At 45.9% G+C, this 70,150-nt stretch overlaps 3 protein-coding genes and 1 long non-coding RNA gene across 13 annotated transcripts in view; 2 read left to right on the top strand and 2 right to left on the bottom strand.

Annotated features, from left to right (window-relative positions):
* ZNF776 (zinc finger protein 776) overlaps positions 1-8,213 on the bottom strand; it is an 11,739-nt gene extending 3,526 nt beyond the window's left edge. For 3 of the 4 annotated variants that reach the window (XR_004060394.1, XR_004060395.1, XM_010386982.2), the window contains exons 1-3: positions 7,935-8,213; positions 3,480-3,606; positions 1-1,296 (exon numbers count right to left, since the gene is read on the bottom strand). The exon at positions 1-1,296 is cut by the window's left edge. Coding sequence is in view for 2 of the 4 variants with exons in the window: in XM_010386982.2 (XP_010385284.1) it covers positions 1-1,296; positions 3,480-3,606; positions 7,935-7,967 (1,456 nt within the window). In the remaining 2 variants the exon portion in view is untranslated. The remainder of the gene's footprint in view (positions 1,297-3,479; positions 3,607-7,934) is intronic. The other variant, XM_030942283.1, reaches the window with a different exon arrangement.
* Positions 8,214-33,444: 25,231 nt separating this feature from the next.
* Positions 33,445-45,742, bottom strand: LOC115900716. Of its 2 annotated transcripts, none has more exons than XR_004060393.1 (3): positions 45,613-45,742; positions 39,138-39,320; positions 33,445-33,995 (listed from the first exon to the last, which is right to left on the bottom strand). It is a non-coding gene; the product is annotated as an uncharacterized LOC115900716 (long non-coding RNA). The 2 variants fall into 2 exon arrangements; XR_004060392.1 differs by lacking the exon at positions 33,445-33,995 and adding an exon at positions 35,176-35,303.
* On the top strand, positions 34,683-45,737 carry ZNF671 (zinc finger protein 671). 3 transcript variants are annotated; one of them, XM_010386983.2, is made up of 4 exons: positions 34,683-34,921; positions 41,843-41,969; positions 42,725-42,847; positions 43,795-45,735. In XM_010386983.2, the coding sequence occupies exons 1-4, from the start codon at positions 34,784-34,786 to the stop codon at positions 45,003-45,005; spliced, it is 1,599 nt and encodes a 532-aa protein (XP_010385285.1). In that variant the 5' UTR covers positions 34,683-34,783; the 3' UTR covers positions 45,006-45,735. The 3 variants fall into 3 exon arrangements, with proteins under 3 accessions (XP_010385285.1, XP_030798134.1, XP_030798135.1); XM_030942274.1 differs by lacking the exon at positions 34,683-34,921 and adding an exon at positions 35,273-35,395 and having other exon boundaries at positions 43,795-45,737; XM_030942275.1 differs by lacking the exon at positions 34,683-34,921 and adding an exon at positions 40,315-40,438 and having other exon boundaries at positions 43,795-45,737.
* On the top strand, positions 42,730-63,204 carry ZNF154 (zinc finger protein 154). 4 transcript variants are annotated; one of them, XM_010386986.2, is made up of 6 exons: positions 42,730-42,847; positions 48,024-48,179; positions 54,138-54,629; positions 58,591-58,717; positions 60,802-62,350; positions 62,448-62,638. In XM_010386986.2, the coding sequence occupies exons 3-5, from the start codon at positions 54,597-54,599 to the stop codon at positions 61,953-61,955; spliced, it is 1,314 nt and encodes a 437-aa protein (XP_010385288.2). In that variant the 5' UTR covers positions 42,730-42,847; positions 48,024-48,179; positions 54,138-54,596; the 3' UTR covers positions 61,956-62,350; positions 62,448-62,638. The 4 variants fall into 4 exon arrangements, with proteins under 4 accessions (XP_010385288.2, XP_030798136.1, XP_010385287.2 ...); XM_010386985.2 differs by lacking the exons at positions 42,730-42,847; positions 48,024-48,179; positions 54,138-54,629 and adding an exon at positions 63,153-63,204 and having other exon boundaries at positions 57,823-58,717; positions 62,448-62,605; XM_030942278.1 differs by lacking the exons at positions 42,730-42,847; positions 48,024-48,179; positions 54,138-54,629 and adding an exon at positions 57,997-58,121.
* The last annotated feature ends 6,946 nt before the right edge of the window (positions 63,205-70,150 follow it).

The raw sequence follows: 70,150 nt of genomic DNA, 5'->3' as shown, positions 1-70,150 counted from the left end.
GTGGCCTTTCTCCAGAGTGAATTTGCTGATGTCGAATGAGACTGCCCTTTTGATGGAAACATTTCCCACATTCTCCACACTCATGTGGCCTTTCTCCAGAGTGGATCTGCTGATGTTGAATGAGACTGCCCTTTTGATGAAAACATTTCCCACATTCTCTACACTCGTATGGCCTTTCTCCGGTGTGAACTCTCTGGTGTTCAGTGAGGTGTGACTTGTACCTAAATGACTTCCTACATTCTTTACACTCATAGGGTCTTTCTCCAGTGTGAACTCTCTGGTGTTCCTTTAGGTGGGAGTTGCTCCTAAATAACTTCCCACATGCCGTACACTCAAAAGGCCTTTCTCCAGTGTGAACTCGCTGATGCTGAATGAGGTTGCACTTGTGATTAAATGATTTCCCACATTCTCCACACTGATAAGGTCTTTCTCCAGTGTGAACTCGCTGGTGGTGAACAAGGCTGCGCTTATGGCTAAAAGATTTCCTACATTCATTACATTCATAAGGTCTTTCTCCAGTGTGAACTCGCTGATGGTCAACAAGACTGTGCTTATGACTAAAAGATTTATCACATTCTCCACACTCATAAGGTCTTTCTCCAGTGTGAACTCTCTGGTGTTCAGTGAGATGGGCCTTATACCAAAATGATTCATCACATTGTCCACACTGATAAGGTCTTTTTCCAGTGTGAACTCCCTGGTGATTATTGAAACTTTTGCTAGTGAATTTCCCAGAATCACTGCATACATAAGGTCCTTCTCTAGGGAGAAGTCTCTGGTGAAGGACAAGTGAGTGTTTGTTGCTGAAGGGTATTGTGGACGCTCCACAGATGTAATGAGTTTTTCCACCCTGAAGGGGTATCCCATGCTTAATTTCAAAGTTTGACTTCCCTGAAGCGTAAGTGTCCTCTTGTTGGAGTAATCTCAAGCTGGACAAAAAGTCTTTCCCAACCTCATGAAAGATAAATGGCTCATGTGACACATGGAATTTATAGTTCTTTACAAACGATGTTCCCTTGGCATTGCTTCTATACGATTTCTCTCCAACGTGCTGCTTCTGGTCTTGATGATGGTTTGCATCGTCATCCAGTGTTTTTTCACATGCCCCAAACCCATTCAATTTCTGATTGTGTTGTGTTCCCTGGTGTAAGATATCTCCCAGGAGAGGGCCACACATTCCCCAGAGGTGGACCTTCTTGGTACATACACTTGTCCAATGTGTCCTGAGTGGGGACTCTTGTTGTATAGAAAGGGTCTGCTTAGAAGGTGTCTCGTCTTTTGCCCCATACCAACAACCTAAAAGAAATAAAATGCTGGTAAAATGCAAGGTACTTCTGAAGGGAAGTATTACTAAGCCATACCTGATCAATGGCTGCTTTATTGTACTTATATTTACTTGGGCCTACACACATCCTTTTATATAACATCCACATGCTTTATGAAGGTCCTTTAGATGTTTTCACAGGAAGGAATTGTAGACCCTGCCTCTACTTCCTGTAGTGCATGTATTGTTGGCTCCTTCACATCATGTGGCCCCCTCCATTCTGTAACCATTCTAACCCAGTAATTGGAAGACTTATTTTCAACTTAAAGGCAACATTCTGTTTCTGCAATTATTTCCATGGAGTAATACCTCTGTTAGATATACCTGTTTGTGTGTCACATGAAAATATGAGTACAACAAAGCAGCTGTTGGTCAGGTATGGCTTAGCAATGTGTACACACTTCCTAATACAAAACTGATATGCCAGTACTGGAGTCCGCTGCAGATGGAAATGTGAGAAAAATGGGTGACAGGTGGGATCCAGAGATGTGAAGATTAGTCCTGGGCTGGCATCAGAGTAGAAGTGACAGGGTATAGAACGGTGAAGTCTGAAACTCTCAAGAATGGGGAAGACAGAAACAGCATATAGCTAGTCATGTTGCTAGGTAAATACTTGTGAAATCAGAGAGCTTCTAGTATGACTTTCCTAAATCCCTAATGTTATATAAGGGTGTTACTCCTTAGAGGTGGCCTCCCTCTGGGCCCATCATGAGTCTGGGTTTAGCTGCAACTTCTCCATCACTGAGAACTCTCAGTCCCACTGCAAAGATACACATGGAATTTACATGGGAAATGGATGACATAAAGAATAAGAGAAAGACAAGAGAAAAGAACAGCCAATAGTTCAGAAAAAATCAGCACATCATAGCCCATAGGAAAGAAAACTAAATATTACAAAGAGAATTTTTGGCCAGGTGCAGTGGCTCATACCTATAATCCCAGCACTTGGGGAGGCCAAACTGGGAGGACTGCTTGACCCTAGGAGTTCAAGACCAACCTGGGTAACATAATGAGACACCATCTCTACAAAACAAACAAACGAGGCCGGGTGCGGTGGCTCACGCCTGTAATCCCAGCACCTTGGGAGCCCGAGGCAGGCAGGATCACGAGGTCAGGAGATCGAGACCATCCTGGCTAACATGGTGAAACCCCACCACTGCACTCCAGCCTGGGTGACAGAGCAAGACTCCATCTCAAAAACAAAACAAAACAAAACAAAAAATGAACAAAAATTAGTTGGGCAGGGTGGCATGCTCCTGTAGTCCCAGCTACTTAGGAGTCAAGTGGAAGGATTACTTGAGCCCAGAAGGTTGAGAATGAAGTGAGCCATGATTGCATCAGTAGATTGCAGCCTGGATGACAATGAAACCCTGTCTGGAAAAAAAAAAAACACACACAAAAAATGGTCAGGGCACACTGGCTCATGCTTGTAATCCCGGCACTTTGGGAGGATGAGGTGGGAGCATCACGTGAGGTCAGCAGTCAGAGAGCAGTCTGGGCAATACAGCCAGACCTCATATTAAAAATAAAAACAAAAATTAGTGGATGTGGTGGCAGAAGCCTCTAGTCCCAGTTACTCCAGAGGCTGAGGAAGGAGGATTGCTTGAGCCTGGGAGATTGAGGCTACAGTGAGCTATGATCACACTACTGCACTCCAGCCTGGGTGATAGAGTAAGACTGTCTCTGAAAACAAAACAGAACAAAACAAAACAAACAAGATAATTTATAAGGAAGGTCTTGCAAGAACAGCCTATGGTGCAAGTAAGTATTGAGAACATCAATGATGGAAGGAATTCCTAGCACAGGCAGTCATGAATAAATGTCACCTAGAGCAAGGAAGCAGAACCTGAGCATACCAGTCTCGGATCCGGAAAAATTACTCAACAGCCAGAGGGCGAGCAAGGTGGGATGCATTATGGTGCATGTAAAGCTCCATCTCTGGGAGCTTGCAGCAAAGCAGGTGTTGGGGCTGCTCAAGGAGAAGAGAGGGCGGTGCACACACCTCAGTCCTACCTACCACAGAACCTACCCAGGGAACTAAGAGAGGAACCTGTGCCCAGGCTCCTGAAGTGAAGAAAACAGTCTTGCCATGGGGAAAAAGATGGGGACGAGCAGACACTAGCTGAGGTCACAGAGAACAGTGTGAGTGCCTTACCTAGAGAAGATATAAGTGCCAGGTTCTCCAGCATCACGTCATGATAAAGGCATCTCTGAGCCTCACTAAGGAGACTCCATTCCTCCTGGGAAAAGTTCACAGCCACATCTTCAAAGGTCACAGTGCCCTGCCATGATGACGATAGATGAAACCACAAACACTCCATATGCTCATCCACTTATCCACCTTTGCCCTTCCTCCTCCCAAGGTCCTAAACTACAAGGAGAAGCTAGGCCCACTGGTGTCACTATCTTCTCATGGGCTCACATGGCCATGGTGTACAGCCATCAGCAACAAGAAGTGGGGGAACCAATAGGTTTCTATGTTTTGGTGCTGACATAAAGCAGTCCATACCTTCTGAGAGCCAATGCCCCTGCTAGAGATGAAGTCATGTAAATCCCAATGAAGCATCCTCCGTCTATCAGACATACTCCTTCTCTAAATACACATTCCTTTTTTTCTTGTTTTTTTTTTTTTTTTGAGATAGCGTTTCACTCCCATTGCCCAAGCTGGAGTGCAATGATGTGATCTCAGCTCGCTGCAACCTCTGTCTCCTGGGCACGAGTAATTCTCTGGCCTTAGCCTCCCGAGTAGATGGGACTACAGGTGCACGTCACCATGCCCGGATAATTTTTTTTTTTTTTGGTAGAGAGAAGGTTTCACCATGTTGCCCAGGTTGGTCTCAAAATCCTAAGCTCAAGTGATTCACCCACCTCAGCCTCCCAATGTGCTGGGATTACAGGCATGAGCCACTGTGCTAGGCCAAAATACATATCATTCTTTAGATTGCACAGACACATGCCCATGGCCACCCCCACCAAACTACCTCCCACATTGGCCTCTGCCTCCGCACAAGTTAAAGTATGTTTATATCCTCTTCTTCCTTCTACCAGTAAGGGTGGGATTTTCACCTTACAGTTATATTAATGATCAAACACATGACATCAAACACTAGACAGGTGCTATAAATATGTTTACAAATCAAATACACTCAAAGTCTAGAGAAGGACATCCCTCACCATGGAGGACCACACAGGGGTTGCACTATGGGTAAGAGTGCACGACCAGAAATTATGGTATGCAAGCTTTTAAAATGAAGAGGGTGTGATGACCCCTGAATCCCCTGGGAGGATGCAACTGGCTTGTTTGAGTAACACTGTGGGTAAGTATAAAATTGAAACTCACTACAAAGTATAAGAACCAGGAATTCTGCCTGGTCTCCCTAATAAGAGGATTATTAGGCCATGTTGATTATTATCTAAAAGAGCCTAGTGGGAAGGGAATTGGCTCTCAGGTCATTTCAGGTCATACCAATATCACTAGATGTCAAGGTGGCACATCACACTGGGCCTCCACTTTTGGCTTTATACCACAATATGGCTGACAGCATCAAGTATGCTTCACATATTCAAACAGGATCCAATAATAACACAAAATGACCACTGTTCCCATTAGCAGTGGTAATCCCTAATAATTCTATGAATGCCTCCTTGCATTACTCCACAGCCACACAAAACCACATGTAACTTCAGATATCCGTGGTCTTATTCCACTTCTGTGCTGCAATGGCTTACCCTTCAGCAACATGGACCAACTTCCATTCACCTAATACCATTGCCATTTAAAGACCAGTCCTGGCTGGGCGTGCTGGCTCACGCCTGTAATCCTAGCACTTTGGGAGGCTGAAGTGGGTGGATCACCTGAGGTCATGAATTCGAGACCAGCCTGGCCAACACGGTGAAACGCCGTCTCCACTTAAAACACAAAAAATTAGCTGGGTATGGTGGTATGCACCTGTAATCCCAGCTACTCAGGAGGCAGGAGAATCGCTTGAGCCCAGGAGGCGGATGTTCAGTGAGCCGAGATCGTGTCACTGCACTCCAGCTTGGGGAACAAGAGCGAGACTTCATCTCAAAAAAACAAAAAACAAAAAACAACAACAACAAAAAAACAGTCCTGGACAGGCACGGTGGCTCACTCCTGTAATCCTAGCACTTTGGGAGGCCAAGGCGGGTGGATCATGAGGTCAGGAGTTTGAGACCAGCCTGGCCAATATGGTGAAATCCTGTCTCTACTAAAAATACAAAAAAAAATTAGCGGGACATGGTGGCACGCGCCTGTATTCTCAGCTACCAGGAGGCTGAGGCAGGAGAATCACTTGAACCTGGGAGGTGGAAGTTGTAGTGAGCTGAGATTGCGCCACTATACACCAGCCCGGGTGACAGAGCAAGACTTCCTCTCACAAAAAAAAAAAAAAAAAAAAGGTCTTGTTTTTAATCCATTTAAGGCCGAGGACCTACTGTCACAGATGACCACATTTCTCCCTGAGCATATTCAGCACGCGTAATGAAACCCCCTACACACTACCAAAGTCATCTCAAATCTTGATTGCAGAGTGGTGAATAAGCACCACTGTGGCCTAAGTGTCATCTTCCCTCAATTTGACTATACTTCTGCATGTATCTATGTCATGTCTATTCTCTCCTTGAAAGTCTATGTCCCCTGTCAAATCATGCTGACAGGTATACCCTACCATCACGGTCACTTACCTACCTCTCCAGCGTTTAGGAAGCCCAATAACATTACCCAGGGACCGAAGCAACAGATGCAGTCCTCATCTTTCAACCACTGCTTTCTGGTCCCCTAAAAGATTTACCACCAGAATCTGAAGTGTGCTCTCCTTAATGTGACCCATGGCTCACTCACTATAGCATACACATTAGCTACCATATATTAGATGTCTCCAGTGTCAGTCCCTTCCCGGATATCCCAACCTGCATGTCCATTGGATGCCACACTTATCCGTCTCTGACTTTTCATATGGCCAAAACAGTCATCTTGATATCTGCATAATATTCTAATTATGTTTACTACCAACATGCTCACCTCAGCTGATGCAGCTTCCACAGCTACAGCTGCTAAGACCAAAAACCTTGCGCTCCTGGTTGCTCTCTTCATGCCCTTTCTTTGCGTATTAGGAAACCTAGATGCTTGTTACAAAATATAAACTTTGAATCCAGCCACATCTCCTTAGCCATGAATCTTAGTCTGTTAATCCTCACTTGGATTATGGCAAAAGCCTCAACTCTCATCTTATTTCCTCCTCTCTCAACCCCACAGTCTGTTCACTGTAAAGCCAGAGGAGACTACAGCCAGATGAAATTGTGGCAACAACACCTCTTCCCTCTGGTCAGTTTCACCTCTAAGCATTTCACATCCTGGTACTAACTCCTGGGTTAACCTCCCAAGTATGTTTATACTGGTTGACAGAAATGGGAACACCACCATATATCCTGTGTCACAGACTTAGGATCCCGGGTTTAAGGTTCCTCCAGGGTTCCCAGATCAAAAAACTAAAAAAAAAAAAAAGAAAAAAAAAAGAAAAAAAAAAGGTACCTAAGAGTCCCAGGACATCCCAGTCTAAAGAGTATGTGGATAGGAGTTAGGGCCAGTGAGGGAATAACACCCTCCGCTTCCCTGTGGAGGTTCTGCAAGTGCTTCTGCAGCCAGGAATTCCCGTGAGGAGAGGTACAAGCTACAAGAATGTGTCCCTGATGAGATTTGATAAGCTCTGGCCTCCCTGAACCCTTTCTTGGCCCTGTAACCAGGTAAACGCGGGTTGGTTGGCTGAACCGAGCGCCTCAGTACAAAATGTCATCTCTTAGCACCTATGTGATCTATAGAGGTTGAACAAGAATTCAACCTCCCAGGGCCCGAAAGTCATCCCCTATTTTTTTTTTTTTTTTTTTTTTTTGAGACGGAGTCTCCCTCTGTCGCCCAGGCTGGAGTGCAGTGGCACGATCTCGGCTCACTGCAAGCTCCGCCTCCCGGGTTTACGCCATTCTCCTGCCTCAGCCTCCCGAGTAGCTGGGACTACAGGCGTCCGCCACCATGCCAGGCTAATTTTTTGTGTTTTCAGTAGAGACGGGGTTTCACCGTATTAGCCAGGATGGTCTCGATCTCCTGATCTCGTGATCCGCCCGCCTCGGCCTCCCAAAGTGCTTGGACTACAGGCGTGAGCCACCGCGCCCGGCCTCTGTGTTCTTTTTTTTGGCTGGACTTTGGGGAACCTTTAAAGCCTGGACTTTTATCTTGCCCTTCCTTTGTTGGAAGCTGTCCATGGCTTCTAGCGTTCTCAGGGTGAATACACAGTCCCCAGCCTGCTCTTCCAGGAGGAGCTCTGCCTCACACTTTGCTCCCGACAGGTGCCTGTGGACCCTAGGTTCCGACCCTCTCGGCCCAGTTCATCTTCAGGCCTTTGCCTGCACCGGTCCCTGTGCCTGTCGCTCTCCTCAGCGCATCCCGCGGGTGTTAAAAACGGGGCCCATCACGCGAGCGCCTGTGTCCCGACGCTGGGTTCAGGCTGTAGAGCCTTGGGCAGGCGCCGCTTCCTCTCTGCTTTTGGACTTAGGTAAACATGAGGTGACCTGAAGGCACGGAAGACGCCACAGTTACCTGAGCCGTGGGCCTCAGCGCGGCCGCCGCCATCCGACTGGGTGGGGAAGGCGGGTTGAAAGCAGAGGGCGAGCAGGGCAGGTACCCGGGCACGATGGTCCCGATCCCGGCCTTGGCGCGGGTCACACGTAGCGCCTTTAAGGAACTGCAGAGCAGCCTCTGTGCAGTCGGGACAACGTCTCCTCTCCACCTTCTACATGCCCCAGCGCTCCGCGGTCTCTCACGGGAAAATACATCCAACACCAATCAAAATGGCCGCTAGTAGAGGATGCTGGAAGTCCCACCTTTATGTTGTTTCCGCGGAAACGCATTTTGAGCATTCATTGGCTCTGACGCGCTGTCATTCGACGCAGAGATTTCTGGGTTATGTAGTTTCCTCAGGTTCCAAGACGATTCCCGGGCGGTAAAGAAGGCGCTTCTCAGAGGCTCTTGATTGCACAGAGCGGTGAATAAGCACCACTCTGGCTTAAGTGCCATCTTCCCTCAATTTGACTATACTTCCGCATGTGTCTATTTCATGTCTATTCTCTCCTTGAAAGTCTATGTCCCCTGTCAAACTATGCTGTCAGGTATACCCTACCATCATGTTCACTTACTTGCAGGAAAGGCCCAGCTCCACCTCAGCGGTCTGTCCTTAAAGCGCGCGTCCTTCTGGGGTAGAGGATAGTCTCACCTAGCCTTAGAACCCGTATTGAGATTTTTGGGGATTAGTGTCTGTAATTGATCACTCAAGTATTTGAAAAAATCTTATTTTAGATTTTGGGGAACTTGAGCTCTTCGATGCTAAACTTATTATTTAGGATGCCCCCAAAGACTAAAAATCCAAATTATCATAATGTTTTGAACAGTCTTTCAGTCGCAAAATCCCTGCACTGGGAGCAGAGGCTGATAAACATTATTGTGTTATAAATTCACATGAATGAACTCTGAGGTATTAGAGTCAGTTTCTCAGTCTGTCAGGGACAAGAGAGAACCAATCCAGATAGGACAAGAGAAGAAAGATGGAGAAATGTTGTGTTGCCTAAAGTAGGAATACATGCTGAATCTCTGTCTGTGATTCCACAGAAAACAACTCTCCAGCCTATAAAATCAATCATAGTATCCAGTACATTGAGCAACACTTTTAGCTACTTAGTATCTCTTGTTTGAGATTCTAACTTACATTCAGTTAATTCTGGATTAATTTATCTAAGATTTATCAATCTTACAAGAAGACCAATGAAAGAAATGCTATTTGGTAGTGATAAATGGCTGCAGTTTTCAAAGGTGGAGCACGTATGCAGAAGATGCTCTCCACCTGTTGATATTGGTTGTGTCTTAAATCCAGGAGTTCATGTTATTGCTGGGAAGTGGCTATTCTTTATTTCTGTTTCCATTGCAAGGAGTGTTTTGCATAATGAATTAACGTTATGTTAGGAATACAGTTGTAAAATATAAATTCCAAAACTCTTTTAAGAATGATTATGTTGGCCAGGTGTAGTGGCTCAGGACTGCAATCCTAGCACTTTGGTAGGCTAAGGTGGGAGGATCCCTTGAGGTCAGGAGTTTGAGACCAGCCTGGCCAACATGGTGAAACCCCACCTCTACTAAAAATCCAAAAATTAGGTAGGTGTGGTAACAGCACCTGTAATCCCAGCTGAGGCAGCAGAATCACTTGAACCTGGGAGATGAAGGTTGCAGTTGAGGCAAGATACTGCCACTGTATTCCAGCCTGGAAGACAGAGACTCTGTCTCAAAAAAAAAAAAATAGTAAAAAAAAATAATAATAATTAAAAAAAATGGCCAGGTGTGGTGGCTCACACCTGTAATCTCAGCACTTTGGGAGGCCAAAGTGAGTGGATCACCTGAGGTCGGGAGTTCGAGACCAGCCTGACCAATATGGAGAAACCCTGTCTTGACTAAAATACAAAATTAGCCAGGTATGGTGGTGCATGCCTGTAATCCCAGCTACTCGGGAGGCTGCAGTGAGCTGAGATCATGCCATAGCACTCAGCCTGGGCAACAAGAGCAAAACTCCATCTCAAAAAAAAAAAAAAGAAAAAAAAAAAAAGACCTGGCATGGTGGCTTATGTCTATAATCTCAGCACTTTGAGAGGCTGAGGTGGGTGGATCATTTGAGGTCAAGAGTTTGAGACCAGCCTGGCCAACAGGGAGAAACCCTGTGTCTACTAAAAATACAAAAATTCTTGTAAACCTATCACTGGCTGGGTGCGGTGGCTCAAGCCTGTAATTCCAGCACTTTGGAAGGCTGAGATGGGCGGGTCAGGAGATCGAGACCATCCTGGCTAACACGGTGAAACCCCGTCTCTACTAAAAAATACAAAAAACTAGCCGGGCAAGGTGGCGGGTGCCTGTAGTCCCAGCTACTCAGGAGGCTGAGGCAGGAGAATGGCATAAACCCCGGAGGTGGAGCTTGCAGTGAGCTGAGATCCAGCCACTGCACTCCAGCCTGGGCGACAGAGTGAGACTCCGTCTCAAAAAAAAAAAAAGCAAAAAAACCTATCACTTTGGGACGTTGAAGCGGGTGGATCACAAAGTCAGGAGTTCAAGATCAGCCTGGCCAACATAGTGAAACTCGTCTCTACTAAAAATACAAAAATTAGCTAGGCATGCTGGTGCATGCCTGTAGTCTCAGCTACTTGGGAGGTTGAGGCAGGAGAATCACTTGAACCTGGGAGGCAGAGGTTGCAGTGAGCCGAGATTGCACCACTGTACTCCAGCCTGGGTGAAAGAGTGAGACTCCATCTCAAAAACAAAGCAAAACAAAACCAAAAATTAGCCGGGCGTGATAGCGTGCACTTGTCATCCCAGCTAGAGGCTGAGGCAGGAGAATCTCTTGAACCCGGGAGGTGGAGGTTGCAGTGAGCTGAGATCGCTCCACTGCACTCCAGCCTGGGCAATAGAGTGAGACTCCACCTTAACACAAAACAACAACAACAAAAGAGAAGATACCTATGTAACAAACCTGCACATTCTGCACATGTATTCCTTTTTTTTTAGAAGAAATAAAACATAAAAATAAAAATAAAAAATTTTTAGAATTATAGAATAATTACATAGTGATTTGATTTAATGGTGAAGACAGAAATAGATCTGTTGAGGCCAGGGGCGGTGGCTCATGCCTGTGATTCCAATGCTTAGGAGCCCAGGGAGAGAGGGTCACAGTGCTCCAACCTGGGTACCAGAACCAGACCCTGTCTCTAAAAAGGAAAGAAGGCCAGGCATTGTGGCTTATGCCTGTAATCCCAACACTTTGAGAGGCTGAGACGGGTGGATCACGAGGTCAGGAGTTTGAGACCAGCTTGGCCAACATGGTGAAACCCTGTCTCTACCAAAAATACAAAAATTAGCCAGGCATGGTGGCGCACACCTGTGATCCCAGTTACTCAGGAGGCTGAGGTAGGAGAATTGCTTGAACCCAGGAGGCGGAGGTTGCAGTGAGCCAAGATAGCGTCATTGCACTCCAACCTAGGCAGCAAGGGCAAAACCTGTTTCAAAAAAAAAAAAAAAGAAAGAAAGAAAAGAAAAAGAAAAAAAGAAATAGAGCTGTTGCAACATTAGTGGATGGTAAAAATAAATAAAATAAATAAATAAATAAAATTTAAAAAATTAAATCTTGATAAAACTTTTAGTAGTGATATCTAAGGAGAGATAGAATTAAGATCAGTACATGATTAGGATGATCACTCTGATAGTTTTGTCTCTAAAACGAGATTCGTCTTCATTCTTGAGAGTATTGGGCAATACCAGTGTGGATGGAAACAATAAAGCAGATATTTAAGGTAGGCAGAAATGTAAACATAAACAGAGAAGCCAAGGTTTGCACTATAATACTTTTGTCTGCACATATGTTTGTTATTCTGTGTTGTGTGTTCCACTATAGTTCTATACAAGTTGTTAATCTTAGTGAAAATGATAGTAGCACCAGGTAGACAAATCCTAGGCAGACAGGGGCAGATTCCTGGTGAAACCAGACCTTCAAGCCATAGACAGTTTAAAGCCTAGCTACAATCCAGGATAAATCCATGGACCAGATTGAGAACCTTTCTTCCTGTCTAGCACACTTGCCTCTGTTCCCCACCCTTCACCTATTTTACATATGCCTAACCTTCCCTAATTGGTTATTTACACTGTTGCGCCCACCTCTGAGTGGTGACTTTGTTTTAACCTTTTTTGCATACTCACAAACCAATCAGCATACACTCCCCCATTCTGAACCCATACAAGTCCAGGACTCTGCCACACTGGGGAACTGCCTGCCTTCAAGTGGGGAGGTCTACTTCAGGTAGGGGCCACCCACTTGGGGTTCACTTTCTGCTGAGAGCTGTTTCATCATTCAATAAAAACTCTTCTCCACACTTCTCATCCTTCAGTTGTCCAGGTAACCTCATTCTTCTTCAACATGGGACAAGAACCTGGGACTTGCCGAACAGTGGGTGCAAAAGAAGCTGTAATGCAGGAGCCCTCCTATCCTCCGCTGGTGCCAGGCAACCACCCCATGCAACAGGAAGTGGCAGCAGGGACAGACCAGCCCAGTAGCCGTGGGTCAAAGTGAGGCAACAGGAACAAATGAGCAGAAGCCCCCTCAGCCACAGAAGTTTCTGGCTGGCAAAGAGGCACCAAAAAAAACCTTGCATCAAAAATAAACTAGGCCGGGTGCAGTGGCTCATGCCTATAATCCCAGCACTTTGGGAGGCCATGGCAAGTAGATTACTTGAGGTCAGGAGTTTGAGACCAGCCTGGCCAACATGGTACAACCCCATCTCTACTAAAAATACAAAAATTAGCGGGGTGTGGTGGCAGGTGCCTGTAATCCCAGCTACTCAGGAGGCTGAGGCAGGAGAATTGCTTGAATCCAGGAGGCAGAGGTTGCAGTGAGCCGAGATTGTGTCACTGAACGCCAGCCTGGATGACAGAGCAAGACCTCATCTCAAAAAATAATAATAATAAAAAAAAAATAGCTGGGCACGGTGACTCATGCCTGTAATCCCAGCACTTTGGGAGCCTGAGGCAGGTGGATCACAAGGTCAGGAGATCGAGACCATCCTGGCTAACATGGTGAAACCCCATCTCTACTAAAAATACAAAAAAATTGCCAGGCATGGTGGTATGCACCTGTAGTCCCAGCTACTCGGGAGGCTGAGACAAGATAATTGATTAAACTCGGGAGGCGGAGGTTGCAGTGAGCTGAGATCGCACCACTGCACTCCAGCCTGGGTGACAGAGTGAGACTCCATCTCAAAAAAACACAATACAGTACAATACAATACAATATGGTTAGACTTTGCCTACAGATACGCAGTTTTGTTTTCTCAGTTGACTATTTCTCAGACATGCTGGCCATGTTGGCATGTGCCTGTCATAACAGCTGCTCGGAAGACTGAGGTATGGGGATCACCTGAGCCTAAGGGTTCAAGTGCAGCCTGGGTAACATAACAAGACTCAATCTCTCTAAAGAAAAAGAAAGTAACTCCAACCCCCACACATAAACCTGGCAGGCATGATGGCTCACAGGTGTAATCCCAAAACACTGGGAGGCCAAGAGATCGAGACCGCCCTTGTCACGATGTTGAGACCCTGTCTCTTCCAAAAAAATAAAAGTAAAAATAAATTATCAGGCTGTAGTGGTGCACATTTGTAGTCCCAGCTACATGGGAGGCTGAGGCAGGAGGACAGCTTGATCCCGTAAGGTCAAGACTACAGTGAGTTATGATCATGTCACTCCATTTTGGCCTGTGAGACAGAGTGAGACTTTGTCTCTAAAACAAACCAACAAACCAAAAAACCCATCATCCCAGACAATCTAACATCTCCTTATGTCCACATGTAGTAGAACTAAACACGCCTGTTTTTAGACTGCTTTGCATTTTATTTTTTTATTTTTATTTTTATTTTCTTTGAGACGGAGTCTTGCTCTGTCGCCCAAACTGGAGTGCAGTGGCCAGATCTCAGCTCACTGCAAGCTCCGGCTTTCGGGTTCACGCCATTCTCCTGCCTCAGCCTCCCGAGTAGCTGGGACTACAGGCGCCCGCCACCTCGCCCAGCTAGTTTTTTGTATTTTTTAGTAGAGACGGGGTTTCACCAGGTTAGCCAGGATGGTCTCGATCTCCTGACCTTGTCATTCGCCCGTCTCAGGCCTCCCAAAGTGCTGGGATTACAGGCTTGAGCCACCGCGCCCGGCGCATTTTATTTTATTCAAGCTCCATGGCTGGCTAGCTGATGTGGGGATCTGGCCAGGCTACTGTTCTGTTGGTCCCTGCAAGTTTTCACCTCCAAAGTCATGGAAAATTTCTTGGAGGCACTTGTGGATGTGTCTTGTCCACCTGCCTTCTCTCAGGTGTCCCATGGATTGAAAACCAGGAACAGGTAGTGCTGGCATAGTATTTTGAGGCTGCTGATGCCACTCCAGTCCAGGAAACCCAGAATCGTCATCTTTCGTGGTTTGGAGTGGGTTAGGCTTCAGTGTCTGGTGTCGAGTTGAGGAAGGAGCAGTGAGGATTCTTCACTGTGGCTGTCTTGTATTCTGTGGTTAGGACAGAGATTGTCCTGACTGGTACCAGAAAAAAATAAGACTCCCAAACTGGTGCAACTAGAATAGATGACCCCTAGTTGCCTTTACGTCATTAAAATATCATTATAACTCTAAAATTTCCTCCTCCCAAATGTAATCACTGACATTTTGCATGCATGGGCTTTATGAAGAAGCATGTTTATGAACAGAGCTTGTGCATCTGGAGTCCCACCTTGTACATGCTAACATTCCTCTCACATCGTTGCTCAGTCCTTTTTTTTTTTTTTTTTTTTTTGACAGAGTTTCACTCTTGTTGTCCAGGCTGGAGTGCAATGGCGCAATCTCGGCTCACTGCAACCCCCACCTCCCACGTTCAAGCAATTCTCCTGCCTCAGCCTCCTGAGTAGTTGGAATTACAGGCATGCACCACCACGCCTGGCTAATTTTGTATTTTTAGTAGAGATGGGGTTTCTCCATGCTGGTCAGGCTGGTCTCAAACTCACAACCTCAGGTGATCCACCCGTCTTGGCCTCCCAAAGTGCTGGGATTAAAGGCATGAGCCACCGCGCCCAGCCGCTCAGTTCTTAAAAACCCCACACCTTTTTCTTTTTTCTTTTGAGACGGAGTCTCGCCCTGTTGCCGAGGCTGGAGTGTGATGGCATGATCTCGGCTCACTGCAACCTCTGCCTCCTGGGTTCAAACAATTCTCCTGCCTCAGCCTCCCAAGTATCTGGGATTACAGGCACACACTTCCACCCCCAGCTAATTTTTGTATTTTTAGTAGGGACTAAAATACAAAAATTTTTACTGTGTTGGCCAGGCTGGTCTCAAACTCCTGACCTCGTGATCCACCAGCCTCGGCCTCCCAAAGTGCTGGAGTTACAGGTGTGAGCCACCATGCCTGGCCCTAAAAACCCTATGCCTTCTATGTTCAGGGAGAAGAGGCATTTAGGGCAAGAGCTACTCATTCTCCATTTCTGGTCAAAAATAAAACCTGCTTGCCTTTTTTTTTTTTTTTTTTTTCAAATTGGGTGTTCTTTTTTTTTGTGACCAACACAAAGTAGGGAAAGAACTGAGTTTACTGGTAGTACAACTTAAAAAAAAAAAAAAAAAAAGCATGTTTACCATTCCAACTTTCACAATCCCGTCAACTTTTACTTTATGTTCTAGTCCCAGGACTCTTCTCTCCAGACCATTTTACCCTGTTTTGTGCAGACATCTTCAGGTTTCCACCCAGAGTTCCGGCCAGGAGACTTTGGCCTTTTTTCCAAATGCTACCTTGATTAACCAGTCTAACCATCACCCTAGGCAATTCCAGGTGGGGTTTCTCATAGTATCTTTACCTTCTGGCTTTTAAAATTTATCCAAACTTCAGGAACTACAGCAACTTAGCTTAAGGCTCTTTAATGTTGGGGGATCAACAGGAACTTTCTTTGGTCCACCCAACCTTGAATAGTGTTATACTCAGACCTTTGTTTTAATCCCATCAGTTTTTATTTTATTCATCTAATAGCCATCCAAAGATTTCCACCATGCTGGGATGAGTATCATGATTTCTACCTTTTGTTTTACCTCTTAGTTTCATTCCTATCCATGTTTTCTTTATTTGTCTTACTTCTTTATAACCATTTAAAAATTTGTACTTTCCTGGAAGGAGTTATTTGATTCTCCCCTATACCTTTCATGATTTTCTTTTCTTTTCTTTTCTTTTTTTTGAGACGGAGTCTCGCTCTGTCCCCCTGGCTGGAGGGCAGTGGTGCGATCTTGGCTCACTGCAAGCTCCGCCTCCCGGGTTCACGCCATTCTCCTGCCTCAGCCTCCTGAGTAGCTGGGACTACAGGCGCCCGCCACCGCGCCTGGCTAAGTTTTTATATTTTTAGTAGAGACGGGGTTTCACCGTGGTCTTGATCTCCTGACCTTGTGATCCGCCCACCTTGGCCTCCCAAAGTGCTGGGATTACAGGCGTGAGCCACCGCGCCCGGCCGAACATGTATACTATTCAAAAGTTAGTTTTTCAATCCTTCTCCTCCCATCCTGTTGCGGAAAGTCAAGTAGACCCCTGTTGAGGGAAGTCAGGGACTCCGAACAGAGGGACAGGCTGAAGTTGTAGCAGAGGAACATAAATTGTGAAGATTTCATTTTAATATGGACATACAGCAGTTCCCAAAATTAATACTTTTATAATTTCTTATGCCTGTCTTTACTGCAATCTCTAAACATAAATTGTGAATATTTCATGGACATTTATCAGTTCCCAAATAATACTCATAATTTTTTATGCCTGTCTTTAATTTCTTAATCCTGTTATCTTCGTAAGCTGAGAATGTATGTCACCTCAGGGCCACTATTGTATAAATTGATTGTAAAACGTATGTTTGAACAATATAAAATCACTGCACCTTGAAAAAGAACAAAATAACAGCGATTTTCAGGGAACAAGGGAACATAACCATAAGGTCTGACTGCCTGTGGGGTCAGGCAGAATAGAGCCATATTTTTCTTCTTGCAAAGAGCCTTTAAAGGGACGTGCAAGTAGGAGATATATTGCTGAATTATTTTCCCAGCAAGGAATATTAAGAATTAATACCCCGGGGAAGGAATGCATTCCTAGAGGGAGGTCTATAAATGGCCTCTCTGGCAGTGTTTATCTTATGCAGTTGAGATAAGGACTGAAATACACCCTGGTCTCCTGCAGTACCCTCAGGCTTACTAGGATTGGGAAATTCCAGCCTGGTAAATTTTGGTCAGACTGGTTCTCTACTCTCGAACCCTGTTTTCTGTTAAGATGTTTATAAAGACAATAAGTGCAAAGTGGAACATAGACCCTCACCAATAATTCCAATTTAGCCCTTGCCTTATGATCTTTGTTTTGCCCTTTGCCTTGTGATCTTTATTGCCCTTTGAAGCATGTGATCTTTGTGGCCTACTCCCTGTTCGTACATCCCCTCCCCTTTTGAAATCCCTAATAAAAACTTGCTGGTTTTGTGGCTCAGGGGACATCACGGACCTACCAATATGTGATGTCACCCCCGGAGTCCCAGCTGTAAAATTCCTCTCTTTGTACTCTTTCTCTTTATTTCTCAGACCAGTTGACACTTAGGGAAAATAGAAAGACCCTACATTGAAATATTGGGGGCTGGTTCCCCCGATAGGCCCCGGTGTCTGTCTGTTGTTCCCTTCTTTGTGTCCATATGTACTCAATGTTTAGCTTCTACTTATAAGTGAGAACGTGTAGTATTTAGTTTTCTGTTCCTGCATTAGTTAGTTTGTAATAATGGCCTTCAGCTTCATTCACGTTGCTGCAAAAGACACGATCTCATTGTTTTTTATGGCTGTATAATATTTCATGGTGTATATGTACCATATTTTCATTATCCAGTCTCGTGTTGATGGGCATTTATGTTGATTCCATGTCTTTGATATTGTGAATAGTGCTGCAATGAACATATGCGTGCATGTCTCTATGGCAGAACAATCTATATTCCTTTGCACATATACCCAATAATAGGATTGTTGGATCAAATAGTAGTTAAGAAATCACTAAGCTGCTTTCCACAATACCTGAAGTAGTTTACATTCCCACCAGCAGTGCATAAGCATTCCCTTTTCTCCATAACCTCACCAACATCCGTTATTTTGATTTTTTTAGTAATAGTCACTCTGACTGGTGCAAGATGGTGTCTCATTAGGGTTTTTTTTTGATTAGCATTTCTCCAATAATTACTGATGTTGAACATTTTTTTTTAAATATGCTTGTTGGCTGCCTGAATGTCTTCCTCTGAAAAGTGTCTGTTCATGTACTTTGCCTGCTTTTTAATGGGGCTGTTAGTTTTTTGTTTGTAAATTTGTTTAGGTTCCTTATAGATGCTGGATAATAGATCTTTGTCAGATTCATAGTTTGTGAATATTTTTTCCCATTCGGTTGGTTGTCTATTTACTGTGTGGATAGTTTCTTTTGCTGTGCAGAAGCTCTTTAGTTTAATTAGGTCCCAACTGTCCATTTTTGTTTTTATTGAAATTGCTTCTGGAGTCTTTGTCATGAATCACTGCCAGACCTTATATCTGGAATAGTATTTCTTAGTTTTCTTTCTAGGGGATTTATAGGTTTAGGTTTTACATTTAATTCTTTAAACCATCCTGAGTTGATTTTTGTATATAGTGTAAGGAAAGGGTCCAATTTCAATCTTCTGCATATGGCTAGCCATTTATTCCAGCACCATTTATTGAATAGGGAGTCCTTTCCCCATTTCTTGTTTTTGTAGAGTCTGTCAAAGATCAGATGGTTGTAGGTGTGCAGCATTATTTCTGGGCTCTCTATTCTGTTCCACTGGTCTATGTGTCTGCTTTTGTACCAATACCATCTTGTTTTCGTTACTGTAGCCTTGCAGTATTGTTTGAAATTGGGTACTGTGACACCTCCTGCTTTGTTCTTTTTGCTGAGGATCGCTTTGGCTATTTAAGCCTTTTATTGTTCCATATAAAATTTATTTATCTATTTATTTATTTAATCTAGAGACAGGGTCTCACTACGCTGCCCACACTGGAGTGTAGTGGTGTGAAGTTGGCTGACTGCAACGTTGGCCTCCCGGGTTCAAGCTATTCTCCCACCTAGCCTCCAGAGTAGCTGGGACTACAGGTGTGCAGTACCATGCCTGGCTACTTCTTGTGTTTTTTGGTAGAGACAGGGTTTCAACACGTTGGCCAGGCTGGTCTTGAACTCTGTTGCGGCAAGTCAGGGACCCCGAATGGAGGGACTGGCTGAAGCCGTGGCAGAAGAACATAAATTGTGAGGATTTCATGGACATTTATCAGTTCCCAAAATTAATAATTTTATAATTTCTTACACCTGTCTTTACTGCAATCTCTGAACATAAATTGTGAAGATTTCATGGACACTTATCACTTCCCCAATCAACACCCACGTGATTTCCTATGCCTGTCTTTACTTTAATCTCTTAATCCCATCATCTTCGTTAGCTGAGGAGGATATATGTCGCCTCAGGATCCTGTGATGATTGTGCTAACTGCAAATATTGTTTGTAGAACATTTGTGCTTGAACAGTATGAAATCTGGGCACCTTGAAAAAATAACAGGATAACAGTAATGTTCAGGGAACAAGGGAGATAACCTTAAACTCTGACTGCTGGTGAGCCAGACAGAACAGAGCCATATTTCTCTTCTTTCAAAAGCAAATAGGAGAAATATCGCTGAATTCTTTTTCTCAGCAAGGAACTGAGAAAGAGAATGGCCCCTGAGGGCAGGCCTCTGAAATGGCCGCTTTAGGGGTGGCTGTCTTTTACCGTTGAAGCCAAAGGGATGAAATAAGCCCGAGTCTCCTGTAGCACTCCCAGGCTTATTAGAATGAGGAAATTCCCACCTAATAAATTTTGGTCAGACAGGTTGTCTGCTCTCAAACCCTGTCTCCTCATAAGATGTTATCAATGACAATGCGTGCCCGAAACTTCATTAGCAATTTTAATTTCACCCCCTCCTGTGATCTCACCCTGCCTCTATTTGCTTTGTGATATTTTATTACCTTGTGAAGCATGTGATCTCTGTGACCCACACCCTATTCATACACTCCCTTCCCTTTTGAAAATCACCAAGAAAAACTTGCTGGTTTTATGGCTCAGTGAGCATCACGAAACCTGCTGAGATGTGATGTCTCCCCCAGACACCCAGCTTTAAAATTTCTCTCTTTTGTACTCTTTCCCTTTATTTCTCAGACTAGCCAACACTTAGGGAAACAGAAAAAACCTATGTTGAATATCGGGGGTGGGGTTTCCCCCAATAGAACTCCTGACCTCAAGTGATCTGCCCACCTTGGCCTCCCAAAGTGGTGGGATTACAGGCATGAGCCACCACATCTTGCCACCATATGAACTTTAAATTTTTTTTTTCCTAATTCTGTGAAGAATGTCATTGGGCGTTTAATAGGAATAATGTTGAATCTATAAGTTGTTTTAGGCAGTATGGCCATTTTGACAATATTGATTCTTCCCATCCATGAGCATGGAACGTTTTTCCATTTGTTTCTGTCACCTCTGATTTCTTCGAGCAGTGTTTTGTTATTCTCAATGTAGAGACCATTCACGTCTTTGGTTAGCTGTAATCCTAGGTGTTTTATTCTTTTTGTGGCTATTGTGAATGAAATTGCATTCTGGATTTCGGTCTCAGCTTGAATGTTGTTAGTGTATGGGAATGCTCATTGTATGGGGAGCAAGGTGAGCCTTGGGGAATGGGCTTGTCTGGCTGTGCTCCACTGGGGTCATGGAGTCTCCTGCTGGCAGGTTTCCAGAGGCCAATGGCAAAAGTGGGTGACTCTGTACCTGCTTAATTCACCCCTTCCCTAGGAGTCACTGAGAGCTAGGAACAAGTCTTGGGGAGTGGTGAGTTGTAGCCACGTTCAGGGTTCCTAGTTTCCTCACACTACAACTCAGCATCTCTGTCTTCCCTCCATCCACTCCTGTCATCCCTCTGAAAATCTGCTATGAGCGTACTAGTCTCCCCAATGTTCTGGTCCCTTGGTGGCAGATGTTCCTCCTGGCTGCATCTGGCCAACCATCTTGAAAATCTCTGAATAAACTTTCAACTTCTATATCTCTATCCACCTCTTAATTAAAAAGGCCAATTGCCCTTAAATTTGCACTTTTGAGGCTATATTCCAGATCGCATAGGCATGGTTCATTCTTTTTTATTCTTTTTCGTCTCCTCTGTGTTTTCAAGTAGCCTGACTTCAAGCTCACTAATTCTTTCTTCTGCTTGATCAGATATGTTGTTAAGAGACCCTGATGCATTATTCAGTATGTCAATTGTATTTTTCTTTTCTTTTCTTTGAGACAGATTCTCGCTCTGTTGCTGGAGTGCAATGGCATGATCTTGGCTCACTGCAACCTCCACCTTCTGGGTTCAAGCGATTCTCCTGCCTCAGCGTCTGGAATAGCTGGGATTACAGGTGCCCGCCATCACACCCAGCCAATTTTTGTAATTTTAGTAAAGACAGGGTTTTGCCTTGTTGGCCAGGCTGGTCTCGAACTCCTGACCTCAGGTAATCTGCCAGCCTTGGCCTCCCAAAGTGCTGGGATTACAGGTGTGAGCCACCGCACCCAGCCTGTCAATTGTATTTTTCAACTCTGGATTTGAAAATCCTTTTTTTTTTTTTTTTTTGAGACGGAGTCTCGCTCAGTCGCCCAGGCTGGAGTGTAGTGGCACGATCTCGGCTCAGTGCAAGCTCCGCCTCCCGGGTTCCCGCCATTCTCCTGCCTCAGCCTCCCAAGTAGCTGGGACTACAGGCGCCCGCTGCCATGTCTGGCTAATTTTTTGCATTTTTAGTAGAGACGGGGTTTCACCGTGTTAGCCATGATGGTCTCGATCTCCTGACCTCATGATCTGCCCACCTTGGCCTCCCAAAGTGCTGGGATTACAGGCGTGAGCCACGGTGCCCGGCCTTGAAAATCCTGTTAATTATTTCAATCTCTTTGTTAAATTTATCTGATAGGACAGATGGAATTTCTTCTAAATTATTTCTCTGTGTTATCTTGAATTTCATTGAGTTTCCTCAAAAGTTATTTTGAATTATATCTGCAGGATTATATCATTGTCTCTCTGGGATTGGTCACTGGTTCCTTATGTAGTTCATTTGGTGAAGTCTTTTTTTCCTGGATGGTCTTGACGCTTATGGACATTCATCAGTGTCTGGACATTAAAGAGTTAGGTATCTGTTATAGTCTACAATCAAGCCTGGGCTTGTTTGGACGCATCCTTCTTGGGAAGGTTTTCCAGGTATTCAAAGGGGCTTGAGCGTTGTGATCTAAGTTTTTGGTCACTGCAGCTGTATTTGCATTAGGGAGCAACCCCAAGCCCAGTAATGCCGTGGCTGCTGCAGACTTCTAGAGATAGCACGGTGGTGGTCATGGATAAGATCTCGAAGAACTCCCTGTATTACCAGGAAGACTGACCAGCATGGTGAAACCCCATCTCTACTAAAAATACAAAAATTAGCTGGGCATGGTGGCAGGCGCCTGTAATCCCAGCTATTCAGGAAGCTGAGGCAGGAGAATCACTTGAACCCGGGAGGTGGAGGTTGCAGGGAGCCGAGATCATGCCATTCATTGCACTCTAGCCTGGGCAGCAGAGTGAGACTGTCTCAAAAAATAATAAAATAAAAAGAAATGCTTGCAGAACATTTTCTCATTTTTTCCCTAAATTCTTTGTATTATGTACAAAGTCATAACATACATTATACACATTTAACTTAATCTACATATATATATATTTTAACACAGGGTCTTGCTATATCACCTAGGTTGGTCAGAAACTCCTGGGCTCAAGTGGTCCTTTTGCCTAAGCCTCCCAAAGTAGCCGAGATTTCAGGTAGAAGCCATCACATCTGGTTTAGTCTGTATTATTAACATATTCTCCATGATTTTCTTAAATCCAGGCTATTAAAAATACGACAAATCTAGTCCTTGTTTGTAGTGTTTACCGAGTTTCCTCATGTAAATTCTTCCAGTAAGAGACTGGGATGTGTTCCAAAAAACAGCTGCAAAAATCTACTCCAGATCGCCTAGGTCTACTGTGAAAAATGAAAGTCAGCTTGTGTAGAATGAGACTTTACAAGGCTCAGTAGAGAACAGCTGTGGAGTCTGTGAGCTGGATGGAAGCTGCAGAGGCCATATAGTGTCAGAGACACTGGCTGGCCAGAGGTCGTGGGCCACTCCGAGCATCCAGTGGTCAGTGGAGGCCTTCCACATTAGGAACAACCCTACATCTTAGCAGATACTTTTCCTCTCCCAAGGAACTAGATTCAGGTAGGGGTACAGGACAGAGTGGAACTGGGGCTGGAAGAGATCCCCCTGCAGCCAGCATAGCAACACTCCCTGTGGGTTGGTTTCTGTGACCCCACCTCTTACCTTGTAAGGGGTGTGTGCTCTCTGAACTCTCTCCTTAAAGTAATGTTCATCTTTCCATTCCCATACTTGACTGTTGGTCTCCAACAGGTATGCGCCTTAGATGGATTTCACCACCACTTTGTGCTGCTTTTCCAAACACCTTGACTCCAGGAAGTCATGCTAGAAGCTGGGGCCACAGCAGGTCACCCCCATCCACTTAAGAGCCTTGATTTGAAGGACTCAGTCCCACGAGCTGGTGGGTCCTGGGTCCTCAATGCACCCCATGTGGGGATGGGGGTTCCATGCTGGGCTCTTTCTTGAAAGATGTGAATGACTTCCTTGCTGTATGTAATAATCGCTTTGAATATTGGAAGAATATTTCATAATTCTTTTCAATGTTTTTGTGTTGTGCACAATGTAATGGACATTTATACCACATCATTTTCTTTTGAGATAGGGTCATACTGTCACTCAGGCTGGAGTGCATTGGCATGATCCTAGCTCACTGCAGCCTCTACCTCCTAAGCTCAAGCAATCCTCCCACCTCAGCATTCTGAATAGCTGGGACTACAGGCACACGACACCATGTTTAGCTAATTTTTAATTTTTTTTTTTTTTTTGTAGAGACAAAGTCTCACTATATTGCCCAGGTTTACCATATACTTTTAAGTTTAATCCACAGCCAGGCGTGGTGGCTCACGCCTGTAATCAAGGCACTTTGGGAGGCCAAGGCAGGTGGATCATCTGAAGTCAGGAGTTCAAGACCAGCCTGGCTAACATGGTGAAACCTTGTCTCTACTAAAAACACAAAAATTAGCCAGGCGTAGTGGAGTACACCTGTAATCCCAGCTACTCGGGAGGGTGAGGCAGGAAAATCGCTTGAACCAGGGAGGCAGAGGTTGCTGTGAGCCAAGATCATGACACAGAACTCCAGCCTGAGTGATAGAGTAAGACTCTGTCTCAAAAAAAAAAAAAAAAAAAAAAAAGAGAGAGAGAGAGAGAAATGAGTGCTCAGGCTTCTCATAAATCCCTCCAACAAATGGGAGAACACAGACACTTCCTTACAGCAAATTAACGTGGGTCAGTGATGCTCACTGTGTGTTCCACCCAGCTAGTAGAAGTCAAATGGCTTGGGCTACAATCCTAACAGTGATAAAAATCTGGCAAGAGCCCCACACAGATTCGAAAGCACAACACAATTCCTCAGATTCTCCCACATACCTGGAATGTATGTGGATGTCTGAAAGAATGAGGTTCAATTCAGGCAGATGGCACCCTTACTGGAGCTCCTCCAATGCTGTGATGTTGAATAAGGAACTAGCACATTCCTAGTACATCGAAGGTGTTTTTCTCATGTGAACTTTGTGGTACCTGATGAGGTAAGGCCTTTGGTGGATGGCTTTCTCATATTCAACACACCCATAAGGCCCTATTCCAGTGTGAACTCGCTGGTGTCGAGTGAGGCCAGAGCTTCTGCTAAAAGATTTTCCACACTGGCCACATTCATAACGCCTTTCTCCAGCGTGAACTCTCCAATGATCACTGAAATTGGACCTTCGCCTAAACGTTTTCCCACATTCATTGCACTCGTAGGGCCTTTATTGAGTGTGAACTCTCTGGTGTTTAAGGAGTGCAGATCTTTGACTAAAGGATTTCCCACATTCATTGCAGTCATAAGGCTTTTCTCCAGTATGAACTCTCAGATGTAGAGTGAGGCTGCAATTATGACTAAATGATTTCCTATATTCGGTGCACTCATAAGGCTTCAATCCAGTGTGAACTTTCTGGTGTTTTATGAGATTGGAATCGTAGGTGAAAAATTTTCCACATTCACCACACTCATAAGGTCTTTCTCCAGTGTGAACAGTATGGTGTTGCTGTAATACAGAGCTTTAGCTAAAGGATTTCCCACATTTGCTGCACTCATAAGGCCTTTCTCCAGTGTGAATTCTCTGATGTTCAATGAGGTTAGACCTTTGGCTAAAGGATTTCCCACATTCATTGCATTCATAAGGTCTTTCTCCAGTGTGAATTTTTCAATGGTTATTGAAGCTACAGCTTTGGTTAAAGGATTTCCCACATTCCCTGCACTCATAAGGCCTTTCTCCAGTGTGAACTCTCTGATGTTGAAAGAGGGTTGAGCTTTGGCTAAAGAACTTGCCACATTCTCCACATTTATAAGGCCTTTCTCTAGTGTGAACTCTCTGGTGTTTAATGAGACTAGACTTATGGCTAAAGGACTTCCCACATTCATTGCACATGTAGCATCTTTCTTTAGTGAGGGCTCTCTGAGGCTGAAGAAGTATGTGTTTGTAGCTGAAGGCTTTGTTGAACTTTCCCCAGTTGTAATGTATTTTTCTCCTGTGAAAGGCAGTCCAACACAAGGTTCTGCTATTTGACTTTTCTCTGGTATGAGTGGCCAGTTGCTGGAGAAATCCTGAGCTGGCCAGGAAGTCCTTCCCAACATCCCTGCAGGTAGAGGGCTTCTGAGACTCACTGCATGTACAGCTCTTCACTAATGACATTTTGTTCACCTCACTTCTGAAGGGTTTCACTCCAATGTGCTGCTTCTGACACTGATGATATATATTGGAATAGAATTGTTTCTCACATGCCCAATATATGTACATTTTCTCCCTTCAATGTGTTCCCTTGTGCTCAGCCAGGGGAGCAATGATTTTTAAGATTGGGCCGCACATCTCACAGGAGTGGGCTGGCTGGGAAGATGAACTTGGTGTGGGAACCCTAAGTTGTGACAGTCTTTCTACAGAAACACTCTGCTCAGAAGGTACCTCCTCATCCTCTGTTTCACACCAACAGTCTAAAGACAATGAAATGACAGTGAAGTGCATGCTGATAATGTAGGAGCAGACAGCCCCAGTACAAATATGTATTTAACACAACCAGAAAGAAGATCAGGGGATTGCCTGCAGGACAGGAGGCTTGTTTCAAATTGAGCATAAGACCTCCAAAAGTAGTCCTCCCCGCCTGACGCTGCTCCCTTTTTTTTTTTGAGACAGAGTTTTGGTCTCGTTGCCCAGGCTGGAGTGTGGTGGCACGATCTTGGCTCACTGCAACCTCTGTCTCCCGGGTTCAAGCAATTTGGGATTACGTGCGTGCCACCACACCCAGCTAATTTTTTGTATTTTTAGTAGAGACAGGGTTTCATCATCTTGGCCAGGCTGGTCTTGAACTCCTGAACTCAGGTGACCCACCTGCCTTGGCATCCCAAAGTGCAGGGATTACAGGTGTGAGTGACCGTGGCTGGCCATGTTTGATCTTTTTTTTTTTTTTTTTTTTTGAGGTCCAGTCTCGCTCTGTTGCCCAGGCTGGAGTGCAGTGGTGTGAACACAGCTCACTGCAACCTCTGCCTCCCGGGTGCAAACAATTCTCCTGCCTCAGCCTCCCCAAGCAGTTGGGACTACAGGCATGCACCACCACGCCTGGCTAATTTTTGTATTTTTAGTAGCGACAGGGTTTCAGTACATTGGTCAGGCTGGTCTCGAACTCCTCACCTCATGATCCACCTGCAATGGCCTCTCAAAGTCCTGTGATTGCAGCTGTAAACCACTGCTCCCAGGCTGGCTCTACTCCTTATCTGAGACTTTGCCACACAGAACCACATGTTCCTTCAGATACCCATGGCCCTATTCCATTTCTGTGTTGCACTTGCCAACCTCTCACCAGTCACAACCTTCCTCTATCCACCTAACACTTATTAAAAGTCCAACTGCACTAGTCACCCACCGGAAGACTACTGACTCTCATAGATGACCACATATGCGTGTGACCTCAGGCCCTACTGAAGTCATTACAAAATCCAAGTGCGTCTATAAAGCAGTGAATAAGCACCAGCTTTGGGCTGAATGTCATCTTCTCTCAATACCTCTCTCTTTTGCCTCTGATCCATCCCATGCCCATTCTTCCTCTATGCCACCTGTCAAACTATGCTGCCAATCCATTTTCCCTGCATGGTCACTTATGTGCCTCATCTGTATCTGTGAAGCCTAATCCCATCACCCAGGTACCGAAGTAAGAGATCCAGCCCACATCCCCCGCTCTTCTGTTCCTGTTCCTCTATAGCTTCACCATTATCTTGAAGATTGCTCCTCCTAAATGACCACAGTTCACGCACCTCAGTCCACAGAGTAATCACATTATGGATGTCTCTATTGTGAACTCCCGAGATTTTCAGACTTGTATGTACAGCTGCCCTCTTCATACCTCTACTCAGTGGATGAAACACCTCAGACTCTTACTATGGCCGCACAAAGCTCCTGAAGTCCCCCGTGAATATAGGCGTACCACAATATTCTCCATCACAGATGATGGAACTTCCTTCCCTATAGTTGCTAAGACTGAAAACTCTGGGGTCATCCCTGAATCCTGTTTTACCACTTCACTGTACAAATTAGAAAACCTAGTAGTACCCTTTTCAAACATGTATTCAGAATCTAACTACTTTTCCTAAACCAACACTCTGGTCCATTAACCTTCACCTGGATTACAGCAGTAGCCTATACCTTGATCTTCCTGGGACCTCCCTCCATCCCCCTCTGTTCTCCATTCTGCCGCCAGAGGGAGTCTGTTAAGATCTCCCTCTCCTCTCCCTCTCCTGACCCAAACCTCCAGAATAGCAATTTTAATTTTCAGGCAAGCATGCTATACTGATCCCAATGCAGTTTCACTTCTAAGCATTTGTATGTCTTGGTACTAGTTCCTGGTGTAATCCTCCACACCTGTTTGCACTGCTTGGGAAAAAATGTGAACACCTCTATATGAAAATCCGACATGAGCTTAGGACCCCGGTTTGGGGTTTCCCCAGTGTTCTCAGACCCAAAGACCTGGGGAATAGCACTTAAGAGTTCTTCAGAACATGTGGGTGGGGGTTGAGACCAGTGAGGGACTGAGACACCTTCCATTCATCTGTATTGGTTCCGTAAGAGCTTCTGCAGCCACAGGAACCTGTGAGAAGAGGCAAGCCTTGTAAGAATGTGTCCAAGTGGGGTTCAATGAGCTCATGCCTACCTGTGTCTTTGCCTAGCCCTGGAACCAGATGACTTCTAGTTGCATGCCTACCCACCGGGCCTCAGTGCTCAGTGTCTCTTCTTACCAGCTGTGTGACCTTGAACAAAGGTTCAAACATCCAGTGCTTCAGTGCCCTCCCTCATCACTCCCACTAGTCCTGAACAGCCCTTGGAAAACTTAAAATCCTAACGTAGACTGTGCCTTCCTTTTGTTCGAAAGCTCCACGGCTTCTAGAATCCTTACACCAAAGGTACAACCGTTACTGTGCTATTCCAGGCTTAACGCTGCCTCATACAGGTCCTCACAGGACAAAGAGGAGTCCAGGTTCCCCAATCCTCCCAGTTCAATCGTGCCTCCAAGCCTTTGCACGTGCGATTCCCTGTGTTTCTCGCGCTCTGCCCCTTCCCCACCACACCAGGTATACAAAATAGGGACCCTAGCACCATCGCCTCCCTGTTCCCAACTCTGTGGCCTGGACTGCAGGGATGCGAGCAGGCCCCTCTCACTCGGGGCTTTAGGATGTGGGTGGAGAGGGCGGGGGAGACCAGGAGGCCGCAGCGCTCACCTGAGCCTGGGCCCTCAGCGCGGCCGCCTCCATCGGACTCTGGCCACAAGGGAGCCCCAGGCTTGGCGGTCCCTATCCCAGGGTTGGCCGGGTCACTCGGGGCGGCGCCGAGCCTCAGACCCGCCACTGTGCAGCGAGGACAACGATCCTTCTCCGTCCCGTCTCTAGGGTTCCGCCGCAGCGCTCGGGAACCGCGGATAGAGTGAATGAGTCAGAGGGAGGCCAAACTGCTGGCCTCAAAGAGGACGCCGAAAATCCGGCCTCAGCTGTCACGCTGCGTACACGGAAACGCCGCTAGCGCAGGCCATTCTGGGAAATACAGTTCTCCCGGATCCACAAACCGCGGGGCGGGGCCTCTCACCGGATTCTGGAGGAAAGGCTAGGCGCCACCGCGAGGGACGCTGGGAAATGACTCCCCACGTCCAAAGGCCGAGCAGGGGATTTGCACCTTTTCAAGTGGGCAAGACTCAGATTTCTGCACTCATTACCCAATTATTAGGAGTATTTCAGGGTCTGGAACTGAGCATGCTCCCAGAGGCTACAAATTCAAATAAACAGATCATTCAGACACAAAATGCCTCTACAGTTAGCAGAAGCTAATAATCATTCTATTGAATTCAAATGCATGCATTCTAAAGCATGAGAGTCAGTGTATTAAGCATTCTTGTGTTGCTAAAAGAAATACCTGAACCTGGGTAATTTATAAGAAAATAGGTTTAATTGGCCGGGCGCGGTGGCTCAAGCCTGTAATCCCAGCACTTTGGGAGGCCGAGGCGGGTGGATCACGAGGTCAGGAGATCGAGACCCTCCTGGCTAAAACGGTGAAACCCCGTCTCTACTAAAAATACAAAAAACTAGCCGGGCGAGGTGGCGGGCCCCTGTAGTCCCAGCTACTCGGAGGCTGAGGCGGGAGAATGGCGGGAACCCGGGAGGCGAAGCTTGCAGTGAGCCGAGATCACGCCACTGCACTCCAGCCTGGGCGACAGAGCGAGACTCCTTCTCAAAAAAAAAAAAAAAAAAAAAAAAGAAAGAAAATAGGTTTAATTGACTTATAGTTCTGGAGGCTGTAAAGGAAGGATAGACCTCGCATCTGCTTCTGTTGAGGCCTCAGGAGGCTTACAATCCTGGCTTTAGGAGAAGGGGGAGGCCGGGCGCGGTGGCTCACGCCTGTAATCCCAGCAGTTTGGGAGGCTGAGGCGTGTGGATCACGAGGTCAGGAGTTCAAGACCAGCCTGACCAAGGCAGTGAAACCCCGTCTCTACTAAAAATACACAAATTAGCTGGGTGTGGTGGCCCACGCCTGTCATCCCAGCTACTCGGGAGGCTGAGGCAGAGAACTGCTTGAATCTGGGAGCCGGAAGTTGCAGTGAGCCGACATCGCGCCACTACACTCCAGCCTGGGTGACAGAGTGAGACTCCATATCAAAAAAAAAAAAAAAAAAGGAGAAGAGGGAGCAGGCATCTCACATGGCTGAAAAGGGAGCAAGAGAAAGAGTGAGTGGGAGAGGTGCCATTTTGGGAGGCCAAGGCGGGCGGATCACGAGGTCAGGAGATTTCGACCATCCTGGCTAACACGGTGAAACCCCGTCTCTACTAAAAACACAAAAAAGTTAACCGGGTGTGGTGGCGGGTGCCTGTAGTCCCACCTACTCCAGAGGCTGAGGCAGGAGAATGGCGTGAACCTGGGAGGCGGAGCTTGCAGTGAGCAGAGATCGCGCCACTGCACTCCAGCCTGGACAACAGAGCGAGACTCCATCACACACACACACACACACACACACACACACACACACACACACACACACGTCATTGGCACTACTAACGTCTTGTGGAGCTGGCAAGATTTTTTTGTTTTTGTTTCTTTTTTTTAAAAACGGAGTCTCGCTCTGTCGCCCAGGCTGGAGTGCAGTGACCGGATCCCAGCTCACTGCAAGCTCCGCCTCCCGAGTTTACGCCATTCTCCTGCCTCAGCCTCCCGAGTAGCTGGGACTACAAGCGCCCGCCACCATGCCCGGCTAATTTTTTGTATTTTTTTTTAGTAGAGACGGGGTTTCACCGTGTTAGCCAGGATGGTCTCGATCTCCTGACCTTGTGATCCGCCCGTCTCGGCTCCCAAAGTGCTGGGATTACAGGCTTGAGCCACCGCGCCCAGTGCTGGCAAGTTTTTATTGGTAAGTGACAGCAAGGAGTAAAAAGTATTCTTAGAGTTGCAGGAGGTTTTGTCAGCAGCTGTTACGTAAACCTGGTTTACATTACAGCTGGCAGTTTCAGCAGCCAGACTTGCAGATGATTTCATTCTTCTTTTTCGAAACAATGTAATTTAAAATTTTTGTGGGTACATAGTAGGTGTGTGTATTTATGGCGCACATGAGCTGTTTTGATACGGGCATGCAATGAATAATTATGTCATGAAAAATTGGGTCTCCATCCCCGGAAGCATTTATCCTTGGTGTTAACAAACAATCCAATTATACTCTTTTAATTATTTTAAAATGTGCAATTAAATTATTGACCATAGTCACTCTTGTGTGGTATCGGATAGTAGATCTCATTCATTCTTTCTAACGATTTAATTTTTTAATACTTATTAATCATCCTTACCCTATACTCTACCCTTTCTAGCCCCTGCTAAACTATCTTGTACTCTCTATTTCCATGATGTCAATTGTTTTGATTTTTTTTTTTTTTTGAGACGGGGTCTCCCTCTATTGCCCAGGCTGGTGTGCAGTGGTGCAGTCTAGGTTCACCCCACCTCTGCCTCCTGGGTTCAAGTGATTCTCTTACCTCAGCCTCCTGAGTAGCTGGGATTACAGGCGAGCACAATCACACCCAGCTAATTTTTTGTATTTTTAGTAGAAAGGGGTTTCACCATGTTGGCCAGGCTGGTCTGGAACTCCTGACCTTGTGATCCACCCACCTCAGCTTCCCAAAGCGCTGTGATTACAGGCGTGAGTTACTGTGCCCAGCTCTTTCGATTTTTATATCCCACAAATAAGTGAGAGCATGCAATGTTTGTTTTTGTTTTGCTTTGTTTTGTTTCTGTGCCTGGCTTATTTCACTTAACATAATGACCTCCAGTTCCATCCTTGTTGTTGCAAATAACTGGAGGATCTCATTGCTTTTCATGGCTGAATAGTATTCTATTGTGTATATGTACCACATTTTCTTTATCCATTCATCAGTTGATGGACACTTAGGTTGCTACCAAATCTTGGCTACTGTGAATGATGCTGCAACAAACATGGGAGTGCAGATACCTCCTTGATATTCAAATTTCCTTTCTTTTGGGTATATATCAAGTAGTGGAATTGCTGGATCATATGGTAGCTCTATTTTTAGTTTTTTGAGGAACCTCCAAACTGTTATCCATAATGTTGTATTAATTTACATTCCCAACAACAGGGTATGAGGGTTTCCTTTTCTCCACATCTTCACCAGCATTTGTTATAGCCTGTCTTTTGGATATGAGTCATTTTAACTGATGTGAGATGATATCTCATTGTAGGGCTTTTTTTTTTTTTTTTTTTTTTTTTTTGAGACTGAGTCTCACTCCGTTGCCCAGGCTAGAGTGCAGTGGTGGTTGTCTTTCTGGACTGGGTTGTGTCATTGGTTGATTTTCAGAAGCTTGGTAGTGTGATTTGTCTGCTACCTTTCAAAGGTGTGATACCTGAGTGAGGCTGTCACAGATAGGCTGATTTTTCAGATCATGTGTATTGATCCATAGTTATCTCAAATTAATTGGAGTTAGTTGTTTAGAACTTTGTCAAAAGAACAGTCTTTTCCATTCTTGAATTTGAAAAAAATAAGAACTTTAAATTCTAAGTGCCACCTATTGGTCTTCCTTTAGCCAAACCTGCAGAGACACCATAGACCAGTGGTCCCCAACCTTTTTGGCACCAGGGGCCAGTTTCATGGAAGACAATTTTTTCACAGACGGGGATGCAGGGTGAAGGGGTGGAGGTGGGAATTAATTAGATTCTCATAAGGGATATGCAACCTAGATCCCTCACATGCACAGTTTACAATGGGGCTTGTGCTCCTAAGATAATCTAATGCCACCCTGATCTGATAGGAGACGGAGCGTAGGTGGTAATGCTTGCTTGCCAGCACTCACCTCCTGCCGTGCTGCCCGGTTCCTAACAGGTCATGGACCAGTACCATTCTGCAGCCTGGGATTTTGGGACCCCTGTCATAGATACTCTTTAGGTCTCTATTCATGGAGGTATGATTTTCAGTTAATGTTGCCATTTAAATGAGTTAAGAGCCAGTTCCTGTGATGGAAAAATAGCCCTAACTGCTAAATTGTATTAGTTTATTGAAAAAAAAAAAAAAAAAAGCTGAGCACGGATCATTTAGGGTATTGTGACAAAGTCAAAAGGTGATGCAGGACAAAAATCATTATATGCAGGACATGTCCTGTATGTATAGAATCTTGGAAACTTTATTAGTGATGTCTCTCACACTACTAATACATCTGAAAAGCACCTACTCAGAGCTCGTAGGTGTTTCTTGGATGTATATTTTAACAGTGAATTATCAAGACAGCACAACTTCACAATTGCTCAGCATTTTCAGGAAAAAAGAGTCACATTCTGTGGACAAAGTGTGGTCAAGATCCCAACACAACCACGTTCTTAACTTCATTCTTTCACTTTTCATACTTCAGTATTCAGGCTCAAACTTTACTGAGATCTTAACTTTGTCCATCTATCACAGATAATTCCTCAGAGTAATGTCTTTCATTATCTTCAAATAACTACAGAATCATTATTAATAGCTTTCAGGATTTCTTCCCCCCAGGGATAATCTCACCTCCTAATACAGACACCGTACCTACAATGACAGGTTAAATGGTAATTGCACTGTGTTTTGCAGAGGTGGATACACTCACTGATAACCTAGGCAGGAAGAGTTTTCTGAGGAAATCTGTCCACTGGTTTCAGGGAGACTCCACATCATCCCTCTTCCTTCTTCCACTGCAAGGCCTTGTTTGGAGTATTTTCTCTTCCCTCTCTGACCAAACTGAAGCTCACAAAAGTTCCTGTAAAGCTTGAGTGCACACGTACTTGCAAAGCAACAAGATAATAGTTATTAGCTCCTAGCTATGAGTGTAGGCAAAGAGACATTGTGCTGTGGTTTGTCTATTTAGTTTTGCAGCTTTGGGGAACATCTGAAATGTCTCCACATTTCTGCGATCAGTGCAGACTACACTCCGGGGAGTCTAGGTCCAGGCCTTTTAAGAGGACGGAAGTTGGGCCCGACGCCGTGGCTCACTCCAGTAACCCCAGCACTTCAGGAAGCCAAAGCAGGCAGATCACAGGGTCAGGAGTACAGCCTGGCCAATGTGGTGAAATTCTGTCTCTACTAAAAGTACTAAAATTAGCCGGGCGTGGTGGCGGGCCCCTGTAGTCCCAGCTACTCAGGAGGGTGAGGCAGGAAAATCGCTTGAACCCAGGAGGCGGAGGTTGCAGTGAGCCGAGATCCCGCCACTGCACTGCAGCCTGGGAGACAGAGCGAGACTGCGCCTCAAAAAAAAAAAAAAAAGGACGGAAGTCCTGCCAGTCCTTTGAAACTCGGGTTACTTTCGCCAAACACCTTGGCCCTCGTCCCAGGCCGAGAATCCTCCGCCTTGAAGGATGGCTCAGTGGGAACTACACTACCCACAAACCCATACGTTGCATATCCAGTGAGGGCCCAAGAGAGGGCTGTTTCAGTGCGTGCGGACGGTGCGTGGGCGGGACTTCCGGCTCCTCCTCCTAGCGGACATTTTGTTTGTTTCTGTCAGGCTGCATCTGGCTGGGTCTCTGTAACGCTTGGGTGGACCGCAGGTGGAGGTATTGGGAAAGCGCGGAGATGTTGTCCCCAGCGTCCCGAGACGCGTCCGAAGCTCTACAGGGATGGGCATACCTGCGTCCCCGATCGAGACGCCTGCCGCTCCCGGCAGCTGTCCGCGCCCACGGTCCTGTGGCGGAGCTAACGGACTCCGCGCGGGTGGGTGCTGCATCCTCCCGGCCCTCAGCCACTCTTTCTCCGACTCCGAATCGTAAAGTTTCTGCAGCCCCTGTGTCCCAGGACAGCGACGCACTCTTGGGCGGGGTCCTATCTCGGTGTGGGTGGGTGTGGGAGAGTTAACGGGCGGAGGGGACGTCGCAGGTAAAGGCTCGGGGGTGCTGCTGATCCCCAGACATTTGGGAGACAGTGTTCTCATCAACACGGAGCAGAGTTGGAGGAACTGTGCCTGGAATGGCAGGCTGAGAAGCTGTCCCTTCATTCTGAGGGCGTTGAGATTACCTGAGGGTTTTCAGTAGAAGGACGCTGGGATTTTAAGTGTCTCGAAATTTGCTCAGGGGAGAACATTAGTTCCGGGTGGGTACTGTGAGGATGGATAGGAAGAGACCGGTAAGGAGACGGCTGCAGTGGATTCCAGGAATGCTTTGGTGGTGGATGTACCGAGAGTAATGGCAGGTGAGTAGGTAGAAGTGATCATATTCTGGGTAGGTTTTAAATATGAAAGCAGCAGGATTTTCTGCTCCAGCATATGCAGCTATGATTGAAAGTAAGGCATGAAAGAGCAACGTGTTTTTGTTGTGTTTTTCCATGAGCGTTTGAATTTTGGAATGGTGACTCTGATATGTCTCAGAGTGGAGGCGTCCTCACTTAGGCAACTAGAGAGGAAGGTGTGAAATTGTGGGGAAGGAACTGGGCTTAAAATGTCTTTGGGGTAAAGGGAGTGGTCTGGACTAGGTCAAAGCCAGGAGGTCAGATTTAAGTGGGGCAGTCTTAAGTATGTTATTTCAGATGATCTCTGGGGTAAGAGATGAGAAGGTTGGGACTGGAGGACAGGGAAAAGGGAGTGGGCATTCTTGAGACTCCCCCCAGAAGAGAAGGGTCCTGGCATTTGAAAGGGTTCTTTTCAGTGTTTGTAGGAGAGAGCTGTAGGGTATCAGGAGTTTGGCCTGGGATGGCAACGATGTGTGGTGTGCTATAAATTTGCTACTATCTGATTATCTCACCCTCATTTTGTGTGTTTTCTTTTAGTTTTAGTTTATTATTTTTATTTTTTTTGAGACCAAGTCTCACTCTGTCACCCAGGGTGGGATGCAGTGGTTGCAACCTCTACCTCCCAGGTTCAAGCGATTCTCCTGCCTCAGCCTCCTGAGTAGCTGAGATTACAGGAGCCCGCAACCACCCCTGGCTAATTTTAGTATTTATAGTAGAGACATGGGGAGGGGGACATTTGCCATGTTGGCCCAGGTGGTCTCGAACTCCTGACCTCAACTGATCCACCGACCCCAGCCTTCCAAAGGGTTGGGATTACAGGTGTGAGCCACTGCACTTGGCTTTAAGTTTTATTTATTTATTTATTCGTTTTTTTGAGATGGAGTCTCCCTCTGTCACCTAGGCTGGGGTGCAGTGGTGCGATCTCGGCTCACTGCAGCCTCCGCCTCCTGGATTCAAGTGATTCTCCTGCCTCAGTTTTCCCAGTAGCTGGGATTACAGGCATGCATCACCATGCCCAGCTAATTTTTGTATTTTAGTAGAGACGGAGTTTCACCATGTTGGCCAGGCTGGTCTCAAACTCCTGACCTCAGGTGATCCACTCCCCTTGGCCTCCCAAAGTGCTGGGATTACAGGAGTGAGCCACCATGCCTTTGCCAGGGTTTTTTTTTTTTTTTTTTTTTGACATGGAGTCTCACCCTTGTCACCCAGGCTGGAGTGCAGTGGCGCGATCTTGGCTCACTGCAACCTCCGTCTCCTGGTTCAAGCAATTCTCCTACCTTAGCCTCCTGAGTAGCTGGGATTACAGGTGCCTGCCACCACACCCAGCTAATTTTTGCATTTTTAGTAGAGACGGGGTTTCACCATGTTGCCCAGGCTAGAGTGCAGTGGCACGATCTTGGCTCACTGCAACCTCTGCCGCCCGGGTTCAGGCAGTTCTCCTGTCTCTGCCTCGTGAGTAGCTGGAATTACAGGCATCTGCAACCACGCCTGGCTAATTTGTTTTTGTTTTTAGTAGAGACGGGGTTTCATGATGTTGGCCAGGGTGGTCTTGAACTCCTGACCTCAGGAGATCCACCCGCCTCAGCCTCCCAAAGTGCTGGGATCACAGGCGTGAGCCACCACACTCGGCTGAGACCCCATTTCAAAAAAAACAAAAAAGTTCACTACCTCTCCCAGTCTTGCCAAGTGTAGTAGAAGGATCTCACCAATCCATCTGGCCAAAGATTTAAGGTGCTTCTCTAATCTTTGTATTTGTCCAGAATGCTGTCTCTGTTTTTGGTAACTCTCTGGAACTTAAGATGTACTACATTCTGTCCTTATCCTGAGGCCAGAAAGGTAGGAACCAGACGCTCTTGATGTTGCTGGGATGTGTTGAGGATGTTGAATGTGTTCCGGTTTCTTGTTTTCATGATGCAGCTGAGCATGGGTATTTATCTCCCGCTGCCTGCATTAAGTTAGTTAGAGGACTAAATGCCTAAAGTCATGTTTGGACAGCATCCTCTGATTCTCGGGAGATAGCCTCTGGGTGTAGACTCATTGTATATCCACCTTTTTATTTTCTGTAGTTTAGGGCCACTCAGGAATGCAAAGCCCCATTAACTTCCAGAGTAGTTTTTAAGGAGACAGTCTCTTGGGTGGGAGTTATAGAACTTGTGATACTCAGTGCATGGCCAAAGGAAGAATGAGTAGGCCTGGATTTTATCATTGAGCCATATGGAAGCCTCATGAAGTGCCATGCTTTGGCTCTGGCTATTTTTTTGTTTGTTTGTTTTTGTTTGAGACGGAGTCTCGCTCTGTCGCCCAGGCTATAGTGTAGTGGCGCGATCTCGGCTCACTGCAACCTCAGCCTCCTGGGCTCATGCCATTCTCCTGCCTCAGCCTCCCAAGTAGCTAGGACTACAGGCACGCGCCACCATGCCATGCTAATTTTTTTTGTATTTTTACTAGAGACGGGGTTTCACCGTGTTCTCCAGGATGGTCTCGATCTCCTGACCTCGTGATCCCCCTCCTCAGCCTCCCAAAGTGCTGGGACTACAGGCGTGAGCCGCTGCGACCGGCCGGCTCTGGCTGTTTTATTTGCTCTGTCAGCTCCCTGATATAAGTTTGGTAGAAGCCAGACTGTTAAGTAGCCACTAGAAGTGTGTGCTGTAAGCCCCATCTGGAGAGTAAACTGGAGGTGCGCATTCCTGCCCCTTTTTTGCAGTGCTCCAAGGAGGTGTAGCTCCTAGAAATATTTTCATGCCCATTTAATTCTGCTTATTTGTTCTGTGATCCAGGAAGACTTGCCTAGTTCCTTCTGCTTTCAGAGGTAAGAGGTTTAGGATGGAGCCCTTCAGGAGGTAGCTGTAAAAGATGGAGCACTCTATGCATGGCATAAACCTCTTCTGGGGAGAAACAAGGGCTGTTTTTTTAAAGCCCCTTCTCTGCACTACTTATAGGGCATGAAGACCCTGGAAGTGCTTGAGTGCCCATATCAAACTGCCACTTTTTTGTTTGTTTTTTGAGGTGGAGTTTCGTTCTTGTTGCCTAGGCTGGAGTGCAATGGCACCGTTTCGGCTCACTGCAACCTCTGTCTCCCAGGTTCAAGCGATTCTCCTGCCTCAGCCTCCCAAGTAGCTGGGATTACAGGCACGTGCCATCATGCCCAGTTAATTTTTTGTATTTTTAATAGAGATGGGGTTTCACCACATTAACCAGGATGGTCTTGATCTCCTGACCACAGGTGATCTGCCTGCCTCGGCCTCCCAAAGTGCTGGGATTACAGGTGTGAGCCACCGCGCCCGGCAAACGGCCAAACTTTTTTCTGTGATCTAGAAAGATGTGTATTCCAGTCTCCTCTGTTCACAGAGCCAGGAGGTTTAGAGTGCAGTTCTTCGGAGAGGAGAATTACAAGTTGGGACACTTGTGTGGACTGTGGTCTGTAGAGACCACAGGAAAAAAGCAGTAGTTCAATATAGGCACATTAGCACTTCCAGGGTCTTTATTCCCTATGAGTAGTACATAGGTGCTGATGTCTCCTCCCCTTAGCTCTCTAGAGTTGGTGAATTAAGAGCCGAATCATGGATAACCTTAGAGTTAGGAACTATATGTGAGGTCCACACCATCCTCTTCACAGGAGAAGGTGTGTGTTGGGGATTCCTTTCTCCATTGTATGAACAGTGCCCACAGTGAGGTCCATGGTTGAGTGTTCCTCAGCTTTTCTTACCTGTTTAAGACAGATGTTTTCTCAGTTGCCTGGTGATCAGGTGTCTCTCAACTAGTTTCTCACTTTCAGAGGGAATAGTCTGTAAATAGGCATGTATTTCATCTGTCCGTGGGTGGAAAGTCAGGAGCTTCGTATTCCGCCATGTTGCTGACATCCCCTCTCTCACTCTCACTTTTGAACCACCTGAAGTAAGAGAAACACACACTGATAAGTTCCTTCAGTGCAGGGAATGAGCCTGCTTCACTCAGTGTTGCCAAAGCCTCAAAATACCTTAAATGCCATGCAATAGATTGTCTCAACCTCCTTTAGAACCGTTTTTTTGTTTTTCAGGCAGAGTCTCATTCTGTCACCCAGGCTGAAGTGTAGCAGTGCGATTTCAGCTTACTGCAACCTCTGCCTCCTGTTCAAGCTATTCTCAGCCTCTGGAGTCGCTGCAATTACAGGTGCGTGCCACCATGCCCAGCTAATTTTTATATTTTTAGTAGAGATGAGGTTTCACCATATTGGCCAGGCTGGTCTCGAACTCCTGACCTCAAGTGATCCGCCCACCTCGGCCTCCCAAAGTGCTGGGATTACTGGTGTGAGCCACCATGCCTGACCGTCCATTAGCTCTTTTGACTAAATACATTTCCCAAGAAAGACAGGCTCATTGGGGGCAGCTGCCTCACAGCAAGTTCTGGTTTTTTTTTTTTTTTTTGAGACGGAGTTTTGCTTTTGTTGCCCAGGCTGGAGTGCAATGGTGTGATCTCAACTCACTCCAACCTTCACCTCCTAGGTTCAAATGATTTTCTTTTTTTCTTTTTTTTTTTTTTTTGAGACGGAGTCTCGCTCTGCCGCCGAGGCTGGAGTGCAGTGGCCGGATCTCAGCTCACTGCAAGCTCCGCCTCCTGGGTTTACACCATTCTCCTGCCTCAGCCTCCCGAGTAGCTGGGACTACAGGCGCCCGCCACCTCGCCCGGCTAGTTTTTGTATTTTTAGTAGAGACGGGGTTTCACCGTGTTAGCCAGGATGGTCTCGATCTCCTGACCTCGTGATCCCCCCGTCTCGGCCTCCCAAAGTGCTGGGATTACAGGCTTGAGCCACCACACCCGGCCCTCAAATGATTTTCTTACCTCAGCCTCCCGAGTAGCTGGGATGACAGGCACCTGCTACCACGCCCTGGCGGGTGTACAATAATTTTTGTATTTTGAGTAGCGACAGGGTTTCGCTATGTTGGCCAGGCTGGTCTCCCAGAGTGCTGGGATTACAAGTGTTAGCCACCATGCCCTGCCAGCAAGTTCTTACCAAAGGTTTACTCTAAGGTAAGTGATTCTAACACAGAAAATGTTTCTGCTCACATTCCCTATACTGGCGTACCTTGTCTTACTGTGCTTCACTCTATCACACTTTGCAGATACTGTGTTTTTACAAGTTGAAGGTTTGTGGCATCCTTGAAGTCATACGTTGGCAATTCTTGCAATATTTCAAACATTTTCATCCTTATTATACCTCTTGTTGTGATCTGTGATCAGTGATCTTTGGTGTTACTATTGTAATTGTTATGGGCCATCATGTGGCACCACGAGCCACACTTACACGAGACGGGCAGGCTTAATTGTTAAATATTGTGTGTCTACTGACTGCCTCACTGACCAGCTGATCCCCATCCTTCTCCCTCTCTTCAAGTGTTCCTATTCCCTGACGCACAGCAATATTGAAATCAGATCAGTTAATAACCCTACAAGGGGCTCTAAGAGTTCAAGTTAAAGGAGTAGTTACACATCTCTCACTTTAAATCAGGGGTGTCCAGTCTTTTGGCTTCCCTGGGCCTCCAGCACTAGGGGTTGCATTTCAACATGAGATTTGTAGGGGATACACATCCAATCCATATCAAGCAGTGGTACAATGTGCAACAAAGAAATGGAAGAGGATTGAGGATACCCGAGATCTTCATGTGGTTTGAGGTGCCTGTGATTGAAAAAAGGAACAAGGCCAGATTGGGAGGCTTTCTGAGCAACAATAGGGCTTTCTTTGGCAATGGGGCCATTGGTGGTTTGGGACAATATGGGATACTGATTGTTGGCAAGCACTTTTTTTTTTTTTGAGATGGAGTCTCGCTGTCACCAGACTGAAGTATAGTAGCATGATCTCGGCTCACTGCACCCTCTGCCTCCCAGGTTCAATCAGTTTTCCTGCCTCAGTTTCTCAAGTAGCTGGGACTATAGGCACACACCACCATGCCCAGCTATTTTTTTTTTTTTTTTAAGTAGAGACGGGGTTTGATCTTGTGATCCACCCTTGGCAAGCACTCTTAATGCTATGTGTAGAGTGACATTGGGGAGTCCAGGGAGATAGGGTGGGCCAGTAGGGTGGTGGGAAAGCTGGAGATGTGAGGGAGATGTAGTCCAGAGAGTGATGTGTATGAGTGGAGGAAGTGTGAGCTGATGGTCCTGTGACTTGGGGCTTAACTGAGAAAAATGAGCCTAAGTTCATACCTGGGATTTGGCTCAGAGTGTAAATGGCATTTATCTGTCAGCCTGCCTGTTGTGGTGGTGGGCTGACACAGTGATTTCTGGGGTAATCAGGAGAGAGAAGCAGTGGTACCAGTACCTGGTATCTCTGACTTGGGAACCTGGGAGGTCAGTTAGCAGGATGTTGTGGGTAGGTAGACTGGGGATCATGGGTCAAGAGACTTTTTATGACCCTTCCTGTCCCTTTTGTTGCAGGGCTGTGTGGTCTTTGAGGATGTGTTTGTATACTTCTCTCGGGAAGAATGGGAGCTTCTTGATGATGCTCAGAGACTTTTGTACCATGATGTGATGCTGGAGAACTTTGCACTTTTAGCCTCACTAGGTAAGGTCCTCATGCTTTTCTCCTTCTGTTCTTCCCATGGTTGGATCATGAGCACTGCTTCCTTCACCAGTTTCCTGGAGCAGGTGCTCAGGGTGCCAGGGCTAAGCTGTATGGATTGTCCTTCCTACTTGCTGAGCAGTCATGAAGCCATGCAGCCAAGGGTTTGGGGTCATGAGACTTATGGTTTGCCCAGTGGATCTCACTAGGCCTGTTCACTTTCTGTACTGGTGACACTCTGTCCAAAATTATGATGCCTCTGTGCCCAAGGTTCTGCCCCCTTTCTCCAGGTGACATTTTCTTTTTCTTTTTTTTTCTTTTTTGAGTCAGGGTTTGGACCTGTTGCCCAAGCTGGAGTGCAGTGGCACGATCTCAGCTCATTGCAACCTCTACCTCCCAGGCTCAAGCCATCCTCTCACCTCAGCCTCCTGAATAGTTGGGACTACAGGCACGCACCACCACGCCCAGCTAATTTTTTTGTAGAGATGGGGATTTGCCATGTTGCCCAGGCTGGTCTTGAACTCCTGAGCTCAAGTAATCCCCTGACTTGACCTCTGAAAGTGTTGGATTACAGGCGTGAGCCACTGCGCCCAGCCCAGGTGACATTTTCTAGGGCCTTTGTCAGGAGTTATAGGCACTTACATAGTCACTTACCTTTGGTCTATTCCTGCACAACTCCTCCCAGGTTATGTAGTCCATCATAGGGTGGGTCGCCATGGACCTGTGCTGGCTGCTCACCTGCTCTGACTTTCTCTTAGGAATTGCATTTTCTGGATCATGTGCAGTCATTAAACTAGAGCAAGCAGAAGAGCCCTGGGTGTATGACCAGGTGGATATGACTTCAGCCACAGAAAGAGAGGCCCAGAGGGGACTTAGACATGGTGAGTGGATATCGGGGAAGGGCATGATGTCAAAACTGGTTTCAGAACTGTCAACGTTAACTGTTCATGTCAGTGTTTGTTTCCAGGGCCAGTGGCCACACAGCATTTCTATCTGTCCTTCCCTGTTGTTGACACGAAGACATATCATTTCTAGTTTACTAGCCCCTTGCCATCCTCACCACTGGCCTTCACCTTCACCCATGTTTTCCCACTATTCTGTCTGCATTTTTTGGCAATATTGACCTGCTATTAATGTTCACAAGATGTGCATATATTCTTAGTCTTTGAACACCAACTGCTCACTTGTAGTTGGATTTTCCTGGAACTGGATACAATTTTCATAGCACTCACGAGTCACTAACAGTCAAGGCCCTACTGGAAGCCATTTGTTTCCTTCCATTCTTTTTTTTTGTTTGTTTGTTTGAGATGGAGTCTAGCTCTGTGGCAAAGGCTGGAGTGCAGTGGGGTGATCTCCACTCACTGCAAGCTCCTCTTCCTGAGTTCACACCATTCTCCTGGCCTCAGCCTCCCGAGTAGCTGGGACTACAGGTGCCCGCCGCCATGCCCGGCTAATTTGTGTGTGTGTGTGTGTGTGTGTATTTTTAGTAGAGACGCAGCTTCACCGTGTTAGCCAGGATGGTCTCGATCTTCTGACCTTGTGATCCACCCACCTCGGCCTCTCAAAGTGCTGGGATTACAGGCATGAGCCACCATGGCCAGCCTATTTGGTTTCATTCTTACATCCTGGCCCTTCATTGGCCCTCCCCCATGGTATGACCTCCAGAGGCTCACTACCTCAAAGCCATTCCTTCCTCACTCTGACCATGCTTCTCATCCTGAAAACAGTTTCATGAACTTACTCCTGCGTGTGTCAAATGCACATATACGATGGGGTCGCCCCTTCCCACCCGTAAACATGCATTTAATCAGCATTTCTGTGTCTTCAGGTTGTTGGTATGGAGTGGAGGATGAGGAGGTATCTTCTGAGCAGAGCATTTCTGTAGCAGGAGTGTCACAGGGAAGGACTCTCATGGCAGAGCTGCAGACTCACCCATGTGACATATGTGGCCCAATATTGAAAGATACCTTATACCCAGCTAAGTACCATGGGGGAAAAGCCAGGCAGAAACCATACTTGTCCGGGGCGTGTGGAAAGCAATTCTGGTTCAGTACAGACTTTGACCAGAACCAGCCCAATGAAGGGAAACTCTTCCTAAGGAAGGAGAGCAGAGACTCCGTGAAAAGCTGCAGAGTCCATGTGCCAGAGAAGACCCTCACATGTGGGAAAAGTGGGAGAGACTTTTCAGCCACATCTGGCCTTGTTCAGCATCAGGCCTCTCACAGCAGGATGAAGCCCCACAAGAGCACTAAGCTTGTGAGTGGCTTTCGCATGGGACAGAGGTATCACAAGTGTGGTGAATGTGGGAAAGCCTTCACCCGCAAAGACACACTTGCTCGGCATAAGAGAATCCACACTGGAGAAAGGCCTTATGAGTGTAGCGAATGTGGGAAATTCTTCAGCCAAAGCTACGACCTCTTTAAACACCAGACAGTTCACACTGGAGAAAGGCCATATGAGTGCAGCGAATGTGGGAAATTCTTTAGACAAATCTCTGGCCTGATTGAGCACAGGCGAGTTCACACAGGTGAAAGACTCTATCAGTGTGGCAGATGTGGGAAATTCTTTAGCAGTAAGTCTAATCTCATTCGACACCAGGAAGTTCACACAGGAGCCAGGCCTTATGTATGCAGTGAATGTGGGAAAGAATTCAGTCGGAAACACACACTTGTTCTGCACCAACGAACTCACACTGGAGAAAGGCCTTATGAGTGCAGTGAATGTGGGAAGGCCTTTAGCCAAAGCTCCCACCTTAATGTACACTGGAGAATTCACAGCAGTGATTACGAGTGTAGCAGATGTGGTAAAGCTTTCAGCTGCATCTCTAAACTCATTCAACACCAGAAAGTTCACTCTGGAGAAAAGCCTTATGAGTGCAGCAAGTGTGGGAAAGCCTTCACTCAAAGACCCAACCTCATCAGGCACTGGAAAGTCCACACTGGGGAAAGGCCTTATGTGTGTAGTGAGTGCGGGAGAGAGTTCATCCGGAAACAGACACTTGTTCTGCACCAGAGGGTTCACGCTGGAGAAAAGCTTTAAGAGTGTAGCAAATGTGGGGAAACTCTTAGGCCAATGCCCCCAACTTACTCTATGGTGGGGAACTAGCAGTAGTTAATGAGTGCAGCAGATACAGGAAAGCCTTTCCATGGAGGCTGAACCTTACCCGCCACTGGAAATTTCACACCAGACACAGGCCTTAGCAGTCCAAGCAATGTGCTGTCTCTGTTCAGCCTAACAGCTCACCCTAGAGTGGAACTCTGGGAGCAGCCATTGTGAGGGAACCATCAGTCAGAAGTGAAACTTCATAGATACGGACATTCCCACTGGGGAGATTCCCTGTGAGCACCAAGTATGTGAGATGCTTTCAACAGCTGTGTTTCACTTTTTAAATGGCTATTGGCCTTTGCTGGGGCAGGAGCCATCTGCCCCTACCATTTGGCAGAATCATACTGCGTTTACCATTTACCCCAGCATGCTTATGACAGGCAGACCTCTCTTCTCTTCCCAGTCCCTAAAAGGATTGTAAGTGGTCTCACAGCCCATTAGGGGTCTTAATTTTCTCTCTTTTGATGTAAATGGCATGGAAATAATCAGCTTTGTTCAAGAGGACACAAAAGGATTCTGCAGATAGCCTGCAGAGGCTTACCTGCGTTGATGGTTTGGTTTCATATGATGCTCATTATGGATATATCCAATCTCCAAGTCACCCAGCTCTGGAACTGCCCGCTTCACATTGCTCATTATAATAAAGGCCTGTTCTTTAAGCCACAATTAATGTTGTGGGTTCTGTTTATTGTTTGGAGTCTGTTGAGGAAACAGTTGTCTTCTCAGCATGAACAAGTTAACAGCTTTTGTGGGAGTCCTTGTTTTCTGTCCCTTAGAGCAGAGAACCAGTATGGCAGAGAACAGCTCTGATGACAGCTTTGACCTAATTTGCGTTGCTGTTCAAGGCCTTCTAAGATAGACTGCAGGGCTTTGTGAGACAAATCATGTGACCTGGATGCCAGTTTTACTATGGGTTTGGAGGTAACCATGAAGAGAGATCAGCTGTAACAACTTCTAGAGCACCTGGGAGCATGAGTTTGGTCACTGGTTCCCATCCGGTGTTCCATATTTCCAAGCACTTAGTGGGAAGCTGGCCGCTGCTTCTTGTCAAGGAGTCTGTGTTCAGAATTTAGTAGGCAGGTGTCCTTGTGTGGAGGACCTCTAGGAGCCAGGTGGTAATTACAATTGGTATAGAAACACTGGGTGAGACTAATAGGGAGTTGAGGAGATTGCAGCACACTACAAAGGATGTGGCACTTTTTCTTTTTCCTTTTCTTTTTTTTTTGAGATGGAGTTTCGCTCTTGTTGCCCAGGCTGGAGTGCAGTGGCATGATCTTGGCTCGCTGCAACCTCCACCTCCTGGGTTCAAGTGATTGTCCTGCCTCAGCCTCCTGAGTAGCTGGGATTACAGGCATGCGTCACTTATGCCTAGCTAATTTTGTATTTTTAGTTGAGACGGGGTTTCTCCATATTGTTCAGGCTGGTCTCAAACTCCTGACCTCAGGTGATCTGCCTGCCTCGGCCTCCCACAAGTCCTGGATTACAGTCATGAGCCACCACGCCCGGCCTAGGATGTGCCACTTCTAAAGGTACACGCTCAGATGTTCCTATACTATGGCTATATAGGATGAGAGTGTACAGAAAGTTTCAGAACCTCCACAGCTGTGTCTCTTTGGTGGTCAGCATCACTCCCAGGGAAAATCTAAACATTTTGTGGATTCCCATAGACTCTGGATGGCTCAACTGAAGACCATCGCTGGGTGTACAAGTGGGTAGGAAAACCAAGATTGAAAGAAGGAAGATCTAGCATTTCAGGGATGTGGCTTTGCAATTTAGCCAGTGTTCCTGGTGAATCATGGAAATAGCTTTCTTGGTTGCCACTTTTTGCTGTCACTGAGGCAGGGCTGCTCCTGAAACAAGAGGCAAGAGACAATAGAGTCAATATAGGGTTACCTATAGGACTTGTCTGTGTTTTCCCAGTTTTCTTTTTTGTTTTGAGACCGGGTCTCTCTCTGTCCTCCAGGATAGAATGCAGTGGCACTATCATAGCTCACTGTAACCTTGAACTCCTGCGCTTAAGCAGTCCTCAGCCTCCTAAGTAGCTGAGATTACAGGCATGTGAAATCGCACCTGGCTAACTTTTTTGTTTGTTTTTGTTTTTGGAGATGGAGTCTCACTGTATTGCCCAGGCTGGTCTTGAACTCCTGGCTTCAAGTGATACCAAAGCACTGGGTTTACAGACATGAGCCAGCATGCCTGGCTGGTTTTCCTAATTTCTTAAAATGAACTGTCATTTATTTGTGAACTCTCTTCTTATATAATAATATAGTCTATAAACTTCCCTATAAGTACTACTTTAGCAGCATCCCCCAAATTTTGATATAGTGTGCATTCGTTTTGTGTAAGATGGAATTAGTTGGCCGGGCACAGTGGCTCATGCCTGTAATCCCAGCACTCTGGGAGACCGAGGTGGGCGGATCACGAGGTCAGGACATCAAGATCATCCTGGCTAACACGGTGAAACCCCATCTCTACTAAAAATACAAAAAATTAGCCGGGCATGGTGGCATGGTGGCAGGCGCGTGTAGTCCCAGCTACTTGGGAGGCTGAGACAGGAGAATGGCGTGAACCCGGGAGGCGGAGCATGCAGTGAGCTGAGATCATACCACTGCACTCTGACCTGGGCAACAGAGCAAGACTCTATCTCAAAAAAAAAAAAAAAAAAAAAAAAAAATTGGGCTGGAAAAGCTCTAGTTTTGTCTCTAGGGACATCAGGTATCTCATTTTATTTTGAGATTTAAGTGCAGTGAGCTTTATTATGTCTTGTTTAACAGCTGGAAAATCCCATGACAATATGGAGGGTGAGTTTGGTTGCTGATGGTTTCTGGTTGGCATACGTGATTAGGTAGGCACTCTGGCTCAACTATGTTACCCCAGAAGGGCATAAAATCCCTGCTGGCCTGCTGGGATCCCCTGACTTGAGCTCTCCTGAAACCAGGATTTATCTCTCAGATATTGGTGGCTTGATCTGGAAGTGAATCACATCAATGTGCCATCTGGACTGGGATGGAAATCTGGAAAACTGCCTGGATTTGTGTCTGACATAGCATATGGGCATGCATTCTCTTTCTCTTGCTGATCATACCCTTTGCCTGAACAAAACCTCACGTGAGTATGCTCTGCAGAGTTTTGTGAGTATTTTCAATTACGTTTTTGAAATTTTTTCAGTTGGTGAAGATGGGATATTTGCTGTGATCTCAGTCCATTTCAAATAATGGCTAAGGAGTTACTGGGCAGAATGAAATATGGTAGAGGCTGGTGAGGAAGATTTTTTGTGAATAGGTTGGCTTCTAGTCCTTGAGTTGAGATTGCACAAGTTATGTGATTGACTCCCAAACAGGAGGAAGAACGTAAGTGGGACCTGGAGTCTGTGGGTTGGAGGGGATAACTAAATGTCCTGCAAAAGACCCAAACACCTCCCATTAGGCCCACCTCCAACACTGGAGGTCACATTTCAACATGAGATTTGGAAGGGACACTCATCTAAACTATATCAGCTGTAGATTCTAGCCTGTAATTAAGTACATTACCATACCTTTTCCTGAATCCATCCTGTGGACCCAGTTAATTGATGTCATGGTAAAAGGGGTAACAACATGGTATGAGGCATGATGTTATGGACCTCCTTATTGAGCTCTCTTGAATGAGACTTAATACTGGAGGGGGAGGGAAAAGTAAGAATCATTCAGAAGAAAGGTAACTAAAAATAAAAGAGGTGGCCAGGTGCAGTGGCTCACACCTGTAATCCCAGCACTTTGGGAGGCTGAGGCGGGAGGATCACCTGAGGTCAGGAGTTCGAGACCAGCCTGACCAACATGGTGAAACCCCATCTCTACTAAAAATACAAAAAAAAATTAGCTGGGCGTTGTGGCGTGTGCCTGTAATCCCAGCTACTCAGGACGCTGAGGCAGGAGAATCGCTTGAACCCGGGAGGCGGAGGTTGCGGTGAGCCGAGATTGCACCATTGCATTCCAGCCTGGGCAATAAGAGTGAAACTCCATCTCACATAAATAAATAAATAAATAAATAAATAAATAAATAAATAAATAAATGAGATGGAAGAAACCTCAGGAAAACAGAATTGGATAAAATTGTTTAGATAGTTGATTACAAATGACCTTAAACAGGAAAGGAAGATGGAGTAGTTACAAAAAGTATTGAATCACTAAAAATAATTGGTCTATTCAAAGATCTGGAACTAGTTAATTCACCCTAGTCTTGATAATTTTTCAAAATGTCAAAATTATAAAAAAATGACAAGTATAATCTCTTCAGAGCCTGCTCTGATTATAACCACGGAGGGAAATTGGGAGTGTTATGACTGAATGATAATGTCAATAGAAGAAAGTGACAAGTCTCAATCATTTTGGAGATTTAGTTGCTAAAGTTAAGGATGCACCCGGGAGACAAGTCTATGCTTTTCTCCGAAGATGATTTTTAGGGCTCCAAATTTAAAGGAGAAAGGATGGGATATTGAGAAGCACACAGTTTTCACATAAACAAAAGGAGCAAAAGAAAGATGTGGGGAATCTGCATTTTACGTAAGATAACACAGAGGAAATGGGGTAGGGGAACAATCAGATAGGCATTTTGTGTCTGACAGGCCGGGGTGACTGTACTTGTAAAGATAAACTATCAATTTGCATTGCCATGGTGAAGTTTTTTTTTTTTTTTTTTTTAGACAGAGTTTCACTTTTGTCCCCCAGGCTGGAGTGCAGTGGCATGATCTCGGCTCACTGTAACCTCCGTTCCCTGGTTTCAAGTGATTCTCCTGTCTCAGCCTCCTGAGTAGCTGGGATTACAGGCACCTGCCACCACACCTGGCTAATTTTTATATATATATATTTTTTTTAGTAGACCATCTTGACCAGACTGGTCTTGAACTCCTGACCTCGTGATTTACCCAGCTTGGCCTCGCAAAGTGTTGGGATTACAGGCATGAGCCACCGCACCCAGCCACCATGGTGAAGTTTTAACAGCTCACCAGTAACTTCCTTGTGGGCAAAATATGGTGAAGGTGGGTAGCTTTTCATCTTGTAGCCATTTTATTTAGGAACCAAAAGGTGGAGGCAAGTTTGTGTGACCCAGTTCCCAGCTTGACTTTTCCCCTTGGCTAAAAAGGTTTGGGGTCCCAAAATTTAATTTCCTTTGACAATGGCCTGTAAGGTCTCATGACCTCCAGCTGGGACTTCAAGTTCACTTTCATTGGAATGAAGTAAATGGTCTGCAGGCAGTGAGAAAACTTTACTATAATTGATGACCAATGTTGCTATAACTTAATTAGCTAATGTAAACTTAAAAGGAAATATAATTACACGAATATAGGGATACAGCTAGAGAAGGCTTGCAGCTGGAGAAATATGGTCTATAGAGGAATTTATGGACAGAAATTAGGTACAATTTTTGCTTCACTGTTACCATAAGGTATTATTGGAATTGATAGAATGCCATGTAAATCTGCTTTTAGTCCTGTTTTAATTGAGCATGCTAGATGGGAACCTTTAGAATTAGCTAATCTCACTCAAGTGGTTAATTTATAACACCATAGAATTCCTGGGGGGAAATAAATATTTAGTAGTCTAGGATGGGCTGGGTGCGGTGGCTCATGCCTGTAATCCCGACACTTTGGGAGGCCAGGGCAGGAGGATCAGTTGAGGCCAGCAGTTCGAGACCAGCTTGGGCAACATAGTGAGACCTCCTCTCTACAAAAAAATTGAAAACATATTAGCTGAGTGTGGTGGAACATGCTTATAGTCTTAGCTACTCAGGAGGCTGAGGGGAAGATCACTCAAGGCCAGGAGTTTGAGGATGCAGTGAGCCGTATTTGCACCACTGCACTGTAGCCTCGGTCTAGGATGGCCTGGAAGAAAAGTTGATGGATCTGGTAAGTTAACTATAGATTATGGAAGACTTGATAAATTGGTGTCCCCCCATTTGATCAGCTATGTCTAATACGGCATCAACAACTAAAGCTATGCTACAAGCTCAGAGAGATCAGTATTCTGTACTAGATTTGGCTCATACCTTCTTTTCCGTTAGGAAACCAAAGCCTAATTTTCATTCATTCGGGATAGTCCCCAGTATACATTTACTCTGCCCTCAGAAGAACATTTAAATTCTCTGGCTGGGCTAAACATGGTGGCTCACACCTGTAATCCCAGCACTTTGGGAGGCCGAGGCTGGTGGATCACTTGAAGTCAGGAGTTCGAGACTAGCTTGGGGGTGAAACCCCGTCTCTACTAAAAAAAAATACAAAAATTAGCTGGGCGTGGTGGTGGGTGTATGTAATCCCAGCTACTCAAGGTGGAGGCAAGAGAATCGCTTGAACCCGGGAGGCAGAGGTTGCAGTGAGCCAAGATCGTGCCAGTGTACTCCAGCCTGGGTGACAGAGCAAGAGTCAAATAAAGAAATAAATAAAAATAAATAACTTCTCTGGATGATACTTGGCCCTGGATTTAAAGCCTTTTATAGGACAATATATGGTATATGAGCTGCTACTTGGGAGGCTGAGGTGGGAGGATCACTTGAACCCAGGAACTTAAGGCTGCAATGAACCATGATTGTGCCTGCACTCCAGCCTGGGTGACAGAGTGAGAAGCTATGTCTAAAAAACATACATATTTGGTATACGGGCAAGAACCCCAATTTGGAGGAAAGGTAGAGAATATACTGTAATTTTGACTTATTTTGTAACGATCATGATCAGACTCATAATGTTATCTGCTATTTGATGTAATACTGGTATATTTGGTAAAATTAATTTGATGGGTTCTGATATGGTTTGGAGGTATGTTCCCTGCAAATCTCAAGTTGAAATGTGACCTTCAATGTTGGAGGTGGGCCTAGTCAGAGATCTTTGGGTCATGGGGGTAAATCCCTCATGAATGGCTTTAGTGAGTGAGTTCTCACTGAGTTCATGCAAGATCTGGTTGTTTAGAAAAGCCTGGCAACTCCTCCCTACCTCTCTAGCTCCCTCCCTCACCATGGGACATGCTGGCTCTCCTTCACTTTTTGCCATAATTGTAAGCTTCCTGAGGCCCTCACCAAAAGCAGATACTTGCACTTTCCTTCACGTACTGTCTGCAGAACTAGAAGCCAAATACATCTCCCTCATATATTTTTATTTTATATTCTTATATATTTATTATAATTTTTAATAAATTACCCAATCTCAGGTATTCCTTTATGGCATCACAAATTGACTAACACATTTCAAACAAAGCTTATGATAATGATATAGATCATAAAATAAAGTGAGAAATTGAATTAAAACAACCACAAGATGTTCTATCCATGGAAAATACTGGCTAGAAGAGGAACTAGAATTAACTTTGAATTGAATGAATCTATTGATACTGTTCTTAAAGTTGATGATGGAAGGAGGTAAAATAGTTGCCAATCTTGTGCATGATTATGAACACCTTTGTGCTGAGCTATTTCGTTTTCTGAAATACTTTGAAGCAATACCCACATCTCAAATAATGCACACAAAGTATTTTGACAGCTGCCCTTTTTGTTCTGTTCTATAAATAGAGAAAATTATGTAGGGTAATATTAAGAAGGAGTGATTTGTAATTAAAAATACCCAGCCAACAAAGGGATGACTGTGGAGAATAGAGATACTTTATAGCTGGAATAGGACAATTTTATGCTTATCTCTGGGGACATCTGGCTATCTAGTTTGACTCTTGGCAAAGAAAGGCAGTGGGAGTTAGAATGTGCTGCTTAAACTCTGAAATTTTTCCGTGTCTTTACAGCTGGCTTTTACCTGGCATAAATGGCTAGGCTGGCTTGGGTCATGCAGCCAGAGGGACATAAAAGTCCCTAGTGGGAATTTCTGTTATTAATTCTTCTGAAATCAAGCTCCATCCCATAGATATTTCTCACCTATACACCCTGAGTGTCTCTGCAGCCAGCAAAGCAGATGAAGGCCTTCTGGGTTGAAGCCCTAGGCCCTCCAATGCTGAAGAGCCCTGTGACGTCTCCATCCATCCAGGCATTCTAGTAACCTGCTTCTTCTGCCTGGAATTTATTCTAAAAATACGCACATGGCTCATCTCTCACTTCCTTCAAGTGCATTTCACCAGCTTTCTGATTAAGAAGTCCCACCTCTCCCCTTTGTCTCTTATCAAAGTAGCATTTCTTTCATTGTTTTTTTTGAGATTGATGTTAGACTTCTAAAAGGAATTGAATATATCTCAGATATCAAGTAAGAATTATGAAATGGATAAAAGTGTTGCTCAGTGAATTGGATACAGTTATTGACTGGACACAGTAATTGGACACAATAATTGACTATGCAGACAAAAGATGTTTTTTGTTGGAATCACAGACAATTCTACCTTTGTACTACGGCTTCAAGGTGACCCAACATTTCCCTTCTATCTTCTGGAGGCACTATCATGCCACTATCTGAAGTAGTTTTTCACCTGTCCCTGACCAAGAGTGCACAGACTGACTTCAATGCTTCCGAGTGCATACATTTGAAATGTAATATGATAGAGGCTGGGTGCGGTGGCTTATGCCTGTAATCCCAGCACTTTGAGAGACCGAGGCGGGTAGATCACCTGGGGTCAGGAGTTTGGGACCATCATAGTGAAACCCCGTCTCTACTAAAAATACAAAAAATTACCTGAGCATGGTGGTGTGCGCCTATAGTCCCAGCTACTTGGAAGGCTGAGGCACAAGAATCGCTTGAATCCGGGAGGCGGAGGCTGCAGTGATCCCAGATGGCGCTGCTGCACTCCAGCCTTGGGGGCAGAGGGAAACTTTGTCTAAAAAAAAAGAAAAAAAGAAAAAGTAATAAACTTAATATGGTAATGTTTATTAGCTTCCCTATTAGTGGATATATTTCGTGTCTGAATGGCTCTATGGAATGATTTGCATATTTGGATTGGCAGCCTTAGAGAGCGTCTGATAATTTTAGCCTCTGGGAGCCTGCTGAACTTTACGAAGTTTGAAATAATATTCCCCAAACACTTGGGTGATCAGTTGCAGATGGCACTTCTGATACGCTGTCTGATTACGACCCATTTAAGAAAGGGCGAAACCCCTCCACTGCCCTAGGACCTGGATAAGCCGTTTCTCATCGCCCAGCGCCCTGGAGCTTCGCTTTTACTCCAAGAGGCTGGTGCAGAGGGTCCCCAGCCCCGACCTCGGGAATCTGTGGAAACTACATTACACAGAATGCTCTGCGTTGAACGCCACTGCCACTAAGCCAGTAAGAGCTCAGAAGACCTACTTTCTACGAGAGTCACAAAAAGAAAGGGAGGGACTTTTGGCGGGGTGGGGGGGGGGGTAGGTCCTCTTCGTGGCGGCCATTTTGGCTTCTCTGGGGTGTGTTCACCGGATCAGAGACAGCAGAGCGCCGGGTTGGGGCCACGAAGGCGTGAGGGGAGTCGTCGTCCCTGCTGCACGAAAGCGTCTAAGCCGTGCGACGCCGCCCTGGGTGACCCACGTCAGGCCTGTCCCCGGGTCCCTACCCTGGTCGCCCGCCGCTCCCGGCCCAGCTCTCCCCACAGTCTGATGGCAGGGGCCGCTCTGAGGGCGCCAGCTCAGGTGAGTGCCGCGTCTCACCGCCTCACACGCCTTCCCCCCACCCACTAAAGCCGTCAGTGAGGGGCGCGTGCTCGCGTCCCCGCAGCCCAGGGTCGGGGACACTGAGGCGCTCGTGGGTGGGGCCCCGTTTCCGACACTGCGTGTGACGAGGTGTGGCCTCGAGGGCGTGACAGGCGGAGGAGCCGGCGCGTGCAAAGGTCGGAGGCGCGACCGAGCCAGGAGGATTCGGAAAGCTGTTTTCTGCAGGGAAGGAAGAATATGAGGCGGAGTTACTCCTAGGGTTGTTTTTATCTTCATTGTGAGGACGCTAGAAGCCACGGAGAGTTTTGAACAAAGGAGGGACGCCATTTATGTTAGTTTTTTTTGTTTTTTCTTTTGAGACGGAGTTTTGCTCTTACCACCCAGCCTGGAGTGCAATGGCGCGATCTCGGGTCACTGCAACCTCCGACTCCTGGGTTCAAGAGATTCTCCTGCCGCAGCCTCCCCAGCAGCTGGGATTACAAGCCTGCGTCACAACGTCCGGCTACTTTTTTGTATTTTTAGTGGAGACGGGATTTCACCATTTTGGCCAGGCTGGTCTTGAACTCCTGGTCTCAAGTGACCCGCCTGCCTCGGCCTCCCAAAGTGCTGAGATTACAGGCGTGAGCCACCGCGCCCGCCCTATGTTAGGGTTTAAAAACTTTTCCAGACTGCTCACAGGAAGAGCAGCGATGGGGCGATGAGGACATTGAGATAGTGGGAGGCTGCAACTTTTTTTCATTGCCCTGAAGTGGCAAGAGGTGACAGCACTGAGGCCCGAAAGTAAAACAGCCAGCCTGAGTTCAGGGCCAGGCAGGGGTACAGGGAGGCTTAAGCCCATCGAGTCTCACCAGGGATGCATTCCTCTTTTCGCTGGTACTCCTAGTTGTAGAAGGGCGTAGGGAACTCACATAGGAAGTGGGGAGTGTTCCAGTCCCTCAGTAGCCCCCACCCTCACCCACATGTTCTTGGGATTGTGGTTTTCTAGTATTCTTAAAGTGCTGTTACCCCAATCCTGGGTCTAGTGCCCTGGAGAAATTCCAAGCCCAGGGCTCTACGTCCATGCCAGGGGTTATACTGAGGTGTTGCCATTTTTGGCAGCCAGTGGAAACTTGTGAAAGGTTATCTGTGGCACTGGTATCAGGAGGTGCAAGTGCTTAGTAAAACTAAGCTGAGATTTTTGAGGAAACCATAGATCTCTTTCCTTTTAGCTGGGAACAAAGAGCAGGGGAAAGGAGTCAGGACTGCAGTGGTTGCCTGAAAAGCTGGGTACCTATTCTGGAGGTAATGGGAGGTATGGGTTAAAAGAGGGAGGTGATCTTGCTAAAGTCCTAACAGGGTCCATCCTGTTAGCGTGGAGAGCAGACTGTGGGGTTGAGGGAGGAGGAAAGAAGATCAGAGTGGAAGCTACAGCCAGTCCAGGGTAATGGACCAGAGTCATTGATTAGGAGATGTGTTGCATTCTGGATGCAAATTTTTAAAGGGGGCAACTAAATTTTCTGATGTAGACAGCAAGGGAGTGAAACAGGATTCAGCGATGACCCCACAGTTCTTCAACCGAGATGGAGAAGTTGGTATTAACAGTAATATTCACTGGAGACAACAGGAGCTTTATTTGGTCATGTAAGAGTTTGAGATGTTTCAGAGACATTAAGTAGGCATTAAGTAGGTGGCTGAACACCCAGGTCTGCAAATCTGGGGAGTGCTTCAGAATGGAGACATCCAAAATATGGTGGTTATTGTGTGGACTAAGGTGAGTGAGCTGTGGATTACATTTAGAAGGGTTAATCTTTTTTTTCTTTCTTTCTTTTTTTTGAGATGGAGTGTTGCTCTTGTTGCCCAGGCTGGAGTGCAATGGCGTGATCTTAGCTCACTACAACCTCCGCCTCCCGGGTTCAAGCAATTCTCCTGCCTCAGCCTCCCATGTAGGTGGGATTACAGGCATGCGCCACCACGCCCGGCTAATTTCATATTTATTTAGTAGAGACGGGGTTTCTCCATGTTGGTCAGGCTAGTCTCAAACTCCTGACCTCAGGTGATCCACCCGCCTCAGCCACCCAGAGTTCTGGAATTACAGGCGTGAGCCACTGCATCTGGCCTAGAAGGGTTAATCTTTAGGCATGGTGGTATAGGTTATTTGGTCAGGAAGGGCAGAGTGGGGGCTAAAGACCAGGCCTTTTGGTTGGATAAGTGGGTGATGTTCTTGGGCTTTCTAACCAGAGGTAAGGGAGGTTAGTGGCTATGGAGGTAGGGTGTTTGGAGAGGATAGTTGGGCAGGTGGCATACGCTTTCAAGGAAAGAGTGGATGTAAGGTGAATGCAGAGGCATAGGTGTATTTGAGGCAAATGGCTGTCCTTTTTTTCCTTAGTGCTTATTCAGCATTCTGCGGAATCACCAGGATTTTTTGATGACTTTGATGGGGCTGGGAGTGTTTTATTCAACCTGGAGGATAAGGCCAGGTGCCAGTGTGGTCATCTGTGACAGTCACTTGGCCTCGGGCAGGTGATCAGTGGAGCTAGTCTTTGAGTGTTAAGTGGACAGAAGGAGGTTGTCACTGCCAAGGGGATAGCAAGTACATCACAGAAGTATAATACGGCCATGGGTATCTGAGATGCACATGTGGTTCTGGTGGCCTAAGTCTAAGGCAAAAAATGGAGCCAGCCAGGGAGCCTTCATAGGATTTGGGGCTGCTACCACTAGTGGATGCCCTGGGAGATCTAGGGTAGTATTAGATCCTGTTTGAATTTGTCAAGCATATCCTCGATGCTGTGTGCTAAGTTATGGTGTAAAGTCTAAAATTAAGGCCCAGTATGACCTCTGGTAAAATCAGGGTGACATCAAACGGCGTGAGTACAAGTTTCCCTCCCTACTCTTCTCCCAGACAGACAACCCTTTTTATCAAGGGGACCAGGCACAGTTTCTGCCTATCACTTTGTAGCAGATTTCAGCTCCCTACCAGGCCATGGAGTTTTCCAAAGAAGCCCATTGTGGGAACCAGGGGCACTTGATCTTTTTGTTTTCAAAGTGCTTGCATTCCACAGCTTTTGGTTATTCACTTTTTTTCTGGACTAGACCCCCGTGTGACGCTGTGTGGTACATGTTGTCCTCATCTCCCAGGTTCTATGGACATATGATTAATAAACTGTTGTATCATCTTTTTTTTTTTTTTTGAGATGGAGTCTCGCTCTGTCGCCCAGACTGGAATGCAGTTTCACAATCTCAGCTCACTGCAACCTCTGCCTCCTGAGTTCAAGCAATTCTCCTGCCTCAGCCTCCCAAGTAGCTGGGATTACAGGCACCCACCACCATGCCCAGCTAATTTTTGTATTTTTAGTAGAGATGGGGTTTCACCATATTGGTCAGGCTGGTCTTGAACTCCTGACCTCGTGATCCGCCCACCTCGGCCTCCCAAAGTGCTGTGATTACAGGCATGAGCCACTGTGCCCTGCTGCTGTATCATCTTTCTAGTGTCAGGTATTGTGTATTTGGCCATATCCATAACCCTAGTGTGGCAATCCTGCCTTCACTAATGGGGTAAAGAGGATGAGATTAAAACAGTGACATGGGGGGTAAGAACAGGGAGATGCCTATGGTGTGGGCAGTGAGGTGGCAGCCCTGGGCTTGGGGCTGTGGTGTCTGGAGATAGGAGGGATGTGTATTCTGAAGAATGACGTGCATCTGGAAAGGGAGTAAGTGACAGCTGCAGGGCCCTGGTATTGAGACTTAGATGACCTTGGACATTCCAGGGGATTTCATGATGTGATAGTATGGATCCTTCTATGCCAGGCCTCCAGCTTAGATGCCTATTTATCCCTGTGCTGGTTTCTCCTCTCAGTTGGGGAGCTTGGGAAGAGAATGGGCATGGGGTAAAGATGAGGGGGTATGCATTGTGGGTCCTTGGGATAGGGGCTCTTGGTGGTTTCATCTGTTCTCATTGTGGCAGGGCACTGTGACCTTTGAAGATGTGGCCATACACTTCTCCTGGGAGGAATGGGGTCTCCTTGATGAGGCTCAAAGATGCCTGTACCGTGATGTGATGCTGGAGAACTTGGCTCTTTTAACCTCCCTAGGTAAGGTTCTTTTACCCATTCCTGTGCCCTTAGCTGGTCTGTGCCCTTCCTCTTTTCCCTGTCAGCAGGTCTGTCCTTCTCATGACAAGACTATGGGCTCTGCTTCTTTCTCAGTTCCCTGCATAGTTCTGTCATTGGTAAGACTAAGGTGTGCATACTGTCTTCTCCTCTCCTTGAGGAGCCCCCATACCTGTCTCCCCACAGCCTCACAGGGAAGGATGCAGAGTCTGCAGTCTTGCAGTCACCCAAGTGCATCCCACCTTGATTTCCCCCTCCATGTCTGGGTGACTTTTTCCAGATCTGAGGATCCTGTGTGCCCCAGCTACTACTTCCATCCCATAGCTGGCATTTCGTTATGCCTGCCTATGCCAGAGGTTATTGTCACTGACATGGTCACTACTTATGTAGACCATGGACTCTTCTTAGAAAGTATTCCTCTGAAATTTTCTTTGTAGTATTTGTGTGTGTGTGTGTTTTTCCTGTGGGCTGTCATGTGCTGAGTATTTTGTGGGACAGTGCAGGCTACTCTTCTGTTCTTTCTTCCCTTAGTACTTACATTATCCAGATGCCGTATCATAGCAGCAACCTATTCTGTTTGGTGAGCATTTTGATGCCAATGCTAGTGGTCACAGCTCACTTCCGGTTTCCCTTCACCATTCTTGACATTTTGCTGACATGTCAGCTCTACTGCTTGTCACTTCTGCTGTTAACATCCAGCCTGGGGCTAATCCTCACATCTCTGGACTCCATATTTTACCTGTTTTTCTCACTGCTACATCTGCAGTTCTTTCCAACGTTAGTCTCTACATAGTGTGTCATGAGGTATGCACATACTATTTTTTTGTTTGTTTTTTGAGACGGAGTCTCACTCTGTCACCCAGGCTGGATTGCAGTGGCGTGATCTCGGCTTACTGCAGCCTCTGCCTCCCAGGTTCAAGTGATTCTCTTGCCTCAGCCTCCTGAGTAGCTGGGGTTACAGGCGCCTGCCACTGCACCCAGCTAATTTTTGTATTTTTTTAGAGATGGGGTTTCACCATCTTGGCCAAGTTGATCTTGAACTCCTGACCTCGTGATCCACCCGCCTTGACCTCCGAAAGTGCTGGGATTACAGGTGTGAGCCACTGTGCCCGTCCTTGCACATACTCTTAAACAGTCCTTGAAGGCCAGCTGCTGCATTGCAGTCGTATTTCCTTGGGCTTGCATATACTATTCTACATAGCACTCAAGTGTCACCAGCAGATAAGCTTCTGCAAAAGTTGTTTGCAGAGAATTTAGTATTAGACCCTGCCTCTCTCTTTGTGATACCTCATGGTTGTGGCCTGTACCTCTTGAGTTCTCCCACATTCTTGTAATCTTTTGTTTTGTTTTTGTTTTTGTTTTTTTGAGATGGAGTCTCCTTCTGTCGCCCAGGCTGGAGTGCAGTGGTGCAATCTTGTCTTGCTGTAACCTCCACCTTCCGGGTTCAAGCGATTCTCCTGCCTCAGCCTCCTAAGTAGCTGGGACTACAGGCACCCACCACCATGCCAGGCTAATTTTTGTATTTTTAGTAGAGACGGGATTTCATCATATTGGCCACGCTAGTCTCAAACTCCTGACTTTGTTTATCGGCCCGCCTTGGCCTCCCAAAGTGCTAGGATTACAGGCATGAGCCACCGCACCCAGCCCATTCTTGTAATCTTTATAGCCTAGAATTGCTATGCAGCCTCATCTGCAGCCCAAACCCAACTCTACTGTCATGCAAACAATCCCATGGACTTGTTCCTGAGTTTGTCATACACACACTTGTATAGGGGCTGCCCCCTCCCACCATAGTTATTGTGCACTTCACTAGCATTTCTTGCTTTTAGGTTTTTGGCATAGAGTGGTGGATGAGGAGGCACCTTCTGAGCAGAGCATTTCTTTAGAAGGAGTGACCCAACTCAGGACTTCCAAGACAGGTCTTTCTCCCCAGAAGGCCCCCCACCGTGAGACGTGTAGCTTGGTCTTGAGAGACATTTTGCTCTTGGCTGGGTCCGAGGGGACACATCATAGGCAGAAATTATATAGGGGTGGGGCATGTGAGAAGTAATTGTATTTCATTGCAGATGTTCATCACCGGAAGCAGCACCTTGGAGAAAAACATTTCAGAGGCAATGTGGACAGAGCCTTGTTTGTGAAGACCTGCACATTCCATGTGTCAGGGGAGCCTTCCACCTGCAGAGAAGCTGGGAAGGACTTCCTGGCCAAGTTGGGATTTCTCCATCAACAGGCCACTCACACTGGGGACCAATCAAATAGCAGAAGCGACGGTGGGGCCATCAGTCACAGAAGAAAAACTAATTACAACTGTGGAGAGTACACAAAAGCATTCAGCCGTAAACACACACTTGTTCAGCAGCAGAGAACGCTCACTACAGAAAGATGTTACATATGCAGTGAATGTGGGAAATCCTTTAGCAAAAGCTACAGTCTCAATGACCATTGGAGAGTTCACACTGGAGAAAAACCTTATGAATGTGGAGAGTGTGGGAAGTCCTTTAGGCAAAGCTCTAGTCTCATTCAGCACCGGAGAGTTCACACTGCAGTACGACCTCATGAATGTGATGAATGTGGAAAATTATTTAGCAACAAGTCTAACCTCATTAAACATCGGAGAGTTCACACTGGGGAAAGGCCATATGAGTGCAGTGAATGTGGGAAATCCTTTAGCCAAAGGTCTGCACTCCTTCAACATCGGGGAGTTCACACTGGGGAGAGGCCTTATGAGTGCAGTGAATGTGGGAAGTTCTTTACATATCATTCCAGTCTCATAAAGCACCAGAAAGTTCATAGTGGATCCAGGCCTTATGAGTGCAGCGAATGTGGGAAGTCATTTAGCCAAAACTCTAGCCTCATTGAACACCATAGAGTTCACACTGGAGAAAGGCCTTATAAGTGCAGCGAATGTGGGAAATCCTTTAGCCAAAGGTCTGCACTCCTTCAACATCGGGGAGTTCACACTGGGGAGAGGCCTTATGAGTGCAGTGAATGTGGGAAGTTCTTTCCCTACAGCTCCAGTCTCCGAAAACACCAGAGAGTTCACAATGGATCAAGACCCTATGAATGCACTGAATGTGGGAAATCCTTTACTCAAAATTCCGGCCTCATTAAGCACAGAAGGGTTCACACTGGGGAGAAGCCTTATGAGTGCACTGAATGTGGGAAATCCTTTAGCCATAACTCTAGCCTTATTAAACATCAGAGAATTCATAGTCGATAAAAGCCTTGAGTGGCAAATGTGGAAAATCTGTTAGCACCCTGGAGAAATTCCTTGAGTACACAGTGAATGTGAGAAAGCTTCAGCTGAAGGCCGTATCTCATTGAGTGCCACAGAATGCACAAGGGAAAGACACCTTTGATATGTAGGGATGTCCAGTTGATACAACAGTTCTGAAGGGGATCCCTTATGAGGGTGGCATCAGCCTGAATTGAACATCCTATATCTGAACATCTGCATAAATTCCAGGTATGTGGGAACTGCATTGCACCTTTTGCCCTGCCCAGGGCCCATGTCAGATGTATGTCTCTGCTGATACTGTAGTGGAAGCCATTTTACCTCTACTGCCTGGCAGGTGACCACCAGTGTGCACCACTCGCCCACCCCAGTGTATTCAGGTAAGTGAACCTTGGTGTTCTCCCATTCGTGGGAGGAATTTGTAAATAGCCTAAGCATTTATTCCTTTCTTTTTTGTTTCCCTTTCTGATGAGTTAGGCCATGGACCTGACCCGGTTTGGCCCAGAGGACTCTGCTGGTGACCTGAAAAGAGGGACTACATATTTCAGGATATTGTTGGTGTCACATGACTCTTGATAGAGTTTTCCAGCCTCCAGATCACCAACTGTGGGAACCACCTGCCTCTTACTGCCTTGGTTTGTACAATAATAAAGGCCTCATAAATCTTGGGGGTTCTAGTCACTGTATGGGTTCTGCTAACATGAAGGGGTGAATACCTTTTTTTGGAGATTCCCATTGTGTAGCTCAACAGAGACAGTGGCAGTAGGAGGGCAGAATATAGCTCGCTCTCTAGTTTGAGCCTAGTTTTCATTGCTATTCAAGGCCTCCAAGAAAAAACTACAGGGTATTGTCCTAATTTATATCCTGGATGCCATAGAGGTCAGCCTGAGTAGGCAGCAGTTACTATGACATCCTTTGGTGCTTCTGAAGGCAACATGAAATTGTTCTCTTGTTCACAAGGAGTATTGCATTGTGTTCAGTGCTAGTGGGGGAAATCTGTTCCCCAGGTCCTATATGCCTTGATATCCTGAATTCCATAGGGTAGCACCACAGGTGGCAAGATTATAGTAGGAACTGTAATTGTTTTAGAAGTACAGGTGAAAATAACTAACCATACAGATGAGTGGTTTTTTTTGTTTTTGTGTTTGTTTTTCTGAAATGGAGTCTCACTCTGTTGCCCAGGCTGGAGTGCAGTGGTGCAATCTCGGCTGACTACATCCTCCACCCGCCGGGTTCAAGCAATTCTCCTCCTCAGCCTCCCGAGTAGCTGGGACTACAGGCACCCGCTACCACGCCTGGCTAATTTTCTTATTTTTAGTAGAGACAGGGGGTTCTCACCATGTTGACCAGGCTGTTCTCGAACTCTTGACCTCGTGATCCACTTGGCTCGGCCTCCCAAAGTGCTGGGATTACAGGCGTGAGCCACTGCGCCTGGCCTTTTTTTTTTTTTTGAGACAGAGTTTGGCTCTTGTTGCCCAGCATACATTTTAAATCTGTTAGTTTCAGCAGCATGATCATATTTCATGGCTGGTTCCCCATCATTCTGGTAAACTCAAATGCCATGTCCTTTGAGGTTTCCCTCCACCAGTCACACTCTGTTCTTACTGTTTCACTTTCTAGTACATTTATAACTACTGGATACACTTGTTTTCTTCCCCCTCACTAGAATGTAAACTCAACATTGTTTGTATAGTTTTCTTGACTGAATTGGGTGAAGTTCTGCAATGTAGATATTGGCAGTTGAAGCTGAGATTCCAATTCATAATGTTTTTCATTCAGTATTTTTGACATGACGTTTTTTTTTTTTTTCTATGGATTCTATTTCTTCTATCCTCAGGGACCTTTATCTAATATATACATTTTGATTTACGTTAGTCTCCTCTGCTACTTCTCCTTAAGTAAACATCACTTTCCTTTCCCCTATTCTAACAATAATAATCTCTGATCGTTTTGTGGGCAACTCAGCAGTCAAACTTACCATGCTTTGCTGTCTAGAAAAGTTACATTACAGATTTAATGCTCCCCTACACATTTTCTGACAAATGTCACTACTTAGAGATGCTAGTCTTTCCCATATTTGCACTTAAAAAAAAAAGTGCTTCAAAAAAATGTAAAAGGATACCCCTTCCTTTTGTGTCACGTGATTGTACCAGGTGCTTTTAACTCATGATGTCCCCACAAAGGAGAATTTAGTCTTCATTATTCAGTAGGAGAATGTATGAACGAAAGTCTAACATTTCTCCTGTATGGAGGAAACAGTTATTTGAAGATTTGGAAAAATAGGAACCATCATCCTTCTGGGTATGGGTTCCCAATTTGACTGCCATTAAATTGACAGTATAAACCAGTACTAAATTAATATTTACTGATGTTTATCTTTGTTATCCGCTTATGTTGTTCTTCATTCCTTCACACAATTCTGTATTTCCCTCTCACACCATTTCTTTCTGCCCAAAGACTTCCCTTTATTATTCTGTTAGAGTAGATTTGCTAGCTATAGATTCTTTTTTTTTTCCTCTGAAGATATATTTACCTGTCATTCATTTTTGAAGAACATTTAAGGTGGGCATAATATTCCAGGTTGAGACTGGTGTTCTTTCATAGCACATGAAAGTTATCCTTCCATTGCCATCTGGCTCCCATCATTTCTTTCGAGGAATAAGCTCAAATTATTGCTCTTTTGAAAGCAGTGTGTTTATCCTCAGCCCTGGCCAGCTTTAATATTTTGTCCTTGGCTTTGTTTCTTAGAAGTCTTGCTAACTAAAATACGTATGTATGTGGTTTTCTTCATATTTATTATCTCTGAGATATGCAGAGTTTTATACCTTTTACCAATTTTTGAAAATTTTCTGGGATTATCTAAACAGATATTGCTTCTGTCTCAGTTTTGCCTCTTTCCAGAACACACTTTTTGGTAGTATTCTGTTTTTTGGTTTTTTTTTCTGTTTCAGTTTGGATATTTTCACATCTTTGGGCCTTGTGGCCCTGTAGGATCTCCTGGCTGGGACAGCCAGGTTGGAAGCTGCTTGGGCCAGGAGCCCAGTGGTATGATGAGCAAAGTACATGGGGTGGGTGAGGGAGACCTGCAGCCCTTGAAAATGGGGTCTGAGCTGTAAATATCTCCATCCCCCTCTCCTCATTGGTCCCCATTCCCAAAGGAATCTCCCCTCCCCTCATGAGTTGAGGGCAATCACAACCCTAACAACAGCTGCCAACCACCACAACTGGCTATGCATGAAGCCCTCTCTGACCCATGCTCTGTAAACCTCAGCTCTGTACATCATCTTCATGGCCCCTGGATGGGTCCACTCATTATCTCCATCTTGCACAGGAGTAGAAAGCCCCCAAGAGTGTGTCGCTTCCTTATAAACCCATGGAGAGAAATAGGGAATCCTGGATTCAAACCCAGACTGCAGGACCTAGGGTCTTGGGGAATTCAGCTCCACTACCTTTCTATTCTGTCTGTGCTTGGTGCCAGACCCCATTTCCCTTTGACTCTTCTGAGAGCCCTTCTCAGGTTCCCCACGGCACCGTGCATACTTCCCTGGATGCTGACAATCAAGACTACTAATTTGTTTGTTTGTTTGTTTGAGACAGAGTCTCCCTCTGTCACCCAGGCTGGAGTGCAATGGTGCAGTTTCGGCTCAATGCAACTTCTGCCTCCCGGGTTTAAGCGATTCTCCTGCCTCAGCCTCCTGAGTAGCTGAGATTACAGGTGCGCGCCACCATACCCAGCTAATTTTTGTATTTTTAGAAGAGATGGGGTTTCACCATGTTGGTCAGGCTGGTCTTGAACTCCTGACCTCGTGATCCACCCGCCTTGGCCTCCCAAAGTGCAGGGATTACAGGCGTGAGCTACCACACCTGGCCAAGACTACTGTTTTCATGTGGAGCTAATATTGACCAGCTTCCTAAGGATTACCTCATTTAATTATTCCTCCTTCCCCCCAAAAAGAGTAGAGAGGAATGATCATTCCTGTCTCTTAATGTATCTGCAGTTCAGAGAGGGCAAGCAACATCCATACACAACCACCGCTGCCAAGTGTGAGAAAATATTTTAAATAGCCCATTTTCAAGGCATGATAAATCTAAGGACTGACAGCCAGCCTGCAAATGTAACAAACCGCATGGCTCATGCACCTAGAAGGTCACAATAGGTACACAGAATGTAGAAGAGGGTTCAGGCCATAAAAGGGAAGAAAGTTTCATTATTGGAAATCAAAACTTAAGCAGTAAAGGGGACCAGGGTTTAACCTTGTAAGGGGGATAATGAAACTTAGACATCTGGGAAGATTGTAACCCCATAGTACTTGACCAATGAGTGGGAGGAGGGACTTGAGAGCAAGGAGATAAATTACCTGTTGTGACTACCCTAGATGTGCCTGCCTACACCAGACCCCCTGATCTTGCAAAACTGTTAATGAAAGTCTCACTTTCGCTGTTCTTCATGCCTTTTAGTCCATCCTTTGGGTTTGGGGTGAGTGTGTTTCTCACATAAGCAGCTGAGGTCTATGCTGAACTGGGTTGGCTTGCCTTGGTCCCTTTATTCCTCTGACTGGAAATGCAGGAGACTCTGGGCTGATTCCTCTCTGCCAAGTCTGTGCCAAGTTTGCTAAGCCCAGAACATGAGTAACCACACTGGGACACTGCCACTTGGGGCCTCAAGTCCTTCCCCGCAAACTTACTTCCCATGGTCAGCATTGCCACTGCCTGAACACCTCCAACAGGGTCCCTGGTGTCACTCCAAACACATCACTCTCTCACAACCACATGCAATGATTCATTCCTAGGGTCCTTTCAGTCTTCCATCTAAACACCGCCATAGGATGCTTCCTCTACACCATACTGAACTGTCACTCAGTTATCAGTCACTACTGCAGACACTGGGAGAGAAGATGAAGAATTGAGAATGTCCAGCATGACCATCATGTATCTCTGGCTTTCGCCTCCCAACCCCTCTAGCAGGTGTCCTTAGTCCCAACTGCTCCTCCCCAGCCCTGTGTAAAATCAATGACTGACAATGAGTACTAATCCCCAAGAGCATTCCTTCTCCCACCTGTACTTGACCAACTACTTCTGAAACTGGCTGAATCTGGGCTGAGCCCTCCTATAAAGCCCATAAACATAATATTCTCCTTCCTAGGTCAAATCTGCTCAGACATGTGCATTTCCAGGTTGTGCTGGGGTATGAACCAGTTCCCTCATCAGTACATCCTCTAGTACGCAGTGAGGGGTGTAGGGAGTAGTAGTATCACATCAGGTTGTGCCTGCCTCTTCACAATTGGCCCATAGAAATACTGCAATTGTGTTTGTGACCCACACATCAGATTTTTTTTTTTTTTTTTGAGACACAGTCTTGCTCTGTTGCCCAGGTTGGAATGCAGTGGCGCGATCTCGGCTCACTGTAACCTCTGCCTCCCAGGTTCAAGCAATTCTCCTGCCTCAGCCTCCTGAGTAGCTGGGATTACAGGTGCGCACCATCACACCCAGCTAATTTTGTATTTTTAGTAGAGATGGGATTGCACCGCGTTGGCCAGGCTGGTCTCGATCTCCTGACCTTGTGATCTGCCCGCCTCGGCCTCCCAAAGTGCTGGGATTACAAGCGTGAGCCCCGCACCTGGCCCCAAACATCAGATTTTTGGTTGTCCCTAGCACGTGTCTGTCCCACAAGTCTCTGTGGAGACTGCTATGGTGTGTCAGTATCTCCATCCCGTCTCACAGGTCCCTTGCGTGTTTTGTACATGCCTGTGTTTCAGGTTTGTCATACATCTTTTCTGTTGTGGACATGGCATACACATATGGCTCCAGGCTGTGCTGGGGGGTGTCAGTTTCCTACATCTGTCAGTGTATGCCACAGATGTGTGTGTATGTTGCTAGGCTGTGCTGTCACCACTGTACACCTGTCTCACAACCAGCACATACAATACCTGTAATGTTTATTTCCAGGCTGCTCATGTTGTGGTAGCAAAGGACACAGTGTTTCCAGGTTTGTCACCACCATAAACCTGTCCATTTGGAACAGATCTTAATCACTCATTTCACCAATATCTAGTATACAGGAAATACTTGGGACTGGGGAGCAGAGTGAGTGGTGAACACACTGAACAGAATCTGAGATTTAATAAGCCAAATCAACAATCAGGGAAGTTCTAATGTACAAGCAGTTTAGCAATGTTACATAAATATTAAAGAAGTAAGCAGTACATACAGGTTAATAAACTCGACACACCTACTAAACATCAAATATATTTTGTATGCTGATAGCAATGTGTCTTAAATAAGTAGCAGTTGATACAATTCAGTACTGTATATAAAACACTTATAATTTTGTACACATATACATTTTTATTTTGTATATTAATCTTATAGTTAGGAAAGAGTCCTTAAAATTTAGAAATGCAATCTGAAGACTTTATGCCTTTAATGAAATATCTATAATTATAAATCCACATAGGGACAGATGGAACAAGAACAACCATGAATTGCTTGATAGTTAATGCTGAAAAAAAAGAAAAAGAATGACCACAAAATGATAAATCCACCACTGCACTCCAGTCTGGGTGATAGACCCTGTCTCAAAAAAAAAAAAAAAAAAAAAAAAGATAAATGATAGAAGACTGGGACAGGGTTCATCAGGTTTTATAATGACGTCTTCCATTTATAGACATATTTGAAAATAGCCCCTACAAAGGGCAGAAGGGCAGAATATGTCTTTCTATCAGTAATTTATGTTGCAAAGGATAAATTGAATAGGGCTGGAAGAAACATTTGGTTTTGGGAATGTAAGATGTATAAAAACATCAAAATATATATTTTAAAAATACACAACTGAACCCCTTCTAAGGTGAAGGATAAAAACCCATACAATTTAAGTTCATTATATCTTAATAAAACTGTTTAAAAACCAAATATTTAAAACTTGCCACTTCCTGATTATTTTACTGTTTTATTGTCATCTTTACTCTTCTGGCTATCTGTGGATACTCTATCAGTGTATTGGAAACAGAATACAAAGGTGTGTTACCAGAAAGTCTTCCCAACTGCAGGTTCAGTGACATCAGTATGGCAGTTTGAAATTGACCACGGCAGCCGGGTGCAGTGGCTCATGCCTGTAATCCCAGCACTTCAGGAGGCCAAGGCGGGAGGATCACATGGTCAGGAGTTTGAGACCAGCCTGGCCAATACGGTGAAACTCTGTCTCTACTAAAAACATAAAAATTAGCCAGGCGTGGTGGTGGGCGCCTGTAGTCCCAGCTACTCAGGAGGCTAAGGCAGGAGAATCGCTTGAACTAGGAAGGTGGAAGTTGCAGTGAGCCAGAATCGTACCACTGCACTCCAGCCTGGGTGACAGAGTGAGACTATGTCTCCAAAAAAAAAGGAAAAAGAAATTGACCATGGCTGGGGTTGGAAGAGTAGAGTAAGCTTGGCCTTGTGGATCCATGGCCTGAGAGGGGGTAAGAGGGTTGGGGGTGAGTATGGGTAGGGGCACAGAAAGGAGGGAGTGACAGCTTGAAGCAACAGCGCGACTGTATGCTTAGCTGAGGAGTTCTATTGTTGAAAGAAGGCATGAACAAACAAACCTTTACCAAAGTGAGTTCTTGTTCACGCTACCCACAGGTCACTCCAAAACTCCTGTTTTTCACACTTTGTACAGACAGGCCTTCCAGGACTGTAGGACACACTTGAACACACCAGTGTTGGGACTGGGATTCTTTACTTCCCTCCTTTATGTAGCTTGCATAAATGTTTCCTCAGGGCCTCTTACACTATGATCTTCCTAGGAACTGGGACCACAGTAGTGAATAGGAAAAAAGGCCTTGGCTTTCTCAAACCTTAGAATCTAGTAGGGAAGATGGGAGATTTAATAAGTAGTTTTTTTGTTGTTGTTGTTTTTGAGACGGAGTCTCGCTCTGTCTCCCGGGCTGGAGTGCAGTGGCCGGATATCAGCTCACTGCAAGCTCCGCTCACTGCAAGCTCCGCCTCTGGGGTTTATGCCATTCTCCTACCTCACCCTCCCGAGTAGCTGGGACTACAGGCGCCCTCCACCTTGCCCGGCTAGTTCTTTGTATTTTTTAGTAGAGACGGGGTTTCACCGTGTTAGCCAGGATGGTCTCGATCTCCTGACCTCGTGATCCACCCGTCTTGGCCTCCCAAAGTGCTGGGATTACAGGCTTGAGCCA

This window comes from Rhinopithecus roxellana, chromosome 12 (genome assembly GCF_007565055.1).
Source record: "Rhinopithecus roxellana isolate Shanxi Qingling chromosome 12, ASM756505v1, whole genome shotgun sequence".
In the NCBI taxonomy this organism is placed as follows: domain Eukaryota; kingdom Metazoa; phylum Chordata; class Mammalia; order Primates; family Cercopithecidae; genus Rhinopithecus; species Rhinopithecus roxellana.
This window is presented reverse-complemented; position numbering and strand designations above follow the sequence as displayed.

Excerpts from the sequence above, each read along its gene's own strand:
- ZNF671 (XM_010386983.2), top strand. The coding sequence starts at position 34,784 with ATGTTGTCCCCAGCGTCCCGAGACGCGTCCGAAGCTCTACAGGGATGG. Across the intron at positions 34,922-41,842 it reads AGCTAACGGACTCCGCGCGG|GGCTGTGTGGTCTTTGAGGA; the intron begins GTGGGTGCTGCA and ends CTTTTGTTGCAG. Across the intron at positions 42,848-43,794 it reads CCAGAGGGGACTTAGACATG|GTTGTTGGTATGGAGTGGAG; the intron begins GTGAGTGGATAT and ends CTGTGTCTTCAG.
- ZNF154 (XM_010386985.2), top strand. The coding sequence starts at position 58,447 with ATGCCTATTTATCCCTGTGCTGGTTTCTCCTCTCAGTTGGGGAGCTTG. Across the intron at positions 58,718-60,801 it reads GGCTCTTTTAACCTCCCTAG|ATGTTCATCACCGGAAGCAG; the intron begins GTAAGGTTCTTT and ends ATTTCATTGCAG.